General features: G+C 37.6%; 1 protein-coding gene across 1 annotated transcript; it reads left to right on the plus strand.

Moving 5' to 3' along the window:
• Positions 1-32,092: 32,092 nt before the first annotated feature.
• On the plus strand, positions 32,093-60,242 carry LOC116261826 (uncharacterized). The gene is made up of 4 exons (XM_031640708.2): positions 32,093-32,562; positions 56,508-57,079; positions 58,581-58,664; positions 59,797-60,242. The coding sequence occupies exons 1-4, from the start codon at positions 32,326-32,328 to the stop codon at positions 60,065-60,067; spliced, it is 1,164 nt and encodes a 387-aa protein (XP_031496568.1). The 5' UTR covers positions 32,093-32,325; the 3' UTR covers positions 60,068-60,242.
• The last annotated feature ends 11,847 nt before the right edge of the window (positions 60,243-72,089 follow it).

Raw genomic sequence — 72,089 nt, forward strand, 5'->3', positions numbered from 1 at the left:
ATTGCCGGAATGTGTGAGCGGATTGCCGAAAAATCCAGAGAGGTAGCGGTCGGTTGCTACCACTAGAGAATTTGACAGCATTTTTCCCAACCTACAGTGCATTGTCTTCGACAACGGGAGAGTTTAGAGGCCGAGGGCCAACGAGACGTGCATAGGAGAGGAACGACACCCATGGTTCTGGCAGCGGATTTCAACTTGCACATCGACTACCGGCGGCAATCTACATGATAAGTACCGAATCTCCTAGATGCTTATGGTAGTTTGTTGGTTTCCATCCGATCATCTTAATCTTATGGAAACAACCTATGCATCTGAGGGATATCTCATCTAACTTAGGTTTGTCCTAATGCATTTGAACATAGATCGAATATCAAAACCAATTGAGCTATTAGGAGAAGTTCCAGTGCATTCAACCATTTATCTGACGATGGTCTAACACCGGCCTTTATCCAAACGGTCTCGGGGTTGATACAATCATTCTCGTTCGAGGATATTGATTGAATCATGTCTTATTTTTCGGTGAGGAATCGAGGACAATCAGGAAGGAGGTATCGGCTGTACTTTGGCCAAATATAAAGAGCTGGAACCCGCAGCTACCATTGTCTGATCAGCGGATGTATTCCAATGAACGGCCAGCATCTAAGGCACGATCTGTCCAAGTTTGAGGCGATTCGGAGTTTGAATCGAGGAGGAACTTGCAGCAAGAGATTGGGTTCTATCTTTTACACTTGTCGTCAAGGGAGCCGAGACTGACAGGTCTGATCAGTTGTTGGGATCTGTTGATCCACTAGAGTTTAGATCAGAATATCATCATCAACAAGATCATTTAAAAGTTAGGAACATCCTGGCCAAATTTGGGCCGGATTGGAGCAGTATTTTCAGCGCTAAAGCCATCAGCCGAAATTTAGCCATTGCACCGGTGACTGAATGAAACCCTAGCGCAGTAGGATAAATCGCATTTTCATTCCTTTCCAAAATTACCCTCAGTGTTTGAATTATTTCCATGTATGTCCTCAACAACTAGTGTGTTGACTGAACCAATCAAGGAGGGTGATTTGGGGAATTCATAATTGGAAGGCAGATCTCGATGCCAAGGAGAAAGGATATCCATGATCAATTCGAAAGGACACTTTGTGGCTCAATGGGAAAGAATTCAAATAATTTCCAAGAGGATCTGCCACGTGTGGCTTGAGGATATCTTGCCTTGCCCCATCTTTGGGAGGATCCCAAATCGGAAGGAGAGGAATTAGGGAGGAGATTGCAATGTAGAAGGTGGCTGTCACTTGCGATCTTGAAAGGGAGGTCTTGGAGAATATTCTTGATAGGAGATTGACCCGGAAGCTACCGGAAGGGAAGGTAATCCTTGCGCCAAGGTAGGAAGGGCTAGAACCGGCTGGAGAGGATCTCGCTAAAAAAGGGAAGAGTTCAAATTAGAAGAGGGAATAGCTGCCACGTGGGCCAGGAGTGTCCTCGTCCAGCTAGCACTCTCCATTCAAAAGGAGACCTAATCAGAAGGTGACTCATCCATCACCTTTCGGAAAGGAGAACAGCCAGCGAGTGTACCCATTCTGGAAGGTTGACTATACTAACCTAGGAGGAGATCAATCTGGAAAGAAGATCATGCCAAGACCTTGAGCCGAGATTGAAAGGAAGACCTTCTACATGCTTGGAGGAAGAGACCGTGCCAACTTAAGAAGGTGATCTTTTCTAGCATGAACCCAATGGAGTAAAAAAGGTCAACATCCTAACTTGGGAAGGTGACTAAGGAAGCCCAGACGTGGACCACCAGCCTAGCATTGATCAAGGAGGGGCAGTCAGACCCACACTCAAGGAGAACTAGGACGTGGTTGTGGTCCACTTTAGGAGAACATTGAATGCAAAGGTGCAGCCAAGGCTGCCAGAATTCATCCTTGGTGACAGCTAAAGGAGACCTCGGTCGTGGCCTCGAGGGGTGAGAATCTACATCACCCTCTACTACTCAGGTGGGGTGTGGTTTGCAGCCAGCTTTGGCCAATCCAGCCGACCATGGATTCCTCCGAAGCACTCTTGCTTAGGACACAATCCCGGGCTGATTAAGACCACCCAGGGGTAATTCAGGATATGGTTTGTATTTGCCTAGGCATGGTTTCATAGGATGGTTTGGATGTATGAATGTGTATGACCGAGTGAGCTTGGGTGCAATTTGGTATCGTTCTCGATTGTAATAAGCCTCGCATCTCTATAGTTCTTGTTGTAGGTAAAACTTGGGCAGGATTTAACCTTACTTGTAAATCTATCCTAGGTTTGAATTTGAGTTGGGGTTGCTGTCCAGCTGGGTGAAAAAATATATAACCCTAATATTCTTGAACCATAGAGTGCCTCCTGCCATAGATCTTGGGAGTAGGTTTGGTCTTCAATAGCATTTTCAGCCGCTGCTGAGACCAACCCTATCAATTGGTATCAGAGCGAGTTTGGAGTTCCAAGTGCACTGGAAATATCAGTTACAACAGCCATATCCGGACGGATTGTGGTTGAAGGACTAAAACGCAGAAACAGGCTACCACAGCCAGTAGGAAAGATCAGTTGAGTACCTAGGGTATTCAGAATCTTCTAAAATTTTGTGGGAAGGTACATAACTATTGTGGCTTCAAGGGAAAATGGTACACTGGACTTGATTTTCCCTGGAAATGCAGGTCCCAGACCCTATATCAGTCACTCAGGCTGAACAGACAGATTCTGTTGGGGTGCAGTCTACCAGGGTAATCGGAGTGTTACAGTGGTTCATTTTGTATTGATCTAAAATTTTGTGGAGGGACATATAACTATTTGATCTTCGTGCTGACCAAGTTTGAGGTCTGAATTCCACCGATTATTGGAGTTGTGCTTCAGGCTACCATCGGCCTATTGTTACACTTAGGACTGTGGTTATGCACAAGGCATAACCCTAGGGTGATCGAACCCGAGGTGCCGCGTCCCATTGTCGGACCACCGGTAGCAGGACCTTGACCGCCAGTAGGTCCCCCCTTTCTTCTTCTTCTTCTTCTTCTTCTTCTTCTGCCTCTGCCAGATCGGCAGGCCGCTGATAGGGGAGAGAGATTCCAAACTTCCATTTTTTGCAGTATGGTGAATCCATCCACGTTTCTTTGAATCTTTTGTCTTTGCTTTGCTGACGCCATCACCGGCTCATTGTAGCTATAGGTTCTCTCTCTCATCTTCGGTGAAATCCCAAGCCAAGGTACTATCCCTTCTTCTTTTCCCATCACCCATTTCCCTCACTCCCTTTTATTTCTCTTCCTACTGATTTAGAAATTATTTGTTGGTCTTCATTCTTCAAGCACTCTATACTATAACTCTGCTGAGCATTATCTATTCACCCTGTTAACTGTTTTACAATTATGAGTAGTCATTTTGTTTAGGTTTTAGTTTCATCCTTGTTAACTCATCTTCTCTGTATTTGTTCTCTTCCTAACATCAAATATATGTTTCTTAAGTTTATGTTTAGCTATTAACAAGAACATCCAGTTTAAAACTTGATCCTGACGATCACTGTTAAGACAACTGTGCTTTATAGAATCATAGATATGTTTTTGTGCACATGGAATGGTCACCATTGAGCACTAAATAGAGATTGTCAATCCAGTACAATTTTTACATTTTTTGTATTTGTATTTGTTGCTTTAAGACATTTTGTTGTTGTTCGTATGTCATGTTTGTATTAAGTTAAATAATTTGAGTTGGTATTAATATTTGGAGAGACAAAATGATATGTGGAATATAGTCAAAGGTCTTTGAGCTAAAAACCTTCCATTGAACATCCCCAAAATGAAAAGAGAGAAAGTAGTGGAGACCAGGTCAGAAATATTTGAAGTGATGAACGTTGAATTCCACAAACCCTTTTGGACTGCACAAGTTCCTACCTTCCATGACATATTTACCAATAAGTTTTGATTGCTTCAACATTTGTTTCTTGTTGGTTAACCTACATAGAGAAGGTTCCCTATTTTTAGCTTCATAGTGAACAGAAGATCATGAAGAATATATACATCGCATCTATTGAATCTAAGAAATTATACAAAAATGTTATGACTTTCTTCTCATCCTATAAACAAGTTGTCCAAGAAATCGAGCATTTTTTTTAAGAAGGCATTACCACATAAGCAGAATGGTCTGATGATTTCCCGTTCCCATGAGCAACATAAATCGTGTATACACATTATCAAAATGCATAAAGTTGTCCTAGCTGCCATCTCCCATCCTTCATCAAGATTCTAGGGCCAAGGTTCTGCCAAATGAAGACTCCTAGTTTAGCTACCACTTCCAAAATGGTTTTCCAAAATTAGTGGCCTGCTATAATCATTACAATGAATAATTGAATTTGCAAGTTACTGTGTTCATTACTTTGTATTAGATGCTTACTGCAAAACATGCAAAAATACACAAGAATTTGCAAGTTATCATAAACTTAAACACTACTTGCAGTTGGCAGCATGGTAATATATCATATCTTTCTTTGAATATTAAATTGGTCATTTCAATTATTAATGTTTTTGGAATTCAGGTTGTCTTTTATTATATTGGCTGCATAGTCAGTTATTTCTTCTAATTTTATTGATAAAAAAATATTGTCCAAGTCCTACTATGGAAGAAAATGAATCATATTGATCTTGTAAGAGAGAAGCTGTCACTAAGAGAAAAATGACTTCAAAGATATAGGTTGATTTTACGCTGGTTATATATAAGGGAAATGAGTTTGTCAAATGCAAGCATTGTGGAGAACGACTGAAAAGATGTAGTGTTGATGGGACTAGTAATCTAAATTGACATCTAAAATCATGTTTAAATAGACAAATTAGTGAAGGAAAACAAAGAACTTTATTACTTGCAGTTAGTGACTTGGTTTAACTTCTCTATGTATACAAAAAATTGTCATGGATTCTATAAAAAAGTTAATGTCAAAGTATGGAATAGAACATGACCTTTTGTTCAATTTGGTAAAATATAAAGATCATAACCAACTTCTTCAGGCTTGCAATCCAAGGTTTGTTTTATTTTTCAAAAGAACGTTGAAAGGAGATGCTATGTCAATATACAAGATCGAGAAAATGTGATTCGAAGGATTTAGAAATGATTCTACGCAATGAGTTCATTGACATTTGATATGTGGACTTCATAGTAAACACTGGGTTATTTATGTGTAACAGGACAATATATTGATATTGATTGGAAGTTGCATGTTCATATGTTCAATTTTGTACTTATACCTCCACCACATAATGCAAATAGTTTGTGTAAGGTTTTATCAAAATGCATGTCTAACTGGAACATTCAGTTAAAGTTATTTTCTATTATTATTGACAATTGTTTGATGAAGGATAATACAATAACTACATTGAAAAGGAACTTAAGAAGAAAAAATCTTACTTCAATGAAAGAGCAGCATTTGCATATTCGCTGAGTGTACACATTCTAAATTCTTATGGTTCAAGTTGGTATGCAAGATATGCATGATACAATTTTCAAATTTGTGAAAGTGTTAAATATATAAAGGGATCACAAAATGATGATATACTTTTAAAGATTGTATAAGAACAGTGAGTTTGAATGGTACAAAGAAATTAACTATGATGTTCTTATTTGATGGAACTCTGCATATGTTATGTTTAGAGATGCATTGTTCTACAAAGATGTCTTTCAACATTTGGCTTTTGTTGATCTTTGTGCTAGTTTTTGAATTCATTCTATAACACAACAAATATCCTTTGTGCTACTAGACAAATAACAGTTAATGTAATTTTTAAAGAAATACAAAATGTAACATTTGCATAAACATTGTGAGGCAGATAATGATTATATGAAGTCATTGGCATGCAAAATGCAAGAAAATTTGACAAATATTAGAAAAAGCATAATGTCCTCTTTGCAACTACATTTGTTTTAGATCTTAAGTTCAAATTAAGATATTTGAAGTATGTGCTTGGGAGTTTGATTGAAGTTGATGCAATGGTACACTATGAGAAAATAGAGATCAACCTTTGTGACTTGTATGATGAGTAAAAAAATGCGTATGATACAAACGATGAAGAAAATGAAAATGCAAACAACATCATAGTGGAAACCAAAGAAGATAGAGATTTTTCGAGAGATGTCTTCTTCACATATTACTTGAGTTCTATATCTCCTCAAGTACCTTGCACAAATTTAAAAATATATTTAACTGATCTAATAGAATGAGTTCAACCTAATGAAGACTTCAATATATTATCTTGGTCGAAGGCAAATGAAAGTAAATATAGAGTTTTATCTAAAATGGCTCAAATTATATTGGCAGTTCCTATATCTGCAGTTGCTTTAGAGTCCACATTCAGTATAGTTGGAAGAATCAATAATGATTATCGATGTTCAACCACTCCTAAAATTGTTGAAGCACTAGTTTGCACATAGAGTAGGATTTGTGATGAAGACAACTCATACAAAATATAAGATGTTCATTGTTCAATGCTAAATTTTAATCATTTTATTTGTTATTCATGATATACTAATATTGTATTTTTGCTTGTGATGATGTATTTTTGAAGATAGAGAGGAATCTTCTGGTGATGAATGATGATTTGATGCATGATTTATATTTCATTGTGGAAAACCTTTTACATTTTGTGTGTTTTAGTTTACTATTTAATATTTGTTACATGTTATTTTGGTGCAATTTACAGACTAACTATTAAACGTGTTGTGTGGGTTAAATGGAAAAATGAGATCATATAATGAAAGCCTTGGTGAAAGTCGAAGATTGAAAGTGTTTTGTTAAACTATGATATAATTATGTTGATGCTTGATGAACAGAAGTTTTCTATTATGTCATTGTTAGACTTAAATATACTTTCAATTTTTTACATGTAAAACCGTACATGCATTGCACTTTGCTTCATATTTTCACTTTGGAGATGTTGATTAAAAGTTTATATGTTTCTTCTTTCCTTTTCTTTTTGTGTATTAGTGGTGTTCAAATAATTTTTCTTGTGATGACATTGAAAAATTTCTCATATTCCATGTTATTATTTTGCTTGTATTGCATCTGGCTGATTATATGAGCCAGCCCACTCGAACAGATCTGGCCCGCCTGGCCTGTTAATAATCAGGCCAGGCCTCGAACATAAACTCCAGCCTGGAATGATTAGTAACAGGCTGGGCTTTGGACCGGCCCGACAAATATAACAGGCTTGGATTTGGACGTCTTTATCGGGCTGGGCTGGGCTGGCCCATCCTGATCCCTAGCCTTACCAATTCATGCTCAGCACCAAATTCACTAATTTTTACATAATATAATTCAAATAATCAAGAAATCTGAATTCATTTTCATCTATTTTACAAGTTTGCTTCAAACTCTAATATTCCACTAATCCTGATCTCTCCACTACTCCTGATCTCCATATCAATCCAACACTCTTGAGCCAAGACATAGGGTAGAGGCATGGAGTAAGCTAAGATGTCACTAAAGTCCAGCCCCAAACAACCTATTTTTTGGCACTAAAATGACCTCAAACGCAGGAAATTTCTGCCATGCAGATCAGCAAACTACTGAACTTTTAGATTTGACATGGAAAACAATGTGAGCTCTCCCCCATTTGTAACATCATATTCATTCAAAGCATAAAATCATTCGATTCACCTAATAGATCAGTCCCTAGCTATATCTAATGAAAAAAAAAATACTATTATACATCATAAATTCATTAAATCTCAAGTCCAGCATGATGAAACAATGATAATTCACTTTCTAAGGGAAGATATAAATAAAATACACAAAATCAGTCCTGCTCACCTAAATTTTTGGTCTCTAGCTGCTACTAAAGTCCTTGACAAACACCTTACACTTCAACTGCAATACAAAATCGAAGATTATTTTGCTGGAGGATGCCCAAATTTGCAGCAAGAGAGTTTTCCCCAAAATATAACGTCAGCCAAATATGAAACTGAGAGAGAGAGAAGAAGAGAGACAGAGACACAAAAAGAGAGAGTATATACCCTCCTCCCCCGCCATCTCTGTTCCTCTCTTCCACTCCTCTTCCTCTCTCATCTTCTTCTTCCCCTTCCTCTTGTCTTCTATTCCTCCTCGTTCTTCTACTTCCTTCCATTTTATTTGTTATCTTTTATTTCTCAACTCCTAGTGCTCGATTGAGAGTGTCGGACCACTGCTCTCAATACCCTAGCTTTCTAAAGCTATTGAGCCACTATTAATCATGCACATTAGTTGTGTTTTGGATCCAGTTTCAAATTCAGATCCAGACCCAAATTACCATACTATAATCTAATTGCACTAAAAAATGCATGCCTAAAAATGTGTCTCGGTGCATTGTTCAACAAATTTCATCGCTCATGCCTACACCAAATTGTTTTATAGATGTCGATCCAAAGGTCTTTTTTGCACATAGAAATTCCCAAAACTGCTGGTCATGCAGTTCACATTCAAATCCCACTTAGATATAGAAATGTTTATATCCATTAGTGCAATCCCTTCACCATAATAATTTTTTGGCACCAAGATAATGGGGTTGCTAGGTATAATTGTCTAGATTTTAAACAATTTTATAGATTTGCCCCAGAGGGGATGAGTGAAATTCTTGTTCTGCCCCTAGGACAAGGTCTAAATCAAATTTAAGAAATAAAACAAAAATTGTAAAAATTCCTATAAGTAAATCGTTAGATCTTATAGTTGGTGTTTGTTCCTATCATCAGCCTAGTGGAGATCTGATCATTAGCACACGGAATGGAAAATGAAGTTGGGGATGAGGATGGGGGGAAGAGAGGAGATAGAAGGAAATGAGAGAAACAAAAATGAAAAACCATGTTTCACCCCACAATGACAACTCATCCAGATATGGGTGGTTTGAACATTCCAGATTGGACGGTTGAAGTTCATGGAAGTGTCAGATTAATTCTACTATTGGTATATATAGGAAAAATGAATGCCATTGGGTGTCAGGTGGCTAAAATTAAAAAATTTGTCATTGAAAGGGATATATAAATTGTGGCTAAAACTATCATAAGTTGTAGACACATAATAAACAACATTCAATGTCAAGTTAATGACTGTTTTGAATACAATTTAACAATGAGGTAATATCCCATTGTTATCATCAAAAGACTGTATTCTGTTTTATTCAAACAAGATTTTCATTTATTTCAACCATTTTTACAGTGATCTGGATCTACTTTTGGATCTTGAGCCCAAACTCAACCCAAGACAGACTTCTATATCTATATCCAAGTCCAATTCTTGACCAATCGATCCAAAATGGACCTCTAGACCCATATCTGAATCCAAATACAAAATTTAAATCTAAAATCCAATTTTAGATCAAGATTTGGATCCAAATCCAAGTATTATATCCAAAATACACACCTTGATCTGAAATACAAAGCCAAAGTCCATAATTAAGAGAAACAAAAGAAATAAAGTCCAAACTAGAAAAACGGATCCATAAAACTGCTCTCAGATCCAAATTAGATCCAAAACCAAAATTTGGATGCAAATCGAGAAGTTCAACTCAAAATCTAAAGTTGAGGCCAAAATGGCAAATTTCGATACTATTGAGCTCCATGCACGCATGCACAGACCTTCCCTTTGTTTTGCGTCTCAATTTTGCACAAAAAAAACTCCACAAATAAGTTTTGAACCTAAACTACTCATACAATCCTTGATCTAATTAGCCTCAAGCATCGTCTAAAACGCATTGGCGACCAAGTTAACCTCATTCAGATCTAAAACGAGCCCAGAACCATCCAAAATGATGTCAGCCCTCGTGTAACAAAAGAGCATTTTGCCCGTTAAAATATGTGTTTTAAAAAATGATGTTTATATATATATATATATATTTTATGTGTGAGACCCCCTTGGGAGCCAGAGAGATGAAAGCCACCCCTTATTAGTCCAAAATAAGCCAATAAGGGGGCATTTTGCCCCCTCTTCCATGTGCCCTGCACGTTGCCAAGTGCCTTGGCTGAGCCAGTCACAGCCGTGCATGTGTGGGCTGTGCCGAGGCAGGGCCTACGCCCTCTGTAGACCCTTTTTTTAAGCTAAAAACTGTCTCATTGAGGGCGGTTTCAGTCTATGTGTGGGTATTAACCTTGCCCACACCCCAAAGGGATGTTTGTAGGGCTAAGGGCCAATCCCATTTGGTCAAGTCCTATTTAAAATAAAATAAAATAATTTAAAATACTTGAAATTCTCATGAAAATGTTGTTAAATTAAAAAAAATCAAATTTTAAGTTTTGGCTTCAAAACTCTATATAAATACCCCTAAAATATTCGTTCTTGGGTATGAGCAAACCCTTGGAAAACCTCTAGTGCTTTTTCATTGAACACTTAGAGTTTTTCTCCTAGCTCTCTCTCCTCTTATCTTCTTTTTCTCCAACCTTGGGAACAAGCTTTCCAACTCACACTTCAAGAGAGCTTGAGGAGGCCTCTCGAACATCTTCAACACCTTGGAGCATCATTTGAGGAAGCTTTAGGATCATGGAGAAGGAAGCTCATTTTTTAAAAGCATTCTCATTAGAGGTATGTAGTCAATATTTTAATTCTTTTCTTTTTCTTTGTTTCTCCCTTATTCATCTCCTTATGGCTATATAATGAGACAAGAGCTATTATTGAGTGCACCGAGAGCATTAGCAAGGTGAAATTTATTCTATGATTGAAATATGTTTTTCTCTTCTCTTGAATGTGTCTTTTGCTTTGAGATGTTTACGCATAGTTTATTGATTTTTCAATTAATATGCAAATGAATGGTAAGAATGAGTGCTTGGATTGGGATTTCTTTGTTATTACATTGATTTTTGAAATTGAGATTTGTTCAACCGAAGAAAGCTCCTCATGAATGTATACATGTTAAAATGCATCTTCATTACATTCTTACGTTTAGTATTTCTCTTAATCATCTGATTAGGGATCCCAATGGGAGCTTTCTTATGCTATTAACTTTTCATTTCAAGTGTGCCTGATTTTTTTCCATGCCCATTGGTGGGAAAAATAGATTTGCTTGTAATAGACGAAATGATTATCGTTTTATGCCTACGAGACTTAGCTTAGGCTCTTGCATGAGCCGAAGTTCTTCTTTGGCCTACATAGAAAAAAATTTGAAGTCGGATATGCACAAAGTTTTCTCTTGATTTTAATTTTTATAAATGCATATGTGTGTATATGTGTTATATATGTATACATGCACATGAATACTTTTCTTTAACCTCCTCTCTTTATGATTTAACAGATTCTTTTATAGATTTTTATATACATATACATATGAATAAATATATATGTGTATTCTACTTTCTCTCTCTAGAATCTCTCTCACTCTCTACAAGTTAATACCTTTTTTTACAAACTTTCGTAAATATATTTGTGTATTCTACTTTCTCTCTCAATCTCTATGAGCTACTACCTTTTTTTACAAACTTTTGTAAACATATTATATATATACATAATGTAACACTCATCCTCTTTCAAGTGGGTCGGGTCGGGTCCAGACCTGGACCCGAACCCAATTGAATGAGGAGCCCGACACGGGGGGCTTTTTCCCCTTGTCTTCCACTTCATCTTTTTCCTTTGGCTCGACCGTATGAGAAGAGGAGGGTGGGGTGCGACAGCTTTGGTATCAGAGCTATGGCAAACCCCACTATGGATGTGAGTTAAAGACCATCTGTGAAGCCATGTTGCCCAGGTATGCACTACTTGATCGAATTATTATTGTACTTTTGATTCTTCAATAAAGTATAAGTACATAATGTGATCGATGTTTTGAAACATTGTGCTGATGCACGTTTGTGATTTGATTTGAAAGATTGGTCATAGAACTGGTTTGAGAATGAAGGTTGTTTGTTACTTCGAAAGTAGCTGCTTCAGCTTCAGCCACTCGAATTTTCGATATTCCTTCCTATTTCTCATCGACCGAATGCCATCTTCTTCTGGCGAACAATACCATGTTATTTCTCCTGCTTATATTGGCCATATTTACTTTGTTCATTGGATGCATAGGAATTAATTTTGGGCACCAAGTAATGGAGGTTGACATATTATCGAAATGGTTAACCTCATCGTTCATGAAAGGTGATGCCAAGAAATGGTGGCAATCGACCGGTGAGATCCGGTTTGCAGGCTAACAGTCAATCTCATGGAAGCAGTTTAAAGATTCTTTCTTCAGCACTTACTTTCCAGTGCATGCCAGAAATAAGAAGATACAAGAGTTTCTTGAATTGCAACAAAACCAGTTGAGCTTGTAAGAATATATTACTAAGTATCGGTATTTGGAGGCGTATTGCCCGCACATGTACACCATAGATGAGGCCAGAGCAGATAACTTTGTACATGGGTTGCACGATGGATTGCAAAGCAGAGTTTTGTCCAGAAAGCCTTGTGATTTGGATGAGGTGGTTACTATGGCTAGACGCATGGAAGAAAATTGGGCAAGGACACAAAAGGACCATCACAAGAAGGTAGGCCAGCACTCACATGGAGGGCGAACACAGGTCAAAAACCACCACTTTGCAAGCAGGGCAAAGCTTTATAAGAGGCACGATAACCGAACATTTAGGCGGAACAAGCCAAACTGTAATGATGCCACACAGGGGTCAATGGCTACTCCGACTTCACCAAGGTGCCCCACTTGTTCACGTGTGCACCCCAAGAAGCCATGCTATCGGGATACCGGAGCTTGTCTACACTGTGGAAGGATGAGACATTTCATCAAAGATTGCCTCACAAAGCGAGAAAGAGAGTTGAAGAAGCCTGAGGCCGGTTCTTCTAGCGCCCAACGAATAACTGGACGTGTCTATGCGACTACTGTAGAGGAGCTACAGGCACACGACCTTATTGAAGGTACTTTACTTATTGGTTCTCATATTGCTAGAGTGTTGTTTGATGCAGGGGCGACTCATTCGTTTGATTTGCCACTTCGCTAGAAGTGTCGGCTAAGAAGATGCCATATGTTTTAAAAGTGGTTAGCCCTATGCATGCACAAGATTCGTGTAGTGAGTATTTACCTGATGTGGACGTGGAGATCCATCAACGTCACCTACCTACACAGTTGGTGATCATAAGTCTTAGTGGATTCGATGTGATTTTGGGCATGGATAGGCTATATGTGCATTATGCCAATATAGATTGCATGAAGAAGAAGATACAGTTGTTGACTCATGAGATGCAACCTGTGGAATTCCATGCTCGTAAAGCCAATCGAACTGATAAGATAATGGTGTTTGCTTTGAATGCTAAACGTTTGGTAGAAAATGGGAGTGTTGCATTCTTGGTCAATGTGTTGACCAATGAGATTGAGCCAGTGAGGTTACAGGATATTGCCATCGTGAATGAATACCCTGATGTGTTTCCTGAGGAACTGTCAAGTTTGCCTCCAACACGAGAAGTGAAGTTCAAGATAGAGTTGTTACCAGGGACAATACCTATTTCTAAGGCACCATACCATATGGCACCCGCAGAATTAAAAGAATTGAAAAGGCAATTGCATGAGATCTTGGATAAGGGCTTCATTCGACCTAGTGTGTCACCTTGGGGAGCACCTATATTGTTTGTTAAGAAGAAGGATGGAACAATGCGTTTGTGTATAGATCACCGCATGTTGAACCAAGTCACCATCAAGAATAAGTATCAACTTCTTAGAATTGAAGACTTGTTTGATCAACTCAAGAATGCAAAATTATTCTCCAAGATTGATCTGAGACTAGTTATCATCAACTTTTGATACGAGAGGAAGATGTTTTTAAGACTGCTTTTCGAACTAGATATGGGCACTATGAATTCAGGGTCTTGCCTTTTGGGTTGACCAATGCACCCACAGCATTTATGGACCTCATGAATCGAGTTTTCAAAGACTACTTGGATCGATTTGTTATTGTTTTTGTTGATGACATTTTGGTGTACTCAGATAGTGAGGCAGAGCATAGAGATCACTTAAGGAGTGCGTTGGGTCCTTTGCGTAAGCATAAGTTATATGTCAAATACTCAAAATGTGAATTTTAGCTAGAGAATGTAAACTTCCTTGGTCATGTGATCTCGAATGATGGAATTTTTGTTGATCCAGCTAAGGTGTCGGCAGTATAGGAATGGAAGATGCCAAGCAGCGTAACTGAGGTTAGAAGCTTCTTCGGATTGGTAGGATACAATCGTAGGTTTATACTGGACTTTTCGAAAATAGCTACGCTCATGACTAAGCTATTGAGGAAATGAATGAAATTTGTTTGGAATGAAGAGTGCGAGAAGAGTTTCCAAGCTTTGAAGGACAAGCTTACCACCACCCCTATTTTTTGGGAGCGGTTGTGTTCTCACTAAAGATATGGAGACACTATCACTATGGGGCAATATTTGAGTTGTTTACAAATCACAAGTCATTGAAGTACATATTCTCCCAAAAGGATCTCAATCTGGGACAATGAAGATGGATCAAATACTTAAAAGATTATGATTTCAAGATATCATATCATCCATGAAAAGCGAATGTGGTGACTGATGCTTTGAGCAGACATGCTAAGACAACAATGTGCAGTATGTTGACTCGTTCTTGGACATTGTTGCAAGATGTGATAGCTTAGCAGCCTCACCTTTGTGATGAGTACAAAGCAACGATGAATGTCTTGATACGGCATCCTTTGATGGTGGAGCTTATATTGAAGCAAAAGGAAGATTCTGATTTTGCTAAAAATGCAGAAGAAAGTAAGAAGACAGATTCTTCTTGGTATCAAGAGGAAGATGGTTCATTGTAGTTTCGACAAAGATTTTGGGTCCCTACAGATGAAGGGCTGAAATGTCAGTTACTTGATGAAACTCACAAATCCAGATTTGCTATACACCCTGGCAATACAAAGATGTTTTAGGATATGAAGAGAAATTTTTGGTGGCCTGAAATGAAGTGTGAAATTGCAGAATATTTGGCAAAATGCTTAGTTTGCCAGCAGGTCAAGGCAGAAGATCAACGACCAGGCGGCTTGTTACAGAGAATTGATATTCTAGTGTGGAAATGGGAGGACATTACGATGGATTTTGTCGTCACACCAGAAGATAACATGATGCCATATGGGTGATTATTGATCGACTTTTGAAGTCTGCTCATTTCCTGCCAATTAGAATCAGTCAGTCATTGGAAAGTTTCGCAGAGTTAGACATTGACGAGATAGTAAGATTGCATGGAGTGCCAAAGTCTATTATTAGAGATCGAGATCTACGTTTTACCTCCAAGTTTTGGGGGTAATTGCAAAAGACATTGGGTACCAAACTCAAGCTAAGTACTGCATTCCACCCTCAAACTGATGGACAATCTGAGAAGACCATTCAGACTTTAGAGGACATGTTGCGTGCTTGTGTTTTGGACTGGAAAGGAGAATTTGATAAACATGTGAAATTGACAGATGTCACTTACAATAACAGTTACCACTCTAGTATCGGGATGACACCTTTTGAGGCCTTGTATGGAAGACCATGCAGATCACCGACTTGTTGGACCAAAATGAGTGATGGCAAGATTGAAAACCCTTTGGTATTGCAACATTACACTGATCAAGTACAATTGATAAGGAAGAAGTTGTTGACTGCTCAGAGTAGACAAAAAAGTTATGCTGATCCTACCACCTAACTTGAGTCATGTTAATGACGTTTTTCATGTTTCCATGCTTCGAAAGTATGTACCAGATCCTACACATGTGATTGATTTTCAAGGTATTCAGGTGCAAGATGATTTGACAATGTAAGAAAAACCTATTAGAATTGTGGATCAAAGAGTGAAAGCACTTCGCACGAAGATAATTCCTTTAGTAAGGGTGGAATGGCAACACCATGGGTTGAATGAGAGTACTTGAGAACTCGAGGAGGATATGCAAAAGAAGTACCCACATCTGTTCTTGCATTGGGGTATGGTTTGAATTTCGATGATGAAATTTTATTTAAGGAGGGTAGGATGTAACACTCCTCCTCTTTCAAGTGGGTCGGGTCGGGTCGGGTCAGGTCCAGACCTGAACCCAAACCCAATTGCATGAGGAGCCCAACGTGGGGGCTATTTCCCCCTTGTCTTCCACTTCATCTTTTTCCTTTGGCTCAACCGTGTGAGAAGAGGAGGGCGGGGTGTGACAGTTTTTTAAACATAAAGCATTGAGGTGCGACGACACAACAATTCAAAAAGGAGGGATCTATGTCACTCGAAACAATGAGGCAAACTTTCATTTATATTACAATTTCAGTTCATACAAAATCACATCTATGTGTATGACAAAAATGCCTCAAACCATATAATTGATGTCTAACAAAAACAAGACACCAATATAACTAAAACATGACGCGCCGACACTACAAAAGACCGAAAACCTCCCCAGTAGGATGTGAGTAGAGCCATCTAATCAACCTACTGCCTCGGGTCAGACAAAACCTGAAAAAGAGAAATAATTAAATGCTTAGCCTTCGCAGTATGACAACAAGCTAGGTAAATCCCTAAACCTTTTAGGTAAGGGCTCACATATGAGATATAACAATTATGAAACAAATTACTATCATATTATGGTAGGGCACACAGTCACATATCTTGTCAAAAAGCCCCTCACATATACCACAATATGCAAAGGCCACACAAAGGCCACAATATCACATTCAATGGCCACACACAATTCAGACAAAACGCATCATTCATATCACTTCATTCACATTCTTTTTACATTAACTTTAATGAATTAACAGTTCCTGTGGGTGCAAACACAGGCACTGCACACCGTGGGCAGCCTACAACCAGGGAGACAACCCCCGTGGTGGCTCGAAACAGTATGGATCCATTCCCGCTGCAATGGTAGAGCACTCACCCATGGATGTGTAAATTTCAAGGAGAGATACTCAGCCTTCCTTATGACACCCAGTTTAGCAAGACGAGAGCCCAACGCTCCAAGCACATCACACAACAATACCCTGGGCCCTTGCACCGCTTGCGCTCCGAATAGGCGAGACCAGTGGCGAAGGCAGGACAACTCCCAAACACAATGCCAGAACCCACTGGCCTCTCATCTCCTATTCTTTCATTCTTATCATTATAATTGCACATTCACAAAATGACTGGCTAGCTCATGAGGTTGGCTCACTTCACGAGTGCACCCACACCTCCAATTGCCTCCGAACGAGGGCTACACATATCATTAACATTTTTAGCTAGCCGTCATAACAATACGGGTACAACTACCCTTCAATTTCATTCATTTTCATTTATGCCTATGACAATGCATGTGCAACACATCACAATATTCATTTGATCAAACTCATCAATCACATCTTTCAAAACTTAGCCAAAGCATGAGAGTAGTCTCGGTCCGTGATTGGCTCATAGATGTCCTATACAATTATCATTCTATGATGTTCTCCAATGCATAATCGGGGTCGAGGAGATTCTCGACTCGATACCCCACCTCATTTGTCTTAAGCAGTTATCAATTCTAGCATGCACATGCAAATGCGTAATAGTTTTCAAAACATGCTTCTAATAACTTTCCAAAACAAAACTTATCACATAACAAATCATTTGCATGCATACATACATTCACTCACAAAACAATCATTCACTCACAGTACAATCGTAGGATCCTATGATCCTGAAAACACACATTCACATGTTGGCCCCCGGCAGAGATTTGTCTGGCATGCCGCCATACCTGACGTGTGTTCACAAAACACCCAAAATGCCTCGAGCTTCGAATCGGGTCACTCAAGGTCTACGGGATGTGCCCGGTGTACCTGCAAACATAAGCAAGTGATAAGATTTCTACTTATTTTGCTTTACAATCTATACAGTGTAAGATATACTCATTGAGGTATGTCATCGCCTCAAGAAGGTGTTGACGGGTAGTGTCGACCCACAAAACCCTCCAATAGGCTTCTTCTCAACCCCTTGAGGTTGTCACCCAATGATTTAAGCTTCATGCTTTCGATTGAACTAACCACTTAATATGTTTCTCCTTTGCTTCTATAGTTGAGGCGTCTTCCCAATAATTACACTCAACTCACGTATTCCTTCCCAACCAAAGCCACAATTCACATATTCACAAGAGTATGCACTACAAGTTCTCGACAAAGACTCTAAATCTTCTCAACCACATCAAATCTCTACCATGTTTCCTAATCGCTTCGAAACTCAACCCATCATACTAAAGAGATAGATATACATTTAAATCTTCGTCCTACTCAAAATAGGCATAATCCTTCTCCAAAATAGCAACATCATTAATACGCATTCCAAATCATTGGATCATGAGTCTAGCATGCTCAATCATTAATTATACATACCTTAATAGATAACATTAATCGATTTGGGTTTAGTTAGGCGTCGCTCACCCCAATCCTAGTGTCCAAACTGCTGCAATGTTCTTGGCAGCCACGTCAAATGTTCGATGGAGCGCCAAAGCCAAAGATTGCTCACTGCCTTCACCATCAACGCCTTCACTTCACTGGTATGAGGGAAAAGATGTGTCCCCAAGCTACAAACTGACCAAACAGTCACTAACTAGTTAGAAAAGTGAAAATAAACTCTAGAGGGGAAGTCCGACTGAGAGGGATTGGTTCAGTTGGGGGAGGCAGGGAACAACAAGGGAGAGGGACTTGGTGCGAGAGAAATAGGGTGAAGGAAACAAGAGACGGGGAGTGAGAGCTCGAGCATAGGGAGAGATGCGAGAGTGAGAAGGGGGCTGCGAGTGGGAGCAACAACACATGGGGGAGTGAGAAAGTGCACACAAGGGGAGCAGAGACGGGCAGCGTGAGAGGGTATGCAGACAGAGGGTCGAGAGCACTGCAAAGGGGTGAGACGGTGCAAGAGAGAGCTGGTGGAAGAAAAAGGGAACGTGCATAGAGGGTTTGGATAGAGGGGAGAGATAGACAGAGAGGGTGATAGTGCGTGAGAGTGGCGGAGGAGAAGAAGGAAGAAAGAAGGGACAGGGAAAGAGAGGCCGATGGCTTACCTGTGCAACGCCATCACTGCCGCCATTGCCCTTCCTCTGCCGGCCCAATCGTCGCCGCTGCCACAACTTCGCCCTCCTCTACTCACACGATCGAGCCAAAGGAAAAAGATGAAGTGGAAGACAGGGGGAAAAAGCCCCTGTGTCAGGCTCCTCATCAATTGGGTTCGGGTCCAGGTCTGGACCCGACCCGACCCACTTGAAAGAGGACGAATGTTACATCAATTGTTGTAATGCCCCAAATGTTTAGTCTCGTATCGAAGATTGTGAGGAATCTTCAAGGGTTTATAAAGGGGGTCATTGATGAGAAGATTGTCCTAGTTCCTAGCCTTCTTGAGGCTAGAGCTGAAACTGCTAGGGGGCGGGTCGGGATCCGCCGAAGCAGGGGCCCAAGCCCGGGAGTGGATTGGGTTGTTATAGTGGTATCAGAGCCAGTTTCAACACTCGAACGAAGATTGTGATGCCCCCAGATGTTTAGTCTCGTAACGAAGATTGTGAGGAATCTTCAAGGGTTTATAAAGGGAGTCATTGATGAGAGATTGTAATGGCTTCTTACCTTTTTGAAGCTGGAGCTGAAACTGCTAGGGGGCGAGTTGGGATCCGTCAAACCAGGGGCCCGAGCCCGAGAGTGGGTTGGGTTGTTATAATATATATATATATATATATATATATATATATATATATATATATATATATATATATTCTCTATCTCTCTCTTCAAAATCTTCTTCTCTCTCTCTCTATCTCTTAGATTTAAGATCTTTCTTTTACAAATTTTCGTATATGTATATATACAACTATATATACATACACATACATCCCTCTGTCTCTCTAAATTTTTTCGTTCTTCTTTTTTCAAAATGTCTTTCTCTTTATATTTCTCTTTCTTCCTATTCCTCTTGACTTAAACTCTTCCTTTTTTTCTTTTATTTTTTTCATTCTTTTGAATATCGCTTTCTCAATGCCTAAGTTTTTAATTTTCATTTATCGACTTCATTAAGACCAAAACTCAAGTAATGACTTAGTATTGGAATCATGTTTCATGGTTATAATCCCATTTTATTTTTCTGTTCATGTGAATATTTAAGACAAGCATATAAATAATTCTAGATATATGTGATGATTGGTACATTCTTAGATGAATGACATGGTATAACTGAATAATTTGCTTTCAATCATACAAAATCAACATATTCATGCATTCACATTCACTTGTAGAATTCATGAATGATCACAAACACCTCTCTAAGAGAACTTATGCAAGATGAGATGAAGTTCTAGCTAAGTAGTAGCCAAATTGGAGCAAAATCTTAAACCTACTTAAGTTCTTAAGTGAACACTAAATCGATTTCGAAAAACATTTACAAAATATCATATTATCTTCCAAAGGTTTCCAAATGATATTTGCAAAGGTTTCTTGATTCAAAAATCTCTCAAATCAGAACGGTTTTCTCAAATGATCCTTTAAAAGTTTCTCATCCAAAAGTTTGAAACATTAAATCTTTTTAACATTATTTCCAAGCACCACAATGCATTTAGAATGAATAAGATGTTTAAGTAAAATAAATGGCATCGAGAATAAGCATAGCCTTTGGATTGGTTACCCCAGTAAAGGCACTATGAATGACCAATCCTCATACTGACAAGCGAGTTCTTTTCTCTCTCATTTCAAAAATTAAAACTTTATATTTCTAAAGCACTTCAAAACCAAATTAAATTTTAGGATGGAAACAAATGGCAACTGTGATGGAACCTGTCATCGTTTGGTTATGATTACCATTGATGTATTTTCACTTACTTGAACATCTTCTATATTGCCGATGTTAAAGCACGTCCCTTTCTTGGCTCTTGGCCTTGACCCCATCGATATTACATTACATTGCTTGGTGATTGCATTTGCTTTATTGCATACATGACTATTTTAAGGGGATCAATCATGTTCACCAAGCTCTAGGATGAAACATAATAATCTTCCTCAATTTTAGGCTTGAATGAAAACAATGCTTGTTTCTTCTACCTTATTTTAATCACTATCTTACACAATATTGCATTAAAGACAACCGATTTTGCCTGTTTGCTCATATTTCAAGGTTTCCCATACCTATTTGTCCAGGTCATCATGTTATTGGGCTTGGTTTTAGGTGGTAGGACATGACTAAGTTTTACAACTGGACCACACCATGGGCAAAAAAGTTCCTTCGTTAGTATCATGAGTGATAATTTGTGGTATATTGATGGATGACCAAGAAGAAATAAAGAACCTTACTCTTAGTTGCCTAAGGAAGAATTTATGCTAGCACTAAACCATTTGGATAAAGTATATAAGCATAATTCAATGTTGGATTATTGTGATGCAAATTTATCTTAATTAGACCCCTATACCCTTTTTCTTTAAAATTTGTTACATGACAGATGTATAGAGCGTTGGATGTGCACAAAACCTATGTAGTGATTTACAATCTCATTATATACCCCTATCTTATATCGTCCTTGTTAACTTTGTCGATTTCTCATTAATTTAATCTTTATCCTTTAGAGTCTTCACTCAAAATGTATTATTTCCAATGTCACATTCTCTTATGATTACATTCTCTTTAGGGAAGGACTTGAATGGTCTACTTGTGTTTCCATTAAGTCTAGACCCTTGGCTCCCAAATGGTATCAGTCTTGGCATCCCACCTTTTTTCAAATATTTTCTTCTTACTTTGGGGAATATCAGTTAGAGACTATGGTAGCCGTAGGAATGCAATCAGTGGATGAGAATTTGGTGCATGCAATTGCCGAGCGATGGAACCCAAGGACCTCCTTTTTTTGGTTTTTGTGAGAAAAAATGACAGTATTATTGGATGAATTTGCTGAAATACTAGACCTCCCTACCCTGACTTGTAATCTAGATGACCCATTGGAGAAACAATTTCTCATGAACCTGACTAAGGTTAATGCAAATGACCTTATAGCTCATTTATTGGACAAAAGACTTGGCCTCTAGTAAGAAACAATGAGAACCAAAGCATCAACCTAAACAACCTACACAAAGAATTTGGAGCCTATGTTGAGCCTTTCACCTTATCTTGAAAAGTCATAAGAAGAATCAAGCACTGCATGATGCTTTGCACAGTGGAAGTAACCCTCTTCACCAAATGGAACAAACCTCCTAGATGTTTGGTCACCCAACTTTTTCGGATATGGGGACATAGAGGCACTTGATACTTCTTAGTAGCAATGACAGCCTTGGCTTTCTTTTATCAAGAACTCACCCACTTCACCATCGGAGACACAAACTATGTGGAATGATGCACATATGATTTACAATCATAGTTTCTCAAGCATGGTAGACTCCTCGCCAGTTTATTTAAAAACATTGATGAATCGTTAATCATCTTGGAACATCGCCATTTGATCGAGCAGCTAAATGGAGAAGAGATCGTTTGAGATTATTATGATCATCGCCAAAGTCCACTTAGATACATTCACCATTACCATGGTTGTACCACAATTCTTGGGCTCCTATTTTATATTTGATTATTGTGCTGATAGATACATGAGACAATTCTCTCAAAGTCAAAAAACAGTTTTCGTGCATGCACTGATCGTAGATATTCCTAAATTCAACCTTACCACTCCTCAATAGGTGGCATTGTTTATAATAGCTTGACAAAGATGGAAGACACATATATTTACACTTGGATCATAGGCCCAGTAGTAAAGAAGGAATACACCGAGTGGTGGGATGCCAACCAACTACCATCCATCATTCCTTAAAAGTTTATGTTGCCAACTTTGTACTCTTTGTTTTGTCTTCAGTCATTGTCAACTTTGATTAAGTAATGTTTTCTATAGATGTAATCTTTAAACTCTTAATGTAATATAGACCTTCATTTTGTCATCATTTCCCTTCAATAACTCTTCATTTTTCTATCTCATCAGGTAGCATGAAGATTGAAACAAGAGCACAAGCTAAGCAAGCCCCTCACGTGAAACTTCATCTTTCGATCCTATTGCAAGAACATTTGGCTTTTCAACAATTGAACCAGAGGGCTACCATATGTTTTGGTTGTTTATGAATCACTTCATGAGGGAGCAAGAAGAACAAAAGTCTCTTATGGTTGCTCTAAAACCAGCAAATGAAAAGCCTACCAAACAAAAAAGAAATAAGAAAAACAACAAGCCTTCTCCTATAGATCAGGATAAAAACCATTTAGATTTGGACTCAACAACCAGTAAGGATGAAAAGCCTGAATTGTCTTTACAAAAATAAAAGACAATGAAAAAAAGCATGAAAGGAAAAGAAATCGTGGAGAATAGCAGCTCACTCAGCACTATATCAAGTAAAACTTCGAAGGAGAAGCCATCAATAAAGATGGAAGCCTACCATGAAGGGAAAAAAGACAAAGAAGTATACCCCAAGCAGCAGCTCAAACAACAAGAGTTTTGAAGAGAAAGTGAAAGAAGTCAAGGGCAAAAAAAAACCATGGTCAGAGTTAGGCAAATCAAGGAACGACGAAAGTCCAACTAATCACAAGTTTTACGAAATGGAGAGAAGAATGAACAACTTTGAAATTAGGGGGAAGGGAAAACATTTGTACTCATGTAAAGATTATTACCTAGGCATTAAAGGAGATGAAAATGTGAAGGGTTTGCCTAAAAAGTTCGTCAAGTATGATAGAACTACTTGCCCACATGTTCACCTTTTAACATTCACCAATGATTGCTACAAAATTTGGACAAATAACAAACCATTGTTTCACTACTTTCCAAGGAGTCTCGAAAGCATTGCTGCACAATGATATAAAGAAAATGTTAACTCAGTTGAACTTAAGTAATTTGATAAGATAGTTAACATTTTCATTGAGAATTTGAGCAAAATGTCCTCATGGCTCTAACTCTCAGTATGCTTTGCAGTCTTCGTCAAAAACAATGAGAAAGGGCTCAAGAATTTACCCAAAAATAGAGAATTCAATGTAATAAGATGAATGAGCCTATCTCTGAAACATAAGCTTTATCACTTGTCAGAAAAAATCTTGCCCAACTATTGAAAAGTCTTATCCACAATGCTCCAATGATGATCTTTGTATGAGTTGATCAAATAAGTAGATTCAATAGAGGAATGAACTCAAGAAGACAATTATTGCACCCAAGTACAAAAAAGAGGGTAAGAAAGAAAAAAACACAGTTATCTGCTCACTTCATAGCAAATGTCGGTACTCAAAAAGACAATAGCAATAATTATGAACATGACAAAGAGACAAACTGTAGAAAAACACACAACTGCCCGTGAGAAACGAAAAAGGAATGAACAAACACCCAGGATGAGTTATGACCAGAAGTTCACTCCCCTCAATCAACCTCGCGAGAAGATCCTAGAATACCTCATTGCCAAATGAATTATCATCTTGCCAAAAAATTTGGAACCTCCAAAAATGATGGGAAGTGATAAAGAAAAATTATGTAAGTTTCATCATGCTCCTGATCATGATACCGATGATTGTTTTGTCCTCAAGAATATCATCCAAGATTTCATTAATGAAGATCTCAAGGTCCATGATGATATCATTCTTGAGGTATTGATGGATTCATTCTCTAATCATGGAAAGACATCACTCCACCACAATCATATTGGTTACTACGCTCCTGTATTATCCACAAGAGTACATCCAACCTTGTGATGGAGACAATTCACACCAAGTTATGGTAACTAATCAAAATAAGCAACCTTTAGACTTAATTGGTATGATGAACAACAAGACAGAAGGTGATGATCTTGAGTCATCAAATGACTCCCCAAACGAGGATCCATGTCATCTGGATGATGTCATCCCTTTGGAAGAATGTCTTATTGAGAAAGACTTGATTCGAGCTTCCAAAGACCAGTCAATCACTTTTATAGAAAGGAACCTTTCAAAATAGGGATGTTACCATGAATATGCTCTCTACATCGCTGTCCATATTAATAAGATGATTGTGCCACATGCATTGATCGACAAAGAAAGTGGCCTAAATATTTTTCATGATCTCACGGCCAAGGCTTTGAGATTTCGGGAAAACAAATATCATCCTGATGAAACCAAGATCTATGAATATGATAGTTGAAGCCTGAATAGCAGAGGAACCCTCATCATGGATGTGATCATCGAATGCACCAGTCATTGTATTTTATTTTATATGGTCGATTTACCCCTATCATACAATTTGTTTTTGAGATGACCTTGGATCCACAAAATATGAGGTTTCCTATCCATTCTTCACCAATGCATCATGTAGAATTTTGGTCCATCTGTCATCATCATACGTATAGAAGACCCGATCAAGAGATTAATACAACCAATGCTCCCTAGAACAATTAACTCGGTGGATGTACCCAACATAAGGGCAACAAAAAAAGCACCTTTGGAAGAATGAATGTAGAGCATGGAGGTAGGTGAATAATCCAGAAGTGCCTATACTATCTCAAGTAGTCGTCTGAACTATCAAGAACATCCCTTATATGCTCATTTCTTGAGAAACTCCAAGAGATTTCAGTTACTTTTGAAATGTGGCTACCGTCCGTTCGTTCACTGACATTGGGGAGAATGAAGATGACATCTTACAACCAATCATCATCTCCTTTTAAATGAACACAAGAGGATTTGTGTACCCTGGAGAAGTGTGAAGAAGACCACATTGGCTAATAGTATTCACCTTCATTTTCAAATCCTCCTATCAATTTTGTGATCTTAATTTGTACTTTTCTAGTCTCATGGGAGGACCCCCTCTATGAATTAAGAACTTTTTATATGCAATGCAAGTAATATCTTATTATGATTATCAATTTCAATTTTGTTCAGTTTTCTTTCATCATCCTCTTTACAAAATGTCAAAATTCAACATGTCTCAATTCATTCTTTTTTCCTTGAGAGTCCCCACACGAAGCATTTTGTCAAAATAAAACTTACGACAACACTTGAGTCATATTACCTGAATTTACTTAGATTCAAAAACAAGAATATTCCTCATCCTTGGTTAACAATCTAATTGAATAAATTAACATTGAAACCAATAAGAATCCTAAGATCCTTCAAATTGACACTAGTTTATCAACAGAAAAAAATAAAAAGATAGTGAACTTTCTTATAAGCCACCAAGAAGTTCTTGCATGGACCTATAAAGATATACCAGACCCAGACACCAAACTGGATGTGCATTGTTTGCCTCTAAGTCCCAATTGCAAGCTAGTAAAACAAAAGTTGTCCAAGCTTGATCATCAACTAAAAGGATCCATAAAAGAAGGACTAGAGGACCTACTAAAGACAAAACTTATTTGTGTCATTGATTATCCCGAATGGTTAGCTAATATCATCGTTGTCCTCAAGAAAAATGGCAAAGCCATCATAGTATGCATTGACTTTCGAGACCTGAATAAACTCATACCAAAAGATGATTATCCTCTTCCAAACATCGATTTATTGGTAGATAGTCCTACAGGTCATGCCATGTTCTCTTTTGATATTCAAGGTACAACCAAATCACATTGGCAGTCAAGGATCCCCAAAACCGCTTTTACCACGCCCTGTGGCACTTTCTGTTACACGATAATACTATTTGAATTAAAGAATGCTGAAACAACTTATCAAAGAGCTATGGTTTCCATCTTCCATTACCAAATATATAAAATCATAAATGCATATATTGATGACATCTTAATCAATCTAAGGCAAGAGGGATCACACTAAAACTATTGACCAAATGTTTGAGAAATTCTTACAGTACAAGCTTCATTTGAATCGTTAAAATGTGTGTTTGGGGTTGAATCTGGTAAACTTTTGGATTTCATGGTTAGTAAGAGGTGGATCTTACTAAAGCAAAAATGATCATCGATATGCAACCACCTACCAATATCAAGGAACTACGAAGTTTACAAGGGTGAATCCAATCTATCAGACGATTCATATCCAATCTAGCTATCAGATGTGACCCATTCAACCAGTTGCTAAGGAAACACATCAAATTTGAATGAGGTCTTGAATGCCAACAATTATTAGAAATGATCAATAAATACCTTTTAAAATTACCATTCATAAATCCCTCGGTGTTAGATACACCATTGCTACTTTACATCATAGTAAATGAGTCGGCATGTAGCAACTTTTTGGCATAGTATGAGGAAGGAAGCCACATCGAGCATGCAATAGATTATGTCAACAAATTTTTTATCAATATGAAAAGAAGTACTCTTCCATGGAAAAAACTTGTCTAGCATTGGTTTAGATACGTCAGAAGTAAGACATTATTTATTAGCTTGTGAGATCAAAATACTCTTCAAGTTAAATCCTCTTAGGTTATATTTTAGAGCAGTCATTCCTTAATAGGTGCATCGCCAAGTGACAAGTTTTACTGATGCAATATGATCTTGAATATATGCTCCAAAAAAATCAAATGACAAACGATTGAGATCAGTTAGTAACTTTCCTCAGTACGAAGAAATCATAATAGATGATGGATTTTCTAATAAACACATGCTAAGATCGAAAGTGGCCCAAGTATGGAAGATGTTTTTTTATGGATTCAAAACTGTGATGAGATCAGGTACAAACATTTTACTTATCACTCTAGAAGATGAAATGATTTCATATTCTTTGAAACTCGACTTTTCATGTTCTCATAACATGGCTGAATATGAAACCCTCATACAAGGACTTCGTTCTTTATTGAGTTTCCAAGTAAAAATGGTGCATGCCTTCAGTGACTCACAACTTATCATCAACCAAGTGATTGGAGAATAATAGGGCAAAGATGAAAATTTGGTGTTGTATCAAGAGATCGCCACCTCTTTGATCCATCAGTTTGAAGAAGTACCACTGGATCACGTAAAGAGAGGGCAACCCATTGTGGTGGCCTCACAAGCTTATGATTCACTATCTCTTTTTGAGCGAACGAAGCAATCCGTTCTTTTGAGATTGAAAAAATAAAGCATCCCACTTTTGAAGCAATGAAACATGTTCATCATATCTAAGAGGAGAATATGTCTTGGTATCATGATATCAATAGTTACATTGAGAGTGGAAGATTCTAGACTGGAATGCCTAAAAAAGAACGAAAAACAATTCAGCGTATGTCAGCAAGGTACTTTATTCTTCCAGGAGTGCTATACAGGTGAAGATTTAGTATCGAATACTCGAGTGTCTTGACGAGGGTGAGACAAAGGAAATCATCGAAGAGTTACATCGAGGAGATTATGGGGCCATGTTGGTTACCAAACCCTCACCAAGCAAATCATTTGTGCAAGATATTATTGGCCTACTATACAAAAAGATTGCTAACAATTTATCAAAAGATGTAAATAATGTTAGTTGTATGCTCCTACATTTCCATGCACCAGCCTCTCACTGTCATTCTATAACATCCCCTTGATCATTTTAAATATGGGCATTTGATGTTCTCAAACTGATAACCGTTGCACTTCTAACGGCCATAAGTATTTGTTCACTGCAATAGACTATTTTACCGAATGAGTAGAAGTCATTACACTTAGAACAGTAGAAGGGCATCATGTAAGGTTCTTCATTCACAAATTTTTTTTGTGTATATTTAGAGTCACACATGATATAGTATATGATAATGAGACTCGCTTCAAAAATGAAAAGATGAGGCAACTATACAGCAAATACCATATCATGCATCTTTGTTCAGCTCTTTATTACCTCAAAGGTAATGGGCAAGCAGAAGCTACTAATAAGATCCATCTTGGAACAAACAATGGAAACAAAAAAAAAAAAACTGGCATGAAAAAATATACAATGCCTTGTGGGCATATCACACTACTATGAGGACTCCAACAAATTTTATTCCAGCAGAGCTAGTCTATAGAACAGAAATGGTTTTATTGTTGCATGTATTAAAACCCACTTTGAAGTTCGCTTCTCTTATAGAATTTCTTATAAATTAATATTAGCAGAAAATACTAAAGCAACTTGATTTGTTAGATGAAGATATGCTAAAAGCGGCTGAGCATGCTTAAACCTATCGTCAAATGGTAGCTAGACAATTTGACAAGTCAGTTATTAAGAGACATTTCAAAGTGAATGACTTGGTCCTACGATTTGTAGTGTACCTAAGATGACGACCTCGTGGTAAGTGGGCATCGAACTATGAAGACTCTTATGTTATTAAAGAAGTCTTGCCCCATAACTCATACTAGTTGATTGATGTTGATGGGGTCGAACTTACCAATCTCGTTAATGCTCTTCACCTCAAGAAATTCTATACTTAATCCTCTTGTATCCACTTTTCAATAAATGATAAATACATGTGTTCTTAGTATTTGATCTATTATCCATTTAAATTTTCTTCAGTTGTAAAAAGTATTGATTACATTGGGGCATTTTTTTATTACTATCATTCAAAACTTGAGAGCAAACTCATGTAGGTAAGGGGTTAAGTCTGCAATACAACCCAAGAGCAACCCATGTAGGTAAGGGTTAAGCCTGCAATGCAAGCCAAAGCAACTCATATAGGTAAGGGGTCGAACCTAAACTCATTGTCACACCCATCCAGGTAAAGGGTCAAACATGCAAAAACTCAAATAACCCATTCAGGCAAGAGGTTAAACCTGAGATGTCACTCCAAACGTGTTTTTGTTAAAAATCTGGGGTGCTTATCTCTGTCACTAAACGGTGGCATGCGTCAGCTTAGTAACAAAGAGAGGCATCTGTTATTGCCCCCAATTTTATCAAAAGACTGTAGTCTATTTTATTCAAACAAGATTCTCACTTATTTCAACTATTTTTTTACAGTGATTTGAATATAATTTTGGACCTCGAGCCCAAACTCAACCCAAGGGAGACTCCTATATCCATATCCAAGACTAGTTCTCAACCACTTGATCCAAAATGGATCTTTGGATCCATATCTAAATCCAAATGCAAGATTTAAATCCAAAATTCAACTTTAGATCAAGATTTGGATCGAAATCCAAGTTTTAGATCATAAATGCACACATTGATCCAAAATACAAAGCCAAGATCTGTAATTGAGCCCAACGAAAGATTAAGTCCAAACTAAGAAATTTGACCTATAAAGCCGTTCCAAAATTCAAAACCAAAGTTTGGATCCAAATCGAGAATTTCAATTCAAAATCCAAAGTCGAGGACAAAATAACAAATTTCGATGCTATTGAGCATCGTGTGCGCATGCACGGACCTTTCCTTTGTTTTGCATCTCAATCTTGTGCCAACAAACTTTAAAAATATGTTTTGAGCCTAAACCACTCACCCATTCCTCGATTCGAGCTTCAAGCATTGACTAGAATGCATTTAAGACCAAGCGAACACGATACGTATCTAAAACGAGCCAGAAACCACTCAAAATGAAGTTAGCCCCATTTGTAACAAAAGACCATTTTACCCTTTAAAATATGTGTTTTAAGAAATGATTTTTATATTTTTTTATATGTGGAACCTCCCTGGGAGCCATGGATGTGAAAGCCACCCGTTAGTGGTCCAAAACATCCCTCTCTCTCTCTTTAAAAATTTTCTTTGTTCCTTTTCAAAATCTCTTTTGCTTTCTCCTTATTCCTCTTGGCTTAAAATCTTTTTTTTTTCATCCTTTTGAATATCTCTTTCCCAAGACCTACGATTTTAATTTTCATTTATCGAGTTCACTAAAACCAAAACTGAAGTAATGACTTAGTATTGAAATCATGCTTGATGGTCTACAAACTTATTTTACTTTTCAATTTTTTTTCGTTTCAAGAGAATGTTTAGGATAAGTATGGAAATAAATCCAAATGTATGTGATGATAAAGATATCCGTAGATGAATAATATGGTGGGAATGAATAATTTGCTTTCAATCATATTGACTTAATGCATTCACTTGTGGAATTCATGAATGGTCATAAACACCTCTATAAGAGAACTTAAGTAAGATGAGAAGAAGCTCTAGCTAGGTAGTAGCTAAATTAGAACAAGATATTAAACCTATTTAATTTCTTAAGAGAACACTAAATTGATTTCGTAAAGAAATATGCAAAATATCCATATTATCTTGCAAAGATTTCCAAATGATATATGCAAAGGTTTCTTTAATTCAAAGATTTCTCAAATCAAAATAGTTTTTATTCTCAAATGATCTTTCAAAATTTTTTAATCCAAAAAGTTTGAAACATTAAATCTTCAACATTATTTCCAGGCATGACACCACATTTAGAATGAAAATGATATTTAAGTAAAACTAAAATGCATCGAGAATAAGCATAACCCTTGGATTGGTTAACCCAAGTAAAGACACTATGAATGACCAATTCTCATACCGATAGGTGAGTCATTTTCTCTTTCATTTCAAAAAAATAAAACTTTATATTTCTAAGGCACTCCAAAACTGAAATAAATTTTGGGATGCAAACACTCATATATGACAACATTGAATATTATATATATATATATATATATATATATATATATATAATGAACCATCAATCTAGCATTTATGTGTCAAATAGACAACTGATGTGTGCATATTAGACAGTCCAAATGCAATCTATTGTTGTTATTTTTAATTTTTTTCTCTATGACCATCCCTCCCACCACTATAGCACCACTAGGGGTGGCTGCCAGTGGCATCCCTGGATGGCGATGCCACTCCTGGTGGTGGAAGGGAGGGAGAGAGAGGAAGGAAGGGAGAACCCATCTTTTCCACTTGCCACCACCATCTATTGCCTCGTTGGTGGGGTCTAGGGGTAGAGGGAGGGGGTGGACCACCTAGGCCATGGCCCCACCCCATCTATTTGAAAAAAAAAATTTAAAAATTTTAGTCATGCAATGCATTTTTTAGATTCGGGTTTAGTTTGGCACTACTCGGATTCAAGGTTAAACATGTTGCCAGTAAATTTTTTGACTTTTGTCACCAAAATCTTAAAAACCTTACTTATAAGTGGTGAAAAACCATGTCCCAACCAAAGCCGTTGCTAATGTATCAGTTGCGGTACCTTTTATAGTGATAAACAACAAAATAAAATCCATCCAGCAACACTCGATGATTGGAAGATTTCAGTATATAAATATATAAAGGAAGACTTTTACACTTAGCACATGAGTAAATTTTCGGACCAAACCCGAATCGATAATCTTCTCCATTCTTCATCGTGTAGCGGCCCCTTTCAGAAATGATTGGATTATTCAGACGGGCTTGTCCTCTGGATTTCAAAGGTAATAATAGATATAAAACGGTGAAGACTAGAACAAGAATCCGTATAAACGGCAACGCTAGAGCAGTTTCTTTGTGCCCTCGTATTCCTTCAATTCAATGTGACCGGACGACTTGCAAATCGTTGACGCTCCAGGAGGGTGCGCGTGGCCGCAGGGGTTTTAAGCAACAGTCGGAGAGAGGGGGAGAGAGAGAAATGGGATTGGGGAGGTCCGTGGTGCAGCTCCTTTTCGTCCTAGTTCTGATCGTCTTCGAGGAGCGTGTGTCTCTGCCATCTTGCCACGATGTCCCCTCGAATTTGGACGGTGGCGACGGGCCTGGTGGCTACGGTGACGTGAAGGTGATGATGGTGGCCAACCTCCTGCTGATGGGCTCCGACTCTGGCTATTTCGACGTCTACTTCCGTGATTCTTACATGGCCAAGTTCTTCAGAGTAAGAAACTTCAGTTGATCCACTATCCTCCTTCTCCTTCTGTTTCTTAGCTTAATGTACTACTAGGGAAACTGGGGAGTAGTTGGCAATGATTTCATGCCCAAACTTATGGCATTGTACTCTGCAATGGAAATTCTCAACTTGTCCTACTTTTTCTGCTTATCTAAAGATACCTATCAGAATCAGAGAGGGATTCCTAATATGTCCTGTACAAACATTTGTTAAGGAGGAATTCCTAAGAGATCCTCCTCTTTTTTGGTAAATGGGTGCATCTAGAAACACCTCTTGAAAGGGGAGTGATTCCCAACTTATCGTTCTGTTTTTAAGTGGGGTGCGTCGTGAAGCTTCTCTTAAAATCCATAGAGTTTCCCAACATTTCATGTTCTTTTTGTCAATGGGTGCATCTGTAACACTTCTTGAAGTTGAAGTGAAATTCGTACGGTGTTCAGGCTTTCAGATATTTTCTGATTGAATGCGTCCAGAATACCTGTACAACATCATACTATACGCTCCGTTCATTTTTTTCGTGCTCTGTACAACATCATATTATAGGCTGTCTTCACTGTTAATTTCTCTTGATGTTCTCTCGATCCCATTTATCTTTATTATAGGAATAGTTTTATTTATGCTTCCCATGAAGGATGGCCATTGAAACTTCCTTTGCATGCGATCCTTGTAAGTGATGGATAAGATTTATACTCGTCTCAGTAATAACAATATTATTTATATGGTATTTCCATGAGAACCAACAATTGTAAACAAGGAGTAATCTACTGGACGCCTCTTGTATGTCCTCTGAGAACTTTGGAGCCGTGCTCTTTATGCTTGCTTCTGTCCATATAATAACCTTTTAATTGAATACTTTTTCGAGAAGATTCTCCTCTGAGTATTCAACTGATTGCTCCATGTACACTTTCTTCATTGAGTTCTTCATATAAGAATGTGTTTTTGACATCCATTTGAAATAACTTCACACATTCGTCATAGCCAGAGATGGACTGGGCGAATGGTTTCAGTTTCTCCATTTTTTATCACTGGGTTAATGCTTCTATCATAGTCCTGTCCACACTCTTGGGCATATAGGCTCCCTGCCGCTTCATATATATAATATATGATATCCCCTTTGATTCCCACACAGCAGTAACTCTTGTTCTAATGAGGCATGAGAACCACTGACTCACTTCTCGAGTCTTGATATAAACTATACAATTAAAAGTGCCTTGTAGCAACTGTTAGCTTCTTCATAAGTTGACGGCAGGCATTCAGATATCCTCCACAGCTTCCACCTTCCTCCAGGTTCTACCGAAAGTCTATGGGAAGTGCTTGATCCCGAACGAAAGCTGATTTCGTATGGTGAAAGGCAAGCCCATTTACTTCGCTTAATTTCCCACCCCTATGAAGCTCGTTTATTAGTAAGAAAACCATGAGTCACATCCTGATTTCTGGTTCCCTTTTCAAACTTCGCTGCCAAGGAAAAATTGTCAGTCCACCGCCTCACCACCAACAGGGCAGCCTTTGATAAGTGACTTTATTGCCTGTTCATTAACTAGGATACATGCTAGTACATCCAAAGTACATGAACTCTTACCAACAAGTAATGGGTTTAGTTGCCCCTCCACATCCAGGAGCCCAATAATAATTGCAGCAGCAGACATGGAGCTAACAGTGATGTGCGCGTGTGTCATTATGAAGTCCTCCCAAGCATCATTAACAGAATGTTCAGCCGCTGGAGCAGCCCACTTAATAGTTGATTTCAAATCCAAAAGGAGACTAGAAGGGTTTGTGTCCCCATTTATATTTTCAATTTTAACTGGTAGTTGCTGCACTTCAACAGGTAAGTAACTGGAAGTCGTATCATCAAACACTGAACTTCCAACCCAATTAACACTCAATGCTGAATCATTCTCTCCCCCTCAACACAAACTCCTGCATTACCTGCTCTCCAATTTATACCTCTATCCAAGGAATTCATTCCAACACTACACAAGTCAGCACCACTTTTATCCATCTTGTAAGTCAGTTTAGTAGGGACAAAAGGAAATAGAATACAATATGAAACTGCAATAGCTACAATGTCCTTACTGTTCCACATAGGTTCAGAGGTGAAGGATGAGATACCTCTTGCAATATGTGCCTTCCTTATGGAACCTATTCCAATTGTCGCCTCTGAAACCACGCCATTCCCATAGTCATTTGGTGATGATCGCCAAAGAGATCAGTTACGTTTCCTATTGGAAACACTGCCTAGGTTGAGTTGCTTCCCAAGGATTTGTTGCCCTCGTCCCTTGGCTTCTTAGGCCCTTTGATGTTAATGTCATGTACTGCACATGATCATTATTTGCTTTGCCATTCTTCCTTGAATTGACCATACTAGCATCCCATCTTTTGAAACCACGCATGGTTGAAAGGTCACACGCAGCAATATTTAATGCCGACCCTAGTAGCCAGGCAACAACGAACTTCCTTCTGTCTGAAATATTGAAGATATTCCTTAGGCTTTGACAAAAATTAGTTGAAAGCTTCTTCAAGACAGGAGGCCAGCACACCAGTAGATGTTTAAGGACTTGTTGAAATTCTATAGAGCTGGGGATGGAGTTCTTGTATGTAAACCCTTGATTGCAGATCATGAATCTTCATCAGTCTTCCTGAATCGGTTGAACTAGACCTTTAACGGTAGTGCATAGGAAGTGGCTTCAGGTTGAAGGCCCTTGCACATGCTCTTCTAACCCACACTCCTGTTCTTTCAAGGCCTCATCCATATATCTCACATCCCCTTTGAAAATGTAAGAGCTTTTTCCCTAGTTCCTTTGCATGATCATTTTGCTGTGGTTCCTCAACAACTTTGATTTCCCTTTTACAATTGCTTGACCATGCCAATTACCCAAATCGTTGGATCAGCCTGTCGTAACATCTTAAGATATTGACACACTACCATAATAATATCAAATGCATCCTTCATAATAGAACCTACAAGATTGATAGAAAGAAAAGATGTGTGACCAATGGGTAAACAAAACCATCTCTTATCAGTCGTCCTACCTGATTATGAAGATGCCTCCCACCTCACTCCTACCAAAAACGTCATTGAATATTTGGCGCAACTGCAATATCCCCTTTGTTTTAGGATGCATCACTTTGATAAACAGTAACTCGTCTTTTAGATTGTTGTAAAACCCATCACTTCCCTTTCTTGGTGCTAATGCTTCTTTGCTCGATGAGATTCATCCAGCCTCTTTCTGTTCTTCAATACTGATTTCCATACGAGGCCATAGTTTTTCTCCTTCACTTCTTCAGTGGTGAATTCCTTACCGGAGTAGGTCAACGTGGGGTACAGCTCAGCAGCATTGGATAAGCCGTTGTGCTCCTTGTCAAAGACGTAGGAGTTCTCTTTCCCATCAGCATCGACCCCATTGATCAAGTTTTGTCGTGCTGCCTTTTTGGGGTACCGCTCCTGCTCCTGATTACTGATATAACCAACTTCCCCTCCATCAAATAGGCATAAGGTCTCTTTAATGTCAGACATCTGGTCACTGAGGTGCTAATCAATCATACCAATTTCAAGCGGTGGTGGAAGGTCTGCAGTTTGCTGCTGCTCATTCATCGTGCTGAGCAATCCATCCAACAATTTGGTAAGGGCTTGTTGCCTCACTTGTATGGTAGGGTTTGGCATCGCCTGGGCTCAACAAGGTCCAGGGAATTGCAGTCAACTTCCAACACTTCCTGGAATTACACCAGGCCACCAATTGTCATAGTCCAGCCTTCGAAACTCTTCAGCCAACTCCATTGGCAATGACTCTTCTCTGGGCCAAACTGGCCAAACAGTGACTCCCTTTAGAACTTCTGATAACACAACTTCTGATAACGCTCTTTGCCCAAGAAGAGGAAGAACCGCCACAGGAGCCATAGCCCAAAATTTGCAAGGTTGCAGATGTAGTCATCATATTCCTTAGGCCGATTAGGGCTCCAAGATTTAGGACTAGGCATGCCCATACACCTCAATCCCCATTTGCAGTAGCAAATAGCCATTGGGAATTTTGTCTGATGGCTGAAGCGGCCCATAGATGATTTTCAACTGTGACATCCAGCTGATTTATGGCTAAAATTGATGAACGCTGCTCTCATACCAGCTGGTAGTGATGGCTACCTATAAAGGATAACCAACACACTCAACACACCCAACCCTAATCCCAACTCCCAACTAGGGTTCCTCCCTCCCAGAGGGCCAAGGACACTCTAGACATGCGATGATTTCTCTCCCATATGGATTCGACCCTATTTACAATCAATTATTAGGTCTGTCCCCAGACCTGCCTCACAATCTAAGACCCGGTCACTATCACATAGTCATCCTAGGCACTAGTCAACCTACTAACCACTGGATAATAGTCGGTTAGGTTCACAATGAGGTCTAGTCGTTGACAGACTAGTACCTAAAAGTGAGATATTTTGAAAAAAATTATGTTTTGGACCATTAAATGTATACTTTTACTAACTTTCCTTCAACCTATCGTTAACCTCTGTTTATTTTCTTTCCTTCAACCTACGTCCAACCACTAATTTGTGTTATTTTTTCTCTCTCATAAGATATTTGTGCTGCAGGTACTCTGAATATATATATATACACACACACACATATATGCATTCTCTCTCTCTCTCTCTCTATATATATATATATATATATAGATATATATATATATATATATATAGAGAGAGAGAGAGAGAGAAAGAGAATGCATGTATGTGTGTTTATATATATATTTCTGCATGTATGTGCATTTTACATACATAAGCTACATGATAATATCGAGTGGTGCTATATTTAATCGGTGAACTATGGTTGATGTGATTCAAAACAATATTTTATCTATTTTACTACTTTTTTCACTTTAAGTTTTGTGTCTATGTGCTTCCTTGCTAGTTTAATTTGTCAACTGACTTTGATTGACTCAAACCTAGGGCCTTGAATACAAATAAATAAATAAATAAATAAATAAATAAATACACACACACACTATGTCATATGATTGCGCCTGCTGGTGCAGATGCGGATGCGGTAATTTTTGAAAAAAATTAGGTGCAGGTGTGGCAAATGATGTATATATGTGTGTGTATATATAATTATATATACATATATCATTTGTTATGTAATTATTTAACTGTTTAGTAGCCTTATTTATCTATATTTACATGTAAACTTTTTGTATTAAAACTAGTTTAGCTATGTGCACATGTGAAGTGGTCAGTTTTGGTCTAGCTGGGCTGATCGAACTGGATGTGCTATATCAAAGAAACACCAACTTCGACACAAGTGCGATAAGGGTGCAGCAGCCATTTAGGAGCACCCATGTGACAGTGTGTGTGTGTGTGTCTGTGTGTGTGTGTATATATATATATATATATATATATATTTATTTATTTATTTTTGGGTTTTTGTTGGTGGAGTTTTTCTATGGTATTTTTCGGCAAAGTTGTTTTTTTGAGAAAAATCTCAGGAAAATCTTGGCATTCTTTAAATAAGAAAATTTCTAAAAATTAGGTAAAAGTAAGAGAAATGAGAAACTAATAAAAAGACATTAGAAAATAACTAGATAATGCTAACATAATGAAGTGCTTGATAATAGTCACAGAAAACGTGTTTTTAAAAAAAAATGAAAAAAACGTGATAAATTAATTAGCTGTTTAAAACTAAAAAAAAAGCATTTTTTTTTTTTGAAAAAAACGTTAAAAACGAATAACGCGTTTTGAAGTCATTTTTTTCACGTTTTTTTTTTCAGTTTTTTCATTTTCTTCAGTTTTTTAATGTCAAACAGTTTTTTTCATTTTCTATTTTTTATTTGTTGCAAATCTACTTATCTTTTGATGTTTGTGTTATTAGTTTCTCACCTATGTCACATAGGTACGGGTACGGGTGCCGGTGCGGGTACTGACCATTTTCAAAAAACTTGGGTGCAGGGGTATGGCCGTATATATATATAAACAATAAGAAATACTTAGAAAAATATGTATCAAAATTAAGAATATAATCAACATAAACAAATAAATAACATAGAAAATATATATCAAGTTATCAACGGCTTTTGCAGTAGTGTGTTTAAGAAACCTATGAAAAACTTTAAACATATGGACAACCAAGCAACCCCCTAGTCAAATATGAACATCAATCAATTTTCACATCTAAAGAATATAATACAAAGTAAGGTGGAAGAAATTAACTCAAAGTAAAACTAAGCAGTTTTGATCTATAGGTACCCAAGTGTCAAAGTACCTGTTACGTGCAGCCAAGGGAGAGGAGAGAAGAGAACGAGAGAGAGAGAGAGAGAGAGAGAGAGAGAGAGAGAGAACTTTCTATTGTATTGACTAAAGCTGCCCTAATCTCATGTTAAATGAGAATTAGGGTAAAGTAACAAATTACCAAAGAGGTCCATTAATAAAACCCTTATTTATAATGAGTTGTTCCTAAACTCTTAAATATTCAAAAATACCACCTAACACATATTATTCAACACTCTCCCTCAAGCTGGAGAATAGATGTTAATCATGCTTAGCTTGTCACAACATCTAGAAAATTTTGCAATAGGCAAGGCTTTGGTGAAGATATCAGCGGCTTGACCTTCAGAGGCTACATGTATAGTTGAGATAATTCTCTCTTGAACCATATCGCGAATAGAGTGGCAATCTACTTCGATGTGCTTTGTCTTCTCATGAAATACTGGATTATTAGCAATATAGGTAGCCGCTTTGTTATCACAAAACATCTTCATAGGAGTAGAAGTTGGAATACCGAGACTCTCAAGTAAGGATCTAGACCATGTCATTTCAGCAGCCGTTTGAGCCATAGCACGATATTCTGCACTTGATCTAGAAACAACATTTTGTTTCTTACTTCTCCAAGAGATGAGATTTTCTCCCACAAACACACAAAACCCTGTGATGGACTTCCTATCATCAATTGAGCCTACATAATCTGCGTCTAAGCTTTGACATCAAGAGATATACCCTTTTTAAAGAAAAGTCCTTTGCCAGGGGAGGACTTCAAGTACTTGACAATCAACATAGCTGCATCCCAATGTGATTTTCTTGGTTTTTCCATGAATTGACTTAATTTTCCCACAGCAAAACTAATGTCTGGTCGAGTTACTGTCACATAGAGAAGCTTACCAATCAATGATTTGTATGCATGAGAAGCTACCTCTTCCGATTCATCATCAAATAGGTGTACCCGTGGGTTCATAGGAAGAGTTGCAGGTTTAGCTCCCAGCATCCCTGTGTCCTGTAACAGATCAAGAACATACTTCCTTTGTGATAACACCACTCCTTCCTTACTACGAGCAACTTCAATGCCAAGGAAGTATCATAGCTGGCCAAGATCTTTGGTAACAAAGTGTTGTTGTAGAAATTTCTTTGTATGAGCTACCTCCTGCTCACATTCACCTGTCAACACAATATCATCAACATACACCACTAACACCACAGTACCTCTAGATCCTTACTTGATGAATAATGAATGGTCCAGCTGAGATCTCTTGAAACCACATTTTAATAAAACTTCTGAAAATTTATTAACCAAGCACGAGGACTTTGTTTCAAGCCATATATAGCTTTCTTTAGCTTGCACACTTTACCACACTCCCCCTGATGTTCAAAACCAGGAGGCTGCTGCATATACACGGTCTCATCAAGATCTCCATATAAGAAGACATTTTTGACATCCAGCTGATATAAGGGCCAATCATAATGTACTGCAACAGAGACAATAAGACGTATGGTGCCCATCCTCGCCACAGGAGAAAAAGTCTCAAAGAAATTCACCCCATAGGTTTGGGTATAACCTTTTGCTACAAGACGAGCTTTATAGCGCTCCACTGAGCCATCAGATAGGTACTTGATGGTAAATACCCATTTGGAGCCCACAACTTCACAACCAGATGGAGGTCAACTAATTCCCATGTGCCCCTTTGCATTAGAGTCTCCATTTCATCCTGCATAGCCTACCGCCACTTAGGATCAAGTAACGCAAGTTGGTGGCTGGAGGGAATAGAATGTACTGACAATGCTGACACAAATTTCTGTAGACGCCCACCAATACCAGTAGTAGAAACAAACTGAGATATAGGATGAAGAGTACATTGTCTTTTGCCTTTGCGTAAAGCAATGGGTAAGTCCAAAGACATGTCAGGAGCATCCTGGGCAGGGGTAGTAACATCAGAAATACTTACATCCTAAGAAGCGACTGGTGGACAATCTTGAGCAGGAGTGTGTCGGCGAGTGTAGACCAGTGGAGGATCATGGAATCTGTTGGCACTTGGAAATGAATCATAAGGAATAGACTGCAGGGGAACCGGTGGGATAGGTAAAGGCATAGACGATGACCTGTCGGATACTGATGGAGTAGAGTGAAAATAAGGACTTGACTCAAAGAATGTAACATCCGCACTGATGTACTGCTTATGAGTGTGGGAGTCAAAACAGATATAACCCTTTTGGTGTTTTGGATAACCAATGAAAATGCATTTAATTGATTGTGCACCAAGTTTGTCTTTATTAGGACCAAAGATGTGAACAAAGCAAGTGCACCCTAAGACTTTGGGTGGAAGGGAAAACAGGGGTCTATCTGGATAGAGAACTTGAATGGGAATTTGATTGCCAATAGACAAGGATGGAAGATGGTTAATTAGGTAACATGCAGTGAGTATGACATCGCCCCAAAATTGCACCGGAACACAACTATGTATCATGAGAGTGCGAGCCATGTCAAGTAGCTGACGATGTTTACGTTCGGCAACACCATTTTGTTGAGAAGTGTGGGGGCAAGTGAATTGAGGACATATTCCACATTTAGTGTAAAACTGTAGTAGGGTATTGGATTTGAACTCACAAGCATTATCAGTGCGAATGTTTTTGACAATGGAATCAAACTGAGTCTTTATTTCAATAATGAAATTTTGAAGAATACAAATAACTTCAGACCTCTCTTTTAACAAGAACACCCAACTAAGACGAGAAAAATCATCAATAATAACAATGTAATACCTAAATTTGGCCCGGCTTACAACCCGGCTAGCCCCCAAACATCAACATGAATAAGATCAAAAACTGCATGACTCGACGCACTACTGCTGGAAGGAAAACTACTTCTAGTGTGTTTGGCCAATTGACAGGCCTCACACTGGAATGACTCAGACACAGAAATATTAGGGAGAACACCACGAAGCTTGGATAATGAAGGATGGCCTAGTCGGAGATGCCACTGATATGGAGTTGGCTTAGATAGAGCCATAGATGCCACGCCCTCCACTGGTTCCGACAGTAGGTAAACTCCCTTCTACTCATGGCCGCCACCAATCGTCTTCCCATTTTGCAAGTCTTGAAAAACACATGAACCAAGATCAAATATGGCTCTACAACGCAAATCTTTCGTCAACTGAGTAACAGATAGAAGGTTTGCAGGAAACTCTGGAGCATATAAAACATGGGAAAGAAGGATAGAACCAGGAAGTTTAACATCCCCAATTCCCCAATTCCCATAATAGGAGAAAGCTTTCCGTTGGCAAGCCTAACATGTTGAGGCTGTGAAAAACGATGCAATGAAGTAAATATGTGAGGCTGACTACAAAAGTGTTTCGAAGCCCCAGAATCAATAATCCACATGGTACCTGGTTCATGAGAAGAAGTACTAGCAACAGAATCCACCATGACCGAGGAGGCAACTGTAGACATCGTGGTAGGAGGAGGTCGCTGAGCCATAAGCTGATCATACTCTGCCTTACTCATAGTCACTGTGGAGTTCTCAGAATTCATCGAGGAAGGAGTCTCTCCCAATGGTGTAGCAACTCGGGCAGACCCTATAGGAATATGAGAAGAGAAGGTCCCTCTGCCCCCTGAAGTGCTAGATCCCCTGCCATGGGAAGTAGAAGCCAGTCTACCATGTTTGTCCCAACATCTATCTTCCAAATGTCCCAATTTTCCACAGAATGTACATTGAAATCTTCCTCTGCCCCCTACACCACGACCTGAGCCTCTTCCCCTAGTGGCTTGCCCACGCCCTCCAGACACAGCTAAGGCTGCAGAAGGAGACTCACTCTGGGACTGAGAGAGAGATATAGCCAATCTACTGAGTCTATTATATGCCTCAACAGGATCTGGAATTTCTGCTCCAGTAAGCATCTGAACTTTTGCGACCTCATACTTAGGGGACAAACCAGCCAATAACTTAGCCACCATAGTCTGCTCAAAATGCGTCTTGTAACATGCCTGACATGGAGGTTGAAGAGCCTTCAATCGTTCATACGCAGCTTTAACTGAAGCAAAGTATTGAGATAGTTCCAATTCACCTTGTTGCAGTTTAAGTAACTCTTCCTCAACTTGTAAAATTTTCGAGACATTCTTGTCATGAGAATAAGTTTGTCTCAAGAACGTCCACATATGTTTTGCAGTCGTATAGTAGGCAAGAGTAGGAGCTATATCCGTCTGCACACTGTTCATGATCCAAGACATAACAATACTATTATCTTCTTTCCATGTGGCATGTTTCCCAGTTTTAACACTCGGTTCATCTTCATCAATGATATGGTCTTTCCGATGTCCTACTACAGACATCATAAACATTCGTGACCAGATTTCATAGTTGTGACCATCTAATTTTACAGTAGAACCATAGAAGACAGGATTCCCAACCACCTTGTATTCAGTATGAGACTCGGTCTTAGAATTGTCTCCCATATTAGACGGTTGGCTAGGCTCCATCACAACTCCCACAAAAAGAGAACAGCACTAATATATATACCGCAGAAAGGGACGATAAAGTATGCAAATGATAAAGGAATTTTAATCCGCAGCTGACTGAAACTTAGACCAGATCGCACCTAGGGCAGATCTACGGCTGACTGAAACTTAGACCAGATTGCACCTAGGGCAGATCCACGGCTGACTGAAACTTAGAGCAAGTCGACTATTGCAACATCCAACACCAGCTAGGGCAGATCCACGATAAAGAAAGAATTCATATTCACGGCTGCAATATCCAACAAAAAGAAAGACAGATATCACCTAGGGCAGATCCACGGCTGACTGAAATTTAGAGCAAATCGACGGCAGCAACATCCAACAAGAGGAAGGACATATCCATGGCTAACAGAACCCTAGGGCAGATCCACGGCTGATAAAAAAAAAGGTTGTAATATCCACGTCTGCAGCGACTTCCATTCACCAAGTAGTGACCACCGACCACAAAGGAAACTTCTGCCATGTGAGGGAGACACCTGCAACGTCCATCCACATCCACTTCAACAGGGCATCGATCTAGGGTTTTTGATCTTTTGCTTAAGAAAACCCTAGATCGAGCCTAATATGCACGTTCAGCCTGTCGTGCTCTCAGAGCTATCCACGAGAATAGAAGAAGAGGAAGAGAGAGACAGAGGATGAGCACGGTGAGAGAGGTTTCAGTCCCAAGGAAGGTTGGGCTCTGATACCATGTTACATGCAGCCAAGGGAGAGGAGAGAAGGGAACGAGAGAGAAAGAGAGAGAGAGAGAGAGAGAGAGAGAGAGAACTTTCTATTGTATTGACTAAAGCTGCCCTAATCTCATGTTAAATGAGAATTAGGGTAAAGTAACAAATTACCAAAGAGGTCCATAAATAAAACCCTTATTTATAAAGAGCTGTTCCTAGACTCTTAAATATTCAAAAATACCACCTAACACATATTATTCAACAGTACCCATCTTGTGTACGGGTACGGCGACACGGGTACGTGGACCTTATTGAAGTACCCATGTGACTTAGTTTCTCACTTATTTTTTTTCCATTTTTAGTTTTTTAAAATTTTTAAAAATTTACCGTATTTTCCCATTTTTTTCAAGCTCGCCATATTATACCCGAGAAAAGCCTCGCCGTTTAGAACTCTGAGACGTTATTTGTGACTATTCGATAAACAATGCTCTTAAAGAAAGCTAGAATTTAGAAACCTACAACGTGTACATAACTTCAATGTTATTTGGTCTCACCTGCTTAAATGAAGAACTAGTACCAGTTCCCAACTATTCTCAACCCACTGCTACAAATATTCGGGTGAAGTTCTGATTTATTTATTTTAACATTGGGTGATATCGTAATAATTGGCCTCTTATTTATTTTACAGTTTTACTGACTTTTAAGATTGGACAGGTAAACTGTAAAATGGTAAAAGAGTCTTATGAAGAGTCTAAACTCCAATGAAATACGTTGCAGACTTGAGATTATATGCAACGTCTGAAATAGTGAATCAGCAAAAGAAACAGAAAAATGGAAAAAATTGGACCTGATGCTGTTTGGCTGACCCATGGCGGCTCCCAGCAGCTCTCCTCCGTTCAAAAAGTAGAGGGTAAGGGCTCGTTACCATTGTTAAAGTTTTCTAGAGTCAATTTGAGTCTTTCTAAAATATTAGAAAGTGGACGAGGGTCTACTTATTATTTTAGTACACTTTAGTGGACTGAAATTGTAAATATGTAGTCAACACCCTAATCTCTTTAAATATGAGATTAGGGTTACGTGAGAAATAACAGAAACCTTTTCTTTCTCTCTCTCGTGCAACATGGTATCAGAGCCACTGCCGATGGCGACAGCCAAGTAAGTTTTCCGGCAATCTCTGTCTCCGGCGACTTCTTCCTCCGCCGTCTTCCTTCTCTTTCCTCCTCTTGTTGCCCATCTTTATTTCTTCTTACCCACCAACAGGAAGGCAGTAAAGAAATAAAGTTTGGGTGTGCTGCGTGGAGAAGGACTGGTCACGCCTATGTGGAAGGCGTGATCAGATCCTTAAGGAGATCTCGTGGCTGCTGTTTCATATGAGAAACAACAGATCGTGTGGATATTTTTTTTTGCGTAAGGTGTGATGATCATGCAGTTCTTTTCTGAAAAACAATAAAAAAAAGGGAACATGGATGGTGTTCTACCGATAGTGTAAGAGAAGACAGAAATCAGCAGGTTTCTATAGCTGTTCCTGTTTTCTTTCTCTCTGAAGGTGCAGAAGGCAGCAGAAATCAGCAGTTGTAAGTAGTCGTTTGAAGGTGTAAGCAGTTGGCTAAAAGCATCAGTTTTCAAGGAGTAAACAGTCGGCAGCAGAAGTCAGCAGGTGTCAACAGTCGTCTGAAGGTTTAAGCAGTCAGCTGAAAGCATCAGTTCTTTCTAAAATTGAAAATCCATTGCAGTCGACCAAAATTCAGTAACCTATTTTCTACTTTCTGTTATGCTTTTCAGACGTGGGCAGTTGCTGTGATTACACATGTTTTTGTTATCTAGCATGTGATATTCGTATGATATTCTGAGGATAGTAGAAATATATTTCTATGTGGTTTTTGACTGCTGCATCCCTACTAGTGTGTGTCAGTTTTTTCTATGGCTGAAAATAGTAGATCAGAAAGTTCTTATGAATACAAGATGGCTGATAACTCTTTTTCGTATGGAACTACAATTAAACTTGATGGTTCTATTTATGAAATCTGGTCGATGGTATTTATGATGTTTGTGGCTGGTCATATGAAGAAACATATTATTGAATAAGATGAACCTCTAGAGAGAAAAAGGAAATATGCTGCGTGGGAGGAAGATAATAACATTGTAATAGCATGGATTATGAACAGTGTAGAGTCTCGCATAGCTCCAACAATTGCATACTACACTAAAGCTAAAGATATGTGGTCTTTCCTGCAGAAAACATATTCTCATGTTATTAATGTTATTAAAATTTTGCAATTGGAAGAGGAGCTTTGTGACATACGGCAAGGAGATCAAGATCTGTCACAATATTTTGCCCCATTGATTGCTGCATATGAACGGTTAAAAGATCTTCACCCACCTTGCAAACACTGTTATGCATCACATTTTGAAACTGGTATGGTGACAAAGTTTCTTTCTGGGTTATCTGCAGAATATGTTGTGGCGAAGTCTCAAATTCTCACAGAGAGTGATCTTCAAGACTTAGCAAATACTTATAATAGGCTGAGTCGTCTTGCAGTCACTCTTACTCAGCCTACGCATGACACACCAGTCTCTACACTTGTGAACATAATAACATTGTAATGGCTTGGATTATGAACAGTGTAGAGTCCCGTATAGCTCCAACAATTGCATACTACACCAAGGCCAAAGATATGTAGTCTTTTCTGAAGAAGACGTACTCTCATGCTACGAATGTCATTAAAATTTTACAATTGGAAGAGGAGTTGTGTAATATACGGCAAGGAGATCAAGATTTGACACAATATTTTGCTACATTGACTGCTGCGTATGAACGATTAAAAGCTCTTCGCCTACCGTGCAAGCACTGTTATGCATCACATTTTGAAACTGGTATGGTAGCAAAGTTTTTGTCTAGATTATCTTCTGAGTACTCTGTGGCGAAGTCTCAAATTCTTACTGGCAGTGATCTTCCGGACCTAGCAGATACTTATAATAGACTGAGTCGCCTGGCAGTCTCTCTTACTCAACCTACACATGACACCCCAGTTTCTGCTCTTGTGATGTCAGGCGTACGTGGCCATAGTTCCTTTATTGGATCTAGGGGACGTGGTACAGGTCGTGGTGCAGGACGTGGCAGATTTCAGTGCTCCTATTGTGGTAAATTAGGACACTTACAGGATCGATGTTGGGATAAACATCCCCACCTATGTTCTACTGGTCCTCAAGGACGTGGTGGAGGAAGGATGAATGCAGGAAAAAGGTCTTCTTCTTCTACTGTGACTTCTCCACAAGTTACTGCTTCTATGGTTGAGTCTCCTACTCCTATATGCAGGAAAAAGGTCTTCTTCTTCTACTGTGACTTCTCCACAGGTTACTGCTTCTATGGTTGAGTCTCCTACTCCTATATCTCCATTATATTCTCTCAACTTAAGCAAGGAAGAATATGATTTGGTTCTTGCTCAGAGATCTACCCCTGCTTCATCCAGCACAGCTACCATAGACTCGGCGTTCTCTGTTGGTGCCCCCACGCAGGACCCAGGTATGATATGGATGATTGACTCAGGAGCATCCAGGCATTGTTGTAATCAGCCACAAATGTTTTTATCGTTCACCAAGTTCACTACACCACAACATGTCAAGTTGGCTGATGGCAAGTTGTCCCCTATTCTGGGCAGTGGCGATATCTATCTCACGTCTTTTGGCACCATTACACATGTGTTATATGCTCCACGATTTCCTGTTAATCTATTATCTGTTAAGCAATTGGCTAGAGATCTACAGTGTAGAGTCATTTTTTTTTCCCGGTTCATGTTCTTTTCAGGACTTACAAACTGGGAAGATGATTGGTGGCGGCCATGAACGGGAAGTGCTCTATTTCCTCTCTGTTCCTGTCGATGTTGCTGCATCCTCCTTCACATCGAAGCCTTCTCCTTTGCAGTGGCATCTCAGGCTGGGTCATCCTTCTGTGTCCAAGCTTCGTCGTATTTTTCCAGATATTCCTGCATCAGAGTCATTCTTATGTGATGCATGCCAGTTAGGCAAGCATACACGTAGTAGTTTCCCTTCAAGTAAGAGTCCATCGAGTCAAAGTCCCTTTGATTTTCTGCATGTTGATGTTTGGGGTCCAAGTCGTGTTCTCTTTCGTTCATGTTTCTGGTATTACCTTGTTTTGGTTGATGATTTTACTAGAATCAGTTGGGTATTTTTGTTACGGGACAGGTCTGAAGTCATCTGTATTATTCAGAAATTTGTCAATGAAGTAAAAACTCAGTTTGGTGTTATTGTCAAAAATATTCGCACTGATAATGCTCTTGAATTTAAATCCTCAGCTCTACTTCAATTCTATGCCAATCATGGGATTCGCCCACAATATACATGTCCCCACACATCCCAACAAAATGGTGTTGCTGAACGCAAACATCGACAACTTCTAAACGTGGCCCGCACTCTCATGTTGCATACTCATATGCCTGTATATTTTTGGGGTGATGCTATTCTCACTGCCTGCTACCTCATCAACCGATTACCCTCGTCTGCCATCCAAGAACGCATTCCCATTCAAATACTATATCCAGATCGACCATTATTTCATATCCCTCCCAAAGTGTTTGGATGCACTTGTTTTGTACACATCTTGGGCCCAAACAAAAACAAACTTGCTGCCCAAGCTGTTAAATGTGTGTTCATTGGATATCCTGCCAATCAAAAAGGCTACCGATGTTTTGATCCCCAGAACATGAAAGAGATTATCAGTGCGGATGTTACATTCTTTGAGTCGCGTCCTTACTTCACATCACATACCACTTTGAATGAACTCCCCGTATCTGTCCCTCTTCCTATTCCCCCAGTCTCTCTTGAGTCTATCCCTTCCTCTCAACCACGGTCCTGTGATCGTTTTCATAAACCTCCAATAGTCTATACTCGGCGTCAAGATCCCTCTCCCACCCGTCCACGAGAATCTTCTCATGAGGTAAGTTCTAATGATAAGACTGACTCAGGAAGAAATGATGATTATTCTGCAGATGATCTACCCATTGCTATTCGCAAGGGCCAGCGACAGTGCACAAGACATCCTATCTCTAACTCGGTTTCTATGGACCATTTGAGCACGAGTTTAGTACAGTTTGACCGAGCTATGGATAGTCATACTATTCCGACCTCTCACCACCAAGCCTTGCTAGATTCACGATGGAAGCAAGCCATACAGGAGGAAATGGATGCTCTTCTTTCTCGAGAAACTTGGGACTTAGTGGACCCACCGATGACTTGTGACGTTGTCAGCTCTAAATGGGTTTTCACAATCAAATATCATTTTGATGGGTCTGTAGAGCGCTTCAAAGCTCGTCTTGTTGCTAAAGGTTATACATAGACTTATGGTGTGGACTTCTTCGAGACATTTTCGCCTGTGGCACGGTTAGGTACTATTCGCCTTGTTATATCTCTCGCAGTTCAACAGGATTGGCCCATTTTTCAGCTTGATGTGAAAAATGCATTTCTGTATGGTGATCTTTCTGAAACAGTCTATATGCAACAACCCCCTTGTTTTGAACGACAGGGGGAGTGTTCCAAGGTATGCAAACTCAAAAAGGCTATCTATGGGCTTAAACAAAGCCCTCGTGCATGGTTTCATAAGCTCAGTGAGGTTGTTTCTAAGTGTGGATTTCAAAGGTCCCAGTGTGATCACTCGTTGTTTATCAAAAAAGGGACTTCTGGTATAGTGATATTGATTGTATATGTTGATGATATTGTCCTCACTGGAGAAAGTATTCACGAGTTAGTTCAGGCAAAGGAGTTTCTACAGAAACACTTTGTCATAAAAGATCTTGGTCCACTTCGTTATTTTCTTGGCATTGAAGTGGCTCGCAGTAATAAAGGACTTGTGATGTCTCAGAGGAAATATGTTCTTGATCTTTTGCAGGAAACAGGATTATTGGGAGCCAAACCGACTACACTTCCTATGAATCTTCGAATTCATATTCATGATGATGACTCAGAAACTTTTGACTCCCGTTCTTACAGATCGTTGATAGGGAAACTTTTATACTTGACTATCACTCGACCTGATATCAGTTTTGCTGTGAACAAGTTAAGTCAATTCATGGAAAAACCTCAGAAAATTCATTGGGAGGCTGCTCTAATGGTGGTAAAATACTTGAAATCAGCCCCGGGAAAGGGGTTATGGTTCAAAAAGGGATCATGTGTGGACATAGAAGCATATAGTGACGCTGATTATGCAGGGTCAGTAGATGATAGGAAATCGACTACGGGTTTCTGTGTCTTTGTTGGTGGGAATCTTATTTCTTGGAGAAGCAAGAAACAGAATGTAGTTGCTAGATCTAGTGCTGAGTCTGAATATAGAGCTATGGCCCAAACTGCGGCTGAAATGTCTTGGGTCAAATCTGTGCTTCTAGAATTGGGGATTTCTGTGACACTCCAAATGAAGATGTACTGTGACAATAGATCAGCAACCTACATTGCAAATAATCCTGTTTTCCATGAGAGGACTAAACACATTGAAGTAGATTGTCATTATGTTCGGGACTTGGTACAAGAAGGAGTTATTGACACCATTCATCTCTTCTGAAGATCAAGCTGTTGATATGTTCACTAAGGCTCTTCCCATTGGAGATTTTTTGAGAGGATGTAACAAGCTGAGCATGATTGATATTTATGCTCCAGCTTGAGGGGGAGTGTTAAATACTTATAGCAGTCGGGTGGTTTTCTGAATTATTAGAAAGTTGGAATAGGTTCACTTAATTATTGTCTTATGTTTAGTGGACTATTTTTGTAAAATTGGTAACACACCCTAGTCTCATATTAATAGGAGATTAGGGTTACGTGCTGGAATAAGAAAAACGTTCCTCTCTCTCTCTCATTCTCTCACTTTCTCCCTCTATCTCTCTTGCCCCTTCTTCTTCCAATAATCAACAGTCTATACTCTATATGCAACAACCACTTGGTTTTGAACGACAGAGGGAGTGTTCCTAGTCTATGTATTTTTATATATATGTGGGATAGGACTCTTATGTATTTTTCTTTTTTTTTTATGTATGTTTGCTGTTTCTTTTATTTTTTATTTTTTTGTATTTATTAAAAGGAGCATATCTAGCTGTTGGCAAGCTTCCAACTGCTAGATTTCTAGCCGTTGGAACTGGCCCAACAGCTGTCTCCTTCTCTCTCTTTTCCCTTTCTTGTTCTATAAATAAGGTGCCGTAGTCCCTTGGATTGTCAAGGTTTTAAGGCCTGTTTTTGTGTAGTATCTTAAGTTTCAGCAATACAAGTTTATGGACCTCTAGTTTGAGGTTTTTCTTGTGTGAGTTCTTGGTGAGGCTGGTGCCTCAAGCTTGTGATATTGAAGGATCTCTTGTATTCTTAGGATAATTTTTTTGTCTCGGACATCACAAGAACACTTTCATTTTCTCCTTTAGCATGTCTAGTCTCTTCATCACAAAGTTAGGTGTGAATCTCATGCTTGAGGATTAACGAAGAGATGCTCTGGTTTTTTCAAATTCGGGCTAAGACCCTAAAGAAGTCCAAAAAATGTTCAAGTTATTTTATGTCATTTCATTAGCTTTTGCTTCTCATTTAGATTTATGTAAAATTTTAGTTCATTCGATGAAGAAGCAAGAGCAACGAAAATATTTTCTAATCGACTTTTCCCTTTGCTTTAGCCTTTAAGTTTATAATTTTCGCTTGATCTGTCATATTTATGTACATAGCTATTTCATCTACTTGCCTTTTAGGTACTCTCAGGCTTCGCCAGTTCTTCGAAATCGAAGAATATTTCTACACATATCTAGCTGCATAGTATTAAGAATCCAGCTTCTTACCATAGCATTCTTTATTTCTGTTTATCCTATATTTCTCAAATATTATCAAGCTAGCCTTTTCTCATTCATCTCCGTTCAATTCTTTAAATACTCCACTGGTCTTATATTATTTAGGTTTCGGTTCTGTCACTCCCCGACCTTTTAACCCTCAAACTTTTTTTTTTTTTTTCTAAACATAAAACATCGAGGTGTGACTACCCAACAATTCAAAAAGACGATGAGCCAAGCAATTCAAAACAATGGGGCGAACTTTCATTTATATAACCATTTTGTTTCATACAAATTCACATCTATGTGCATGACCAAAATGCCCCAAAATCACAACATTGATGCCTAACAAAAAGAAGACATCAATAAAACCAAAACATGACGTGCCGGCACTACAAACGACAATCCCAAAACCTTCCCAATAGGACGTGAGTGAAGCCATCTGCTCAACCTGTTGCCCCGGGTCCGCCAAAACCTGAAAAAGAAAACAACTGAAGGCTCAGCCTTCGCAGTATGGCAACAAGCCAGGAAAATGTCAAACCCTCTCAAGTAAAGCTCAAATAAAAGAACAAATATCAACCCATCTATCGTCATGTCGTGTCAGAGTACAACACGTAAAAGCCACTTGATGGCCACACTAACACAACATCAGTCACATGCGAAGCATGCTTAAACATAACACTTGCATTCATATCAATCACATATACGTCAGTCACATGCATTCTATCAAACACATTACATTTTCATTAACTTTAGTGCATTAACAGTTCTTGTGGGTGCAACACAGGCACGTGCACACTGCGGGCGGCCTACAGCCGAGAGACAACCCCCGTGGTGGCCCATAACAGTATGGATCCTTTTCACCCGCTGCAGCGGTAGAGCACTCATCCCTGGATGTGTGAAGTCCAATGTGAGATACTCAGCCTTCCCTAGGACACCCAGGTTGGGAAGGCGGGAGCCCAACGCTCCAAGCACAACACACAACAGAACCCTGGGGCCTTGCACCACCTGCGCTCTGACAGGCGAGACCAGTGGCGAGAACGGGACATCTCCCAAACACACAGCCACATCCCACTGGCCTCTCATCTCTTATCCTTTCGTTTTCTTTTTCATCATTATCATTACTCATTCACAAGATGACTGGCTAGCACATGAGGTTAATACACCCTACGAGTGCACTTACACTTCCCAATGCCTCTACACGAGGTCTATACATACAGTAACAGTCATTGCTAGCCGTCATACAGTACGGGTACAACTACCCTCTATTTCATCCATTTGTATTGTTGCCCATGGCAATGCATATGCAACAACGTACACATTCATATCAATCATCACATTAATCCTCACATCAATCACGTCAATCACCTCTTTGAAAAACTTAGCCAATCCACAGAGAGTAGTTTCGATCTGCGGTTGACTCGTAGCTGTCCTATGCAGTTATCATTCTATAATGCTTTCTAATGCACAATTGGGGTCGAGGAGACACTCGACTCGATACCCCGCCTCATCTGTCCTAAACAGATATCAATTCTAGCATGCACATGCCAATGCGTAACATTTTCAAAACAAATGACTAATAATCTTTCTAACCCATTCTTATCATATAAGCAACATACATATACTCATTCACAAAGCAGTCAATCAATTAACATCACAATCTTAGGATCCCTTGATCCTAGGAGCACACAATCACACATTTGCCCCAAGCAGGGATTTGCCTGGAATGTCGCCATACCTGTGGCTCGCTCACAAAACTCTTCAAAACTCCTCGAGCTTCGAACTCAAGGTCGACGGGACGTGCCCGGGGTACCTGCAAACATAAACAAATGATAAGATTCCTACTAGATACCTAAACAATTCAAACAAATACAAAGCAAAATCCTTGAGGCACGTGTCATCGCCTCAAGAGGGTGTCGACGGGTAGTGTCGACCTACAAGCCCTCTAATAGGCCACTTCCCAACTTCTAGCCGTGCCAACAAAAGTCAAAACTCAAAGCCATCAATCCATCTATCACAAACGCCTTTCTCCAAACTTTCTTTTTCTTAATCAAGGCGTCAACTCCAAAGGCACAACCAACTTACGTACGCTTTCCCTATTTAACTCCAAGACGCACACGTTCTGATCCTAAATCTTCCCCATAGCTATACAAACGCTACCATGCTTCCCTATTACTTCGAAAATCAACTCATCATGCTTAAAAGATCAACAAACACATGAATCGTCGCTTCTCCATCATAACCCCACATTTTCCCCAAAAGCAAAATCGCTTGCATGCTTCCCTAACTATCAATTCTACCTTCTAGCATGCTCAAACAATAATTATACGCTTTCCAAAGAAAAATATATCATAAAATAGGTTCAATTTCGCCTTGCTCACCCCAATTTGAAAGTCTAAACTGTTGTAATCCTCCCGGCAGCCACCTCACGAGTCTAAGTGGTCCCCAAACGGCTAAAATCCTTCAATGCCGCCACCACCAAGGCCTTCTCTAAACGCTGTTACGAGGGGGAGGACAAATCCCCAAGCTGAAATCGGATCAAACAGTGATAGAATAGTGAAAATCAGTGAGAGAGAGTGCTCGATTGGAGAAAATAGAAAAACAAGCAGAAAATGGGGAGAGAGCGTGAAGCGTGGACAGAGAGGGAGGTCGAGTAGAGGGAGAGAGAGAGAAAAACAGAGGGGGACTGATAGGGGAGAGGGTTCGGTCAAAGGGGAAAAAGGCCAGCAGTGAGGTGAGCGTGAATGAGAAAGGGGAAGGAGACGAGAGAAAGAGTGAGCGTGGGTAGAGAGAGATGCGAGGGAGAGCAGACGAAAGGGGAAAAAGAGGAAACGGGAAAGGCAGTAGAAATAACGAGAGAGGGAGAAGATAGGGCAGCAGAGGAGAGCTTACCCACGCTGCCGCCGTCGCCACCTCCGCTGCTGCCGTCGCCACCTCCGCCGCTGCCGGTCGAGCCACCGCCTGCACCACCTCCGTCTTCTTCTTCTCTGCACTGGCCGTGAGTACCCAGGAGATAGACGAGAGAAAAGAGGGAAAGGCGAGGGAGAAGAGCCCTCGCGTCGGGCTCTTTCACGCCAAGGGTTCGGGTCTGGGTCTGGGTTCCAATCCGACCCGACCTGCCCAAAACAACGAGCGTTACAGGTTCAGTTGTAGTATCTGCTGCAGTTCCCAAAAAGGACTTCCTTGAAACGAGTCTTAAATGCACCAGCTCATAATTAATAATTTGATCCACTGAGCTTGATGGAAAGAGCGAAGAAGAAATCCTTTTTCCACCTTGTGTTCAATAATGAAAAGGTAGATTGTCATCAAGTCACCAGCCACAATTCATGATCGAGCAGAGATCATTCTGTACATAATTAGAAGCAAACTTCACAAAAGGTAATGCAACCAATAAAGAAAAACCTTGCTCTGATACCATATAATAAAAGTGACCTCCAGCCATAGGATATTTTACATAATTGCCAAGAGCAGAAAGATGAATCATCAAGGGTACAAATCCTCACCAAACAGTCCTCACAATGGCACAAAGTGCCTAACAACAGAGACAAAAGTAATTATTAGTAACAGATAAACATGCACTATACAAGTGCAGTGAATGAAAGGGCATTGAGATATATATATATTCTCTGTCCTGTTTCAGGCAGAGAAATCCTCCGGCCTCTCATAGCATACTGCCTGATTGCATTGCATCGAATGCATGGAGCGGTGTGTTTAATGACATCCACCTGATGCATTGTATCGGGTGGCTGTGATTGAACGGAGCTCAAGATGGCTGAAAAATTCATCTCCTCTATATGGATGGAGCAGATAGCTGTTGGGCTGGTTGTATTGGCTAGAAACTAGCCGTTGAGCCTGTAGAACTGCTAGTAAAGCTGAAAGAAACAGAAAATAAAAAAGATACAGGAAAGGAAGGAAAGTTCAAAAAGGAGGAGAAAAAACAAAAGAAAAATGTATATAAACTTGTGTACAATATATATATATATATATATATATATATATATATATATATATATATATGTATGTATATTGAGCAGTTTTTCAGAAGTCTAGTTTCAGATAATTCAACTGCATCTATGTGATTCGACTTCTGAAAAACTGCTCAAATATATATATATTATGGTTCTTAGATTCCTCCAGCCATCCATCCATCTGGATGTCGCACACATGCAGCTCGATGCAATACATTGGGCTGCATGTCTGAAACATCCGATTAAATGGATGGACGGGGGATTTGAACTTCTCTCTCTCTCTCTCTTATATATATATATATATTATGGACATGACCCTCAGAAACAAGCTGAAGGCTCATTGCTTCATTTGATAAACATCTTCTAGAGGAATAACTTTGTGCAATTTTAATGCTCTCTCCACTGATACATTTTTCCTTTAACAAGTTCAAAGCTTTCTTTAGGTTTTTGATTCGGATTTTCTATATACATTTTAAAACTGATCTCAGTTAAATTTTTGAGCTGAGTAACTTGTTGTCACTTGATAAACAATAATAATAATAATGCTAACTCTTTGGTGTTCTGTTCGGTTCGTAACGTTCAACATTCTTTGAATTTGCTGACCTTGGTAAATAAGGAATCTTCTATCAATTAGTGCAGTTTTAAGGCATCCTAGTTTTGCTTTTTATAAAGTTTGGACCGTGGCATGACATTAGATGCGAACTTGTGCTGTTTAATATTTTTGACAGAAATCCTTTCAAATGCTGAAGCCTGACATGTTGGTGGTCTTGGGTGATGTCTCTGCAAAAGGAAATCAGCTTTCAAGAAGCAAATGGTTATCAGTTCTACATCAACTTCAGCATTTGTTGGGTCCATTCCTTGGACTTCCACTCCATATAATTCTAGGGGACAGAGATATTGGTCATTGTAATGAACTCGATCTAAAGCTTGTTGAACAGATATCCAGTAGTTTGCCTGGATTAGACTCAGTTGGTTGTGGGGTGTTTGATGTGAACAATATTAGCTTCATATCTCTTAATGCAATTGCTATGCTTTGTAAGAATGATTTACGTTCTCATGTTGAAAAGGTTATAGAAAGAATGAATCAGGAACGACAAAGACTTGCCATAAAGGGAAGTGACAGATCATTTGGGCCTGATCAAAATGGTAAAAACTTTCAATGGAGGGAAAATCCCACTTCTGGTGCCAGACCTGTACTTCTGCTCCACTTTCCGCTACATAAAACAACTGACAGCAACAAATGGACACATAAAAGGTTCCATGAAGCATTAGATGATGTCATCATAAAGGACCCTGACAGGTAATTCATGGAGCAATATGCAGCCATTTTTCATTTTCCATCTGCTTGTAATATTGATGTGAATGCATTCTTCACAGCAATGTCAAGCAAAAGTACTAGATGTGACTTGTTCCAAAGTAAGTTGCAGGATGCTGATAAATCCTGTACTAACTTATCCTTTTTTTCTTTTTATTCATATTATATGTCATCTAAGTTAGTTAATAAAGAAACACAATAGTCATAAACCCTCATTTGTCCTTGAACGAAGGGTTGCCCTTTACATGTTTTTCACTAATATAGAACCTACATGGCAGCCTGAAGAAACATTATACTTTTTCTGGTCTTAATGTGTGATTCATCAAAAGACCAGACAATAAACCAACACAGTTGGTTTGCGACTGTATGACCTTATTTACCACTTTAGATCGGCTATGTGGGCTTCTATGTTCTACTTGATTTGGTTCCATGTTCTACTTGATTTGTCATGTTACCTGAGCTTTATTGTTCCCACTTTCCAATTAATTCTCTCATAGTGTGGTCAAATTTACAGGTTCTTAAGAACAATAAAATAGCATAGGGCTGAACGCTAGGGCTAAAAACTCTCATTATCCTGATATGTCTGAACGCCATCTTTTGGAGCTAGTGGAACCTTGTTCCTATGAGATGATTTGAATTGACTCGTCAAAACTAAGTTAGTTAATTCAGAGACATTGGCTTATTGCTCAACAAACTTGTGCTCTTATGGACTATCATTTTTACCTTGGAAGTATATTTTCCAATTTCTAGGTGTCCATGGCTTTTGGCCGGACCTCCATTCTGCCACCTGGTAACCTCTGTCACATGGGTACTCCTCCTAAGGAGGAGTACCCACACGGTACGGGTACGACACGGGTACGGGTACGGCCCTGGGTACGGCAGGGTACTGCGTTGACCGTATCGGGTGCGGTCAATGCACCCAAGGTCATTTTTGACCTTTTTCAGACTCGGTCAATGTTGACTGAGTCCAAATTTGTCCAATTTTAATGTTAACGATTTTTACATTTTAACTTCTTAAACCATTTTAACGTTAAAATTTTCGAAACCCTCATTTTAATGTCCCACTTCCCTCTTTTTTCTTCATTTTAACTTCTATATATGTATGTGCATGTGTGTGTACGTCTGTACCCCCGCACCCAAGTTTTTTAAAAATGGTCCGTACGTGCACCGGCACCCGTACCCGCACCCGTACCCGTACCTATGTGACATAGCTGGTAACTTGTTGTATGGAACCTTATGTGAAAATCAACTTCATGATAAATTTCTCTCTGGAAAATGATGCCAGCAATTTAGATCCTCATCAGTATTTCTGTATTGCAGTTTTGAATTTGTTCTTCAGTTTTCCTGCTTGTTTGAATGGTGTTCTCCACTTTTCTTTACTTGATTCCATTCATATGTATAATATTCTTCTGGACAATTTTTCTGTTTTGAATTTCTCTGTTGTTCCCCAGTTCTAATGCTTATTTTATGTTACAAATGCCTGCAGGGCATCTGTTGATGATGGTTCCCATGAGCCTCAGACAATTCCTCTGAATGTAACCGAGTATATTCTTCAGGCTCTCAAACCAAGGTTTCTCTCATTCTCATTCTGAACTGAATGAACTTTTCCTGTTCTTGATCATGACTAGCTTATAGTGTCAGTTTATTCGAAAAGTTTGAAAATATGTAAAGTATAACGGAAAAGTTTGTGAAATTCTGCTTTCTGCTATTTTTCACATAGAGATTCACAATCGTCCAAAAGTTAGAATTGTAAAAGAAACAAAAAAAATGGAAAACATACACTGGAAATGCATATACTCAAAAGGTTTCTTTAAAAAAAAAAAAGGTAATGATATACAAATATCATGATTTTTCCTGATGAAAATGACTTTTGGTGATAAAAGCACAATATTCTCAAAATATTGTTGACACTTGTGAATATATCAAACATATACGAGTTTTGTACTATTTTTCTCACAGAGCTATTGAAGAACATTCAAATTAGAAGGGTAAAAGAAACGAAAAAAGCAGATTTCACTGGAAATGCATATAAAGTTATAAACAAAGGATTTCTTTGAAAGGGGTAACAATATACAAATATAATGATTTTTCCTGATAAAAATGGCTTTTTTTGGTGAAAAAGCCATGATATTCTCAAAATATTGTTCGCACTTGTGAACATATATATATATATATATATCTGTTATATATTGGAATATTATCAAAATATTGTGACATATCACAACATTTTTCTGAAACTTTCTTAAAAGCATTTTAAAGTTTAGGGTTTCTTTAACATTTTAATAAATATTTCAAATTTGCATCCTTTTTACTACCCAAAAAAAAATTAGAGAAATTTTAATTTCATGATATTTTCTATTATCTTGTACATATTTTTTAAATTTTTTTTAATATTTAAAATTCCGCAGAAAACCTTGTTGATATAAGCCCGAAAACAATATTTTGTGACTATATTAGTTAAAGGTCTCCAGTCTTCCTAGGATCGACTAATCCTTGGGTGGGAGGATGGTTGTGGACAGGAAGAAGGAGAAAAAGCAGGTTGGAGAGTGCCCTGAGTTGAATCCTCTCTCTCTCTCTCTCTCTCTCTATATATATATATATATATATATATATATGTCAAACCTTTGTGCACCCTAGCGAAGAAGACAACTTACTTGCAGCTTATAGCTTGAATACAACTTACTGTATTGTTTGCTTGCCAGGGTTGTCTTCAGTGCTCATACCCATGTATTTGGTGACCACATCCACAAAGATGGGACGCGAGAGGTTAGTGTCCCCACAATGGCATGGGATGTGACAGAGGAACCTGGATTTGTTATGGCCTCATTTGGGGAAAACGAAGGAGTAGCCATCAGCCACTGCTCTTTAGCTCGTCAATCTTACGTTTTAATGGCTTATGTTTCCCTACTCGTCTTGTTGATATCCACAACACTCATTATGAGCAGACCTCTGCCCCATAATTCATTGAATTGAGAACAATTTACGCACACTGATTTTAGCAGGAAGATGATTTTCTGCATGTGATTGCCATCTTATGCCCCCCTTTTTTTGCTGGTACGGGTGATTTTGTTTGGATTAGCTTGTAAATTATTGGGTGACCATTTAAAAATTAAATGAGGAATCTAGTGGATATCATATTAAGTGGTCATGGTTTGAGTAGAGTTATGTTTTAACGAATCTCTGTTTTCTTTTCTAAGAATAGATTGGGGGCGATAACAATGAAGAACACATTTTGTGGGATGGATCTCCATGAGTGCATAGTTATCTTTTTGCAAGCAAAATGCAAGCAAATGGCAGTCCACTAGAAGCTGTACATGGTAGAAGCTAATGGGTCGATCTTGATGCAAAAAATGGTGTTGATAACTACAAGTGGTGATCTAAGTTCGATGATCTCCCAGATTTATGCCTTGTTTGGTTGGAGGGAAAGGGAGAGATGGAAAGGAAAGGAAAGAAAAGAGAATGAGAAAGTAATAGAATGAAAAGGAAAAGAAAGTTGTAATTATAAAACTTGTTTGGATAGAAAGGAAAGAAAATGAAAAGAAAGGAAAGGAAAGACTAAAATCATATTTGTTTGAGAAAGGAAATGATAGAATTTATAATAGTTTACAATAATATCCTTAACATTGAAAATGTTTAAAAAATTAGGAAGTTTCTTTCTAGTGGAGCTCTGGTCTTGTGTTCAATAAGTGTCCATGCTCCATACCCTTGAGAGAGTGTCAACCGGTTGGGTTTGACCCAAACTCAACTCATACTGAGCTCGAATTCATTGTCAAAAGGGGTTTAGTTTGAACGCAACTTGGAAGAAACTCTTCAATCTCTTTTGGTTCGGTTTTTATGAGATGACACCAAGATGTCAATGTTGTTAAAACCTATCCTAGAGGCGGATTGGACACCAAAGAGAGAGAGAGAGAGAGAGAGAGAGAGATTGAAACCATCAAAAATTAATATTGACCATAAAAAATTAATCATTATATAGACATTAATTAGCGATGGTTTATCAAAATTTGTTTCTTAGGAAAAAAACTTTTAATTTGATTTCTTAATTCAATAAAAAAGGAACCACACTTACACTCGACATTTTATTCTATAGTAATAAATCTAATAAAAATTCCGATCAATCAAACACAATGTTGGTAAACATAATAATTGTCTAAAGACAAAAAAATCACATAGCAAAATAAAAAATAACATTCATGTCTTACATAACTTCAGTTCTGCTAAGCATCCTATGTAAAACGTTCTTTCGCTTAGAAAAAAGACAAGCAAAAAATGTTTTCATCCTTTTTTCATTATCAGTAAGATGAAGATATGCTTCAGTTTGTAACTTTTCTTCAAGACCAATGACTTCAAATGGTGGAAATATGTCTTCGTTAAAATATTTATTTGAATGTTTAGGCTCTGGTACGCCAGTGACGAGGTGGGCAGCAACGAAAAACTGAAAAATGCAGCAACGAAAAACGCACTTTGCTTCAAGAACGAGTGAGACCAGTCAAGAGATTGCACAAGGAAACCAGCGTGACCAAACTCCTTTCTCTCTGACCCTTCACTCCTTAGACGGTGTTGGAATAGGGTGTCGCGACAAGAGAGGAGGCAGGGTGTGCCTTGTTTCTTGCGTACGGGGAGGAGGCCTCAATAGTTTTCATGCTCTTCCCTTGCTTGTTGAAAAAACAAACATGGGTGGAAGGGGTCTTGTGGGTAGAAACGACTCGTGCTCTTCCCTTGCTTTCCTTTCCTTCCCAATCCCTTCAATTTTGAAGGGATTGGATTTACACTTATGCTTCCCTTTCCTTTCCCTCCATTTGCAATCAAACAAACTTTTTAATTTTCTTTCTTTTCCCTCCTTTCTAATTAATCAACCAAACAAAGGATTGACAATCCCTCCCTTTCCCTCCAACCAAACATGACCGTTTTGCCCTTTCAACCTCCCAAGTGGCTTCCCTCATGTTGAATGATGTCTTTCCCAACCTATCATTCCCATCCCTTGTACCAACTGAATTGGGTCCATTATTCCTCCTCCTCTTAGGCAACCTAAATGCCTTTCGGGTGAGCAAAAGGAGTATTTCAAGCAAGCTGAATGCCTTGGTTCATAAACCCCCATTAAACACCTTTATTCCATGCTTCTATATGGGTACTTTTGACCTCCATCAAGGAGAATACCTTGTCCCAAGTTCTTTGACCAAAACCATGTATTTCTCCCGTTTCCAATCATCCAGCCGGACCTTTCCTGTTAGCCCACTTCACCACCAGGGCCTTCTTGTTAGTTAATGTTGCTGCTCGGAGGTAAGCCTCCTTTCCGTAGGCATATGTGAAGAGTGTACGTTTTTCTTCGCATGAAAAAAGAACAAGAAACAAAAAGGAAAAAGCTGAGAGGACAGCCAAGAGAAAAAAAATCACTCAAGTCGTTTTTGTACTGTAAATATTTTAATCAAATACATTTAGAAAAACAAAAAAGTCATAATGAAGCAATTGAAATGACACCGAAGAAAAAAAAAATTGCTATGTCCTTTTTGTTTCATTAGTAAATTCTCCATAAATATTTCAAATAAAAATAAAGAAAAAAGAGTTTCTGAGACCTTAAGTTTCAAGGGTGCACAAGTTTATTAAGTGTCCAAACAAGAGATAGTTTATTAAAAAAGAAGCTCAAATTATCTAATTTTCCGAGGGAGTTATATATTTACAATATACTTTGCACATTCGTGCATGTATATTTGATTGCAAAAGTAAAGTTATCAGTTAAGTAAACTGAACTTTGTTCTTCCATTCATATTTAGTTGTAAATTAGATATCTTGCTTTGCTATGATCATGATAATTATAGAAACAAAAAAATGGCTAATGAAGTTGTTGTTGAAAAATTAGCAAATAGTTGAATGTAATCATTAGCTTCGACATCAAAGTGAATAAAAAGTCTTAAAAAAAGATATGGTTGACTTTGGTAACACATTCATTTGCTCAATTCTAATTCAATCAATGACTTTAACTTGTGATCACATTTATACTGAATCATTGAAATGATCATAATCGCAAGTTTGTATGAATATGAATAAGATTTAATTCATTCATTTGCTCAATCTTAGTTAATCTAATGAGTTTAACTTGTAATCACATCTATATTAATTGATTATAACCACAAATTCATATCAATTGGATTGGACTTGTAATCACATCAATATTGATTGATTTAAATGATTATAATTATAAGTTCGTATATCTACAAATGAGATTTAAGCCATTCATTTGATCAATTCTAGTTCATCAATGAGTTCACATCTATATTGAATGATTTAATCAATTTTAATTACAAGTTTGTATAAACATGGATGAGATTAAGTAATTCATTTGCTTAATTCTAGTTAATCCAATGAGTTTAAGTTGTAATCACATCTATATTGATTGATGTAATGATTGCAATCGCAAGTTTTGATCAATACAAATGTGATTTAATTAATTTATTTGCTCAATTCTAATTAACCCAATGAGTTTAACTTATAATCACATCTCCATTGATTCATTCAAATGATTGTAAGTACAAGTTTGTATGAATACATAAGACATTCACTTGGTCAATTCTCATTAATCTAATGAGTTTATTTAACTTGTAATCGCATTTAGATTGATTGATTTAATGATTGCAATCTCTAGGTTGGATCAATACAGATGAGATTTAATTAATTCATTTGCTCAATCCTAGTTAATCTAATGAGTTAACTTGTACTCACATCTCCATTGATTCATTTAAATTATTGTTATCACAAGTTTGTATGAATACCAATGTTACTTAAGACATTCACTTGATCAATTCTAGTTAATCCAATGACTTTAACTTGTCCTTGCATTCATATTGATTCATTTAATTGAACTTAATTCATATCAATATGAATGAGATTTAATTTAATCATTTGTCCAATTCTATTCAATTAAATGAGTTTGACTTGTAATCACATGTATATTGGTTGATTTAAATAATTGTAATCGCAAGTTCATATGAATACAAATGTTATTTAGCCATTTATTCACCTCATCATTGTTCATCCAATGAGTTGAACTTGTAATCACAACTGTAATGATTCATTTAAATTATTATAATCAACAGTTTATATGAATATAAATGAGATGTAATTTATTCATTTGCTTAATTCTTGTTCATGTGATGAGTTTGGCTTATACACGTCTATATTCATTCATTTAAATGATTATAATCATAAGTTCATACAAATACAAATGAAATTTAAGTTATTCATTTGCTCAATTCTGGTTCATCGAAAGAGTTATACTTGTGCACACATCGATATTGGTTTACTTAAATAATTGTAATTACATGTACATGTGAATACAAATAGGATTTAAGTCACTCATTTACTACATTTTAATCAATTCAATGAGCTAAACTTGTAATAACATCTATATTGATTTAAATGATTGTATCTACAAGTTCGTATGAATACGAATCAGATTTAATTCATTTAATTGCTCAATTTTAGTTCACCCAATGAGTTTAAATTGTAATAATTCTATATTGATTGATTTAAATGATTGCAATTACATGTTTGTATGAACAGAAATGAGATTCAAGTTATTTAGTTGCTCAATTCTAATCACTCTAATGAGTTTAATGTGAAATCACATTTATATTGGTTAATTTAACTTATTGTAATCTAAAGCTCGTGTGAGTACGAATGAAATCTAATTTATTCATTTGCTCAATTATAATTAACTAAATGAATTTGATTTGTAATTACAGCTATATTGAATGAATTAATTGATTTTAATTACAAGTTCATATGAATATGAACATGATTTAATTCATTTATTTGCTCAATTTTTTATTAATCTAATCAGTTTAATTTGTAACCAATTTTGATTCATTTAAATAATTGTAATTACATTATCAAATAAATACAAATGAGATTTAACTTATTCATTTGCTCCATTATATTTTATTCAATAAGTTTAACATGTAATTACATTTAGATTGATTCATTTGAATGGTTATAATCACAAGTTTGTGTAGATTCAACTGTGATTTAATTTATTTGATTTGCTCAATTCTAGTTAATGAGTTTAACTTGTAATCACATTTATTTGAGCGAGTTAAATGATCGTGATCACAAGTTTGTATTGATACACATGGATTTAAGTCACTCATTTGCTCAATTTTTATTAATACATTAAATTTAACTTGTAATTATATCTATATTGATTACTTCTCATTACAAACATTTGAATGAATCAATATAGATGTTATTATAAGTTCAACTACTTTGATGAACTATAACTAAGCAAATAAATGACTTAAATTCCATTCGTATACATATGAACTTGTAATTCTAATTATTTAAATGAATCAATATAAATATGATTATAGGTTAATTGCATCGGATTAACTAAAATTGATCAAATGAATGAACTAAATCCCATTTGTATTCATGCAAACTTTTAATTAAAATCAATTAAATAATTCAATATTAATGCAAGTACAAATTAAACTCATTAGATTAACCAATTTGTATTCACACGAACTTGTAAATACAATCATCTAAATGAATCAATATAGATAATATTACATGTTCAACTTGTTGGATGAATTACACTGTCAATGAATGACTTAAATTATATTTGTAGTTTTATGAACTTATAATTATAATCATCAAATGAGTTTAACTTGTAATCATATTTATATTGATTACTTGTAATTACAATCATTTGAATAAATCAATATATATATGGTTACAAGTTAAATTCATTTAATGAACTACAATTGAGTAAATGAGTGACTTAAATTCCATTTGTATTGATAAAAATTTATGATTACAATCAATTAAATCATTCAACATGTATATGATTACACGTTAAATTCAATGCATTAACTACATTTGAGTAATAAATCTCATTTGGATTCACACAAACTTGTAATTATAATAATTTAAATTAATCAATATAGATGTAACTACAAGCTAAACTTAGACTTAAATCTCATTCATATCCATACAAAGTTGTGATTAAAATAAATTAAATCACTCAATATTGACGTAATTACATGTTAAACTTATTGGATGAACAACAACATAGCAAATGAATGATTTAAATCTCATTCATATTTATACAAACTTGTGATTATAATTATTTAAATCAATCAATATAAATGTGATTACAAGTTCAACTCGTTGGCTGTACTATAATTGACCAAATGAATGTGTTAAATCTCTATCATATCCATACAAACTTGTGATTTTAATCAATTAAATCGGTCAATATATATGTAATTACAAGTTAAACCTATTGGAATAACTACAATTGAGAAAATGAATGAGCTAAATCTCATTTGTATTCTTACAAACTTGTAGTTAAAATCAATTAATATAAATGTCATTACAAGTTAAACCCATTGGTTTAACTAGAATTGAGCAAATGAATGAATTAAATCCATTTACATTCATACAAACTTGTAATTATAAATATTTAAATCAAACAATATATATGTGATATAAGTTAACCTCATAAGGTTAACTATAATTGAGCAATTGAATGAATTAAATTTCATTCGTATTCACACGAACTTGTGATTAGAATCATTTAAATCAATCAGTATACATGTAAATGAATTAAATGAATGGTTGAAATCCCATTCGTATTTATATGAACTTGTGATTACAATCATTTAAATGAATCAATGTAGATATTATTATATGTTCAACTCATTGAACGAACTATAATTGAGTAAATAAATGACTTAAATTACATCCATATTCATCTGAACTTATAGTTAAAATCAATTAAATTAATCAATATAGATGTAATTATAAGTTAAACTTACTTGATTAACTAGAATTGAACAACTAAATGAATTAAATCCCATTCATATTTATACAAAATTATTATTATAATCATTTAAATATATCAATGTAGATGTGATTACATTTAATCTCATTGGATTAACTAGAATTAAGTAAATGAATGATTAAATCCCAATCATATTCACACAAAATTGTGATTAGAATCATTTAAATAAGTCAATATAGATATGATTAGAAATTCAACTCAATAAATTAAGTAAAATTGAACATATTAATGAATTAAATCATATTTTTATTCATATGAACTTGTGATTATAATCATTTAACGAATCAGTATAGATGTAATTATATGTTCAACTCCTTGAATGAATTACAATGGAGCAAAAGAATGGTTTAAATCTCGTTTGTATTCAAACAAACTTGTTTTTACGGTCATTTAAATCAATCAATATATATGTTATTACAAGTTAAACTCATTGAATGAACTAGAATTGAGCAAATGAATGGCTTAAGGTTGAGTTTTGAAAATAGGTTGAGGCCCTGGGTGGGTGCAGGTTTACTGGGCTAAACCTGGTGATATTTTTGAAAACCTTAGTTTTGTGAAAATTGAGGTGGGCCCAACATTGGCTCGAGTTTATTGGGTTCATGTGAATGTATATGAGATGCTGAATTAGGCTTTTAAGTTAGGTTTTATGAAGAATATGTGCATAGTGGCAAATGACAAAAATACCCATAACAAAGGAATTGGAATTGGTGAGTTGTGTGCACAAGCTTACCACACTGGGATGTGCATATGGTAAAAATAAGGCATCATATGAAATTAAGTTGAATAATCATGTCTATCCATTCAAAACTCAAAAATGCAAATTTTATGGGTAGTAAGATGACCCTTCTCTAAAGCTTGGACAAGGGTAAGATGGAAATTTCTAATTGGAGATATGTTAATCTGGAGCTAATAATACTTTCTTGAAGTATTGTTGATCACAACTATGTGAAGAAATTGAGAAATTGACTCAAAAGGTCAAGCTACACTAAAAGTGAATTTTCATCCTTAGTAAATTTGTAGAATGGAAACTGAGCTTAAATTTAGATAAATGAATTGAAAATAAAAGTCTGCATTACTTAGATTGCTCAATATAAAATATGATCCTAGCTTGATACAAACTGAGATGATCTAGATTGTGAAAGTTTTATCTTACATTTGCTAGAGCTAGTGAGAGAGACTCTAATTTTAGGACAAAGCTCTATAACCCAAATATGAATTCTAGAACTAGAAGTAACTGAAGAAATACTCTATATGGGCTAAGGAGAACATCAGTTTTGAATTGTCATGTTCTTGGTATTCTAGGATTGATAGTGCATGGTTTCAATGAGCTGATAGAGCTAGAGTGAGTTGAGGAAACCCTAGTGGACTGACTTTAATAGCTCCTAGGGTTTTGTAAAGCTAAGAAATAGCTCACTTGCTCAAAAGATAGGCAATTCTTAGGGTTTTGATGAAAATCCCTATTGTTCAAGCCAGAGTTACAGAACACAGTGGCAAAACGCAAAATTTTGGAATTGGTGACCTAGGTGATCCAAGCCTAAGCACTCAATGCTGATGTAAATATGCTTGTTTGGTGCAGAGTTGGCCTTTGATCTTGAAATTTGGTTTCCAAAAACCAACTTGGAAATCTTATGATGAAGATTAAAACAACTATTTACACTTGTGGAAATTTTTAGTGTTTACAAATGACCCTCTTTGCTACTGAGCCGAGAAACAGTGCTTATTGGGAAAAACGAAACACCAACCCTAAAAATGCTGATAAAATCTTGAAATCAGACTTTCGAAAAGAAAATCCTTTTGAGATCAAAAACTGCCCTAGTATGAATACTGGTGCGAGGCTTGTGAAATGTTTGTAAGATGCATATAAAATTCTTTTGGAATGCTTGTGAACTTCCCATTAAATTTTGATAAAGAGTCTTTGCTTGTACCTTCTGTATCTTGTAAGGGCTTGCATGATTTCATTCGCTTGAAGGCAAAAATGTTGTTTAGAAAATGTTATGATATAAGACAATTGTTTGTTCATTTCCAAATGATAAGCTAAGAAGAATTGCTCTCCTTGTCATAGGCTTTCTTAGTATAAGATTTGCCACTCTCTTGACTCCTTTATAATCACAAGAAACTTATCTTTTATCCTCAAAGATTCTTTGACATGAGCAACAAAAATTTTCAGGCAAAAACTTTTACTTGCTTTTTTTCTTCAATATGGCCTTTTTTGGCCCTTCTCTTGATTTGTCTTTTAGGTTGACCTTCACCTAGGGGGGAACTGTTTCTCCACCCCTCATGCTACTATGAGGCTTCATCGCTTTGATGGTCATGTACCTTTGTTATGTGTAATGTCATGCTATCAGGCTTTCTATCGAACCCTTGTAATGAGCTTTGTGATGGCAGCTCCTAAAGTAGTTGGTCTTAGGGTACCAATTGTAGAATACTCATCAGACTTACTCGAGCTCAAAAGGCTTTATAAGACACAACTAGAAAAATATTTATGGATGACATAACTTCACAAAATATATGCAAATCAAGTTTTATGCCGACTTGATACTCTCAAGTGCTGATTCAGTGAAATGATTACACTTACCTTGAGTCCATCTCTCAACACTATTTTCATGCCTTGCCTACTTTGCTCGGGTCAACTCGATCTGATGTCTCTTGGTAAGCTCTTATTTTATTGAGGGGACAAAGTGAGTGACATTTCATAGATTTTGATTCCCTCTTTTTCATTGAACTCTCTTCATGGCTTATGATATAGTCATGTTAAAACTTTCATCTTTTAATGAACATCAAATCATTAGCTAAAATTTTCTTATCCTTTTGGAGATAATCAAATCATTTTACTGCTTGCAAGTTACAATAAGATTACTTATTAGGAGTATTTATCAAACTAGAAATTCTTGTAGCGGTTCTATGAAACAAGGCACAAAAATATACACCAAAGTGCAAAATTATGTGTTGAGGTATGTGTACTTGAGTGTATCCAAACACGAAATCTTACACAATGGTATGTTTACTTAGGTGTATTGAAGTATGAAATTTTATGTTGAGACACAATTATTTGTATTTGTTGAAGTGCTAAATCTTATTCCATAATACGAAAGCTTGGATACTTATGTAAACTGTTACATTTACTTGTGTGCATCAAAACGCAAAATCTAGTGTTATGACACATTTGCTTAGGTGCACCAAAAAGCGAAATCTTATACCAAAGTGTGTTTGCTTTTGCACCAAAGCATGAAATGTTTCACCAAAATATGGGGATTGTGTGTGCCACATTTCGAAACCTTATGCACCAAAAATATACTTGGGTGCACCAAAGCGTGAAATCTTATGTCAAGACACGTTTACTTATATGCACCGAAGCATGAAATCTTATACTAGAACACAGAAGGTTGAAAACTTGTGTGAACTAGTACAATTGCTTGGGTGCGCCAAAGCACAAAGTCTTATTACATTTACTTGTATGCGCTAAAGCGTGAAATCTTATACTAGCGCATGTTCATATAAAACTTGTGTGCACTGAAGCACTTAAATGGTGTGCTGAAGTATAAAATTTTGTTTTGGAAACTTGTGAAATTTGGGTGTATCAAACTGCGAATGCATATGCGCAAGCACGAAACTTTAGAAACTTGTGAAAATTTGAGTGCACCGAAGCATAAAATTGAATACTTGTGTGCATAGAAGTGTAAAATTGGAGAACTTTGTGATTAGAAAACTTTGTGCACTAATATGTGAAATTGAAAAACTTAATGTGAAATTGAAAAACTTAATGTGATTGGAAAACTCATGTGCACGAAATTGGAAAACCTGAAGCACTGTTTGTGCGAAGTTGAGAAACTTATAGGCACCTAGGTACAGAATTGGGAAACCTCTGACCATCAAACTGCAAAATTGGAAAATTTATACTAAATGGAATAAATGCAAGTGTCAAATCCAAAATCCAATTAAAACAGGTCCAAATAATCGCAAAGATAATTCCCAAGATCTCCACTTTTTTCCCTGGAATTAGAACATGAAAAATCTTTTTAAGCAAGTCTTTTTTTATGGCCTGGATCCAAAAAGGTTCTGAGGAGAAATGTGGCTATGCTTGTGGTCCAAAATGCAATAAAAGAGGGAGTTTGGGTTAAAACTAGTTCCAATTGAGATCTGAAATTGACCTATAAATGAATTTGTGATCCCTTTAGACATGGATTTTGAGGCCTTAGGTCAAAATGGACTGGATGGGATTTGATTTAAAATGAATTTTGGATCTTTAGAGATTTGATCAAATGGGGGAAAGTTCGGTTCTAATCAAACTAGATCTATGTGTTTGAATGAAAGGTCTAATTTGGTTTCAGAGCTTGAAATTGATTGGATATTGATATGACATCCTAGCTTCAATCAAATCAGACCCAAAAGTTTAAATTTAGATCCAGCGACTAGTTTCATTTGAGATCTGGGTACGGTTACATTGTTTCAATATGACATGGATTTGAATTTTAGTTCTTAAGTCCAAAGAGACCCAACAGCTGGATGATATTCAAGAGCTTGAGAAACTAGATCTGGACCAAACTGTGATGATTGGTAGGGCCTGCAGGGTCTAGAATTGTCAAAGCAAAAAATTTTATTTATTTCAGAAAATAGGTGTAACAAAAAAACTTGCTGTGTTTACAGAGGCCCTGTTTGATGCTGAGTTGGTGGAAAGGTCAGTGGCAAAATGAACATAACAAAAATTTTCTAAGTATATTCAGTTATTTTGGAAATAGTTGGCAGTTTTGCAAAAGGGCAATATTTGATCTCATGGTTGACCCTTAACTTCAGGGCTTGAAGTAGGGGAATACAGGAAGATTCACGTTTAACAATCCAACCTGAATGGATTCATGAACATGTTTAACACTCGAACCTGAAAGAGTTGACTGAATGTTCAAGTTCGACACTCTAACATGAACGAATTGAATGAATGTTCAGGTTTAACATTCTAATATGAGGGAATTGAGTGAATGTTTATGTTTTGACATTCTAACGTGAACCATTTGATTCACCAATTTTTCAGGTTCAACCCCTTGTTTCAAGTTTCTTTTTGAACTCGCTTGAATCATGAATTTTATTGAGCTCTGGACTTTAATTGGATCTTATTGAAAGCATGCTGAATTCGAATTTTGCTGGAACTTGATTTGTCTGACATGA

This window comes from Nymphaea colorata, chromosome 10, assembly GCF_008831285.2.
Source record: "Nymphaea colorata isolate Beijing-Zhang1983 chromosome 10, ASM883128v2, whole genome shotgun sequence".
Taxonomy (NCBI): domain Eukaryota; kingdom Viridiplantae; phylum Streptophyta; class Magnoliopsida; order Nymphaeales; family Nymphaeaceae; genus Nymphaea; species Nymphaea colorata.

Excerpts from the sequence above, each read along its gene's own strand:
- LOC116261826 (XM_031640708.2), top strand. The coding sequence starts at position 32,326 with ATGGGATTGGGGAGGTCCGTGGTGCAGCTCCTTTTCGTCCTAGTTCTG. Across the intron at positions 57,080-58,580 it reads ATCATAAAGGACCCTGACAG|GGCATCTGTTGATGATGGTT; the intron begins GTAATTCATGGA and ends AAATGCCTGCAG. Across the intron at positions 58,665-59,796 it reads CTTCAGGCTCTCAAACCAAG|GGTTGTCTTCAGTGCTCATA; the intron begins GTTTCTCTCATT and ends TTTGCTTGCCAG.